This window comes from Bufo gargarizans, chromosome 2, assembly GCF_014858855.1.
Source record: "Bufo gargarizans isolate SCDJY-AF-19 chromosome 2, ASM1485885v1, whole genome shotgun sequence".
Classification (NCBI taxonomy): domain Eukaryota; kingdom Metazoa; phylum Chordata; class Amphibia; order Anura; family Bufonidae; genus Bufo; species Bufo gargarizans.
In genome coordinates, this window is record NC_058081.1 from 628,224,766 (window position 1) to 628,291,314 (window position 66,549).

At 45.9% G+C, this 66,549-nt stretch overlaps 1 protein-coding gene across 1 annotated transcript; it reads left to right on the plus strand.

Moving 5' to 3' along the window:
* Nucleotides 1–30,646: 30,646 nt before the first annotated feature.
* LOC122926224 (kelch-like protein 21) lies at nucleotides 30,647–58,592 on the plus strand. The gene is given in 7 exon segments (XM_044277596.1): nucleotides 30,647–30,665; nucleotides 32,605–33,651; nucleotides 41,524–41,819; nucleotides 41,821–41,883; nucleotides 41,885–41,931; nucleotides 44,766–44,838; nucleotides 56,533–58,592. Coding segments are annotated over 7 exon segments (1,863 nt in total). The 3' UTR covers nucleotides 56,851–58,592.
* Nucleotides 58,593–66,549: the final 7,957 nt, after the last annotated feature.

Consider the following 66,549-nt stretch of genomic DNA (forward strand, 5'->3'; position numbering starts at 1 on the left):
GAAATAGCTCAGGGAGAGGAATGCGAGGAGGACGCTCAGCACATAGGCTGCTCCTAAGGTGAAGTGGGACCGCTGCTGCGTAGAGACCTGTGTAAGTAGAATATCATCGTTATTTATATAGCACCAACATATTCTGCAGCCCTTTAAGACCACCGTGAGCAGCAGACATAGCATGTGCCAATACTGACCAAAACAACTACAAAAAAAATATATATATACAAAAACAATAGGAGACACGAGTCTGTCCCATAGAGCTTACAATCTGAACCACCGGCCTATGCAATCTATTGCCATACTCCAGAGTCTGGCTGTGTAAACTTTGAGCACTAGCCCACTGAGCCGGGTTATCCTCGCTTGTGTATCGATCCCCCTGAGTCTTCGTCACGTGTCAGGATTTGAAACTCAAGAGTACGGATCCTTATTCTGGGACGTAAGTCTCCGCAGAGTTCTGTCTTTGTTATTTTCACGACTTGTAAAGGCGCGTTCTGTGTGTGTGCGAGACTCTGCTAATACACTGGCTCCACACCAAAGACTTTATAGCTAACGGCCAAAGGCAAGAGACAGTGAGCTACAGGGAGAGGAGAGCTGTCAGGAACATTCTCATATAGGGGTTGTATCACCAGCAAATGGCATACATCATATAGAAAAAGTTAATACAAGGCACTTACTAATGTATTGTGATTGTCCATATTGCCTCCTTTGCTGGCTGGATTCATCTTTCCATCACATTATACACTTCTCGTTTCCATGGTTATGACCACCCTGCAATCCAGCAGCGGTGGTCGTGCTTGCACAAGTACCACAATAAACATCCTACACAAAATAGCAATTATGTGGATGTGATAACTAATATAACCATATAATAATATTTGCAAAGACAGATGCACTCTGTGGTCTTACTAAACCCTCAAACTGATGTTAAAATTGAGAGATTAGCCAACATATCCTACTATGGAGGATATATGCGGTGAGCTGGACCGGGGTATGCACTCTGACGCCAAATTATGTAATGGGTCAGGTGTAGGTGATAGTCTATAGTTTTGTTCGTGACGCCAATTGCAGTGTGCGCAGGGTACAATCACAGGGCCCTCCAAGGTGTTATAACTCACGTCCGAGGTTAGGAATGCCAAAGTGGTGTAATGTCTCTGTATGGTAGTGATAACGGTGTCAACGGTGTCTCCTACCTGGGTACGGCTGGACTCCTGGATCCTGGCTCACTTGCAATAAAATGAGTGTAGTGCTAGTAGGAGTAATAGGGTAAGAGGGATTTTGCAGCAGAAATTGAGATCCAGACCTTTGGGTGAAGTTCAAACACGTCTTTACTGAATGTAACTTTCATCCAAGCAAGATACAGCTTTAGTCTTAGGTCCCAGCAGGTATTGGCAATGGTTGGCAGGAATTTATCTTCTGCTCTCTAATGTACCTGGAGCTTGCAGGAAAAGACGTCTGCTTTGTTAGCTCCATACTGTGGCAGTAATTTGGCTTCTGTACTCTCTATCTTCTGCTGTATGGGGACTAACTAGCTGAGGAGGAATATGGCTTCTCCTGGGTCTCTGGACTTTACTCGCAGTTATCTTCTCAGGGGATGATTTCTTCCTGAAACTGGAGTTGTCTGCTTGCTTCGTCCAGCTGAGGCTGCAGGCCTCAGCCTGGGGATGATGATCAATGTCTCAGCCGAGACAAGATCCTGGTTTGATTCCCTCTATCTGGGAGCACCTAACACACACAGCCTTCCCCTAGCAGTGGTGGCTGGAACACTGAATCTAACTTCCTTCCCTCCCCATGAGGCAGGATGTGGGCACAGCCCACTCTGCTCACAGAGGGGGGAGCTAAACTGGAATGAACTATTCCAGCTTAGATGTACTAAACTGAACTTAAATCCTTGCCAGAACATTGCTGCCACCTGCTGGTGAGCATGTAAATTACAGCAATATACATTTAACAAGGTCTATAATGCACATTTGTGAGGATGTAAGGTAAAATTACATGAGATGACAAGGTTAACGCTCTTAGAAGATTGTAGCGGGGTAGAAGAGTTTAGTAACACAACTCTGGGGTGTTACACATGTATGAGCCCGAGCCCCGCGCCAAGGTTTCTCAAGTAGCTCGGGTCCTAACACTCACCTACCCTTGTAAACCTGCCTTAAGCTTTTTGTTTCAGAGAGATCAGAGAACAATAGTGTGAATTATAAGAGGACCTTTCACCTCTCCTAACATGTCTGTTTAGTAAATTGTATTCCAGAAACAAAAATAACCATTCTGTAGCTTCTTTCTGTATCCCTCTGCATTGTACTGTTCCTCTGTCTCCATTTATGAATAAATTGGCAATTGGGTGTTAGCAGCTGTGGGTGCGTCCCTACACACTCTGATGAATCCCAGCAGCTGTGTCTTTGCAAATTCAGTTTATTCCAGAATATGTCCTACAACCAGGACGCGTCCTGTTGATAAAGGCATGTGATTCCGAAACGCGTCCTGGTTGTAGGACATATTCTGGAATAAACTGAATTTGCAAAGACACTAGCTGCTGGGATTCATTACTACATGTTGACTGTGGAGGTGGCTCCTTTTCCCATGCAGCGTGCATTGAGCGAGTGCTGACCGGCTTTGCTACTTCCCTACACACTCTGACACTGTCCAGTCAGTGCTGGCGTGTAGGCGCACACACCCCCTTGGTGATGGTGATACCCATTTGTCACTTTATCCATACATTTTTTGGTATGGGTATTGGACATTTGGATGTGCCACTGAAACCCAATGGTGGACTTTCAACTTCGTGCCATATATCCAGAGGTCATCGATTGTTCCCACAGAGCCTCTGATGCTTCTGGTTTTGCATCTCAACCATGAAATAGGACTGAAATATGTGCAGATTAAAAGGGTTTATCAGGAGTTTAATATTAATGACCTATCCTCAGGATAGCTCATCAGTATCAGATCGGGGGGGTCCGACACCCAGCATGTATCACGATCGGCGTGACTATCACATACGTGACACAGAGGGAGGGAAAGAGGAAGGCCCTGCCCAAGTGAGAGGGAAGGTGGTGACCCCTGACTCACCTTGCGGCTGGCACCTGGCTGCCCTGACGTCCCTAGACGGGTTCCTCACCCGTACGCCGATCACGTGCCTAAAACCCTGGCTTTCCCTAAGATGAGCCCTAGATAGTGAACAGGGCGGTGGGAACACTAGTCCGCACCACTAGCTCTAGGGGAGGACAGACAATACAGACTCAACATATAATCCCAGGTGGGCGACAACAGGAGACAACAAAAAGCCCAACAGGGATCTGGAGGGTAGCACTCTGGAACAACAACCAGGATTCACAGCTCCAGTGGGTCAGTATAGAAGTCCAGGCAGGAAGCTCTATAACTGGCAACTAGAGAAGTGTGAGAGGAGAATATAAGGAGGTTGGGAGTGGCAGACAAGAAACAGCTGAGGAGGAGAAGCTACGGATCCCTGAGTGAGACAAAAAGGATTGCAAGGCAAACACAGAAAACAATCACTAAGAAACAACGTGATCTTTAGACATAGAGCGCGCAGCCACCCGCTGCGACTTCCTGACCCCGGGTATAACGGAGTCAGACGTGGCTCTTGACACCCTCGTGACAGCATGTCCACTGGTTAGCTGTTCGAGGAGGCAGCGGCGCTCCAGTGCTGCAGTCTTCTCTTGCGGCTTATCAAACACAGCACTGTCCATTGGATGGCGAATGTGCTTAGTATTGTATGGGAATGAGCTGCGCCTAGCCCATGTGACCGATGAACGTGATGTCACTGACCCAGGAAGAGGGTCTATTCTAACAGCTGATCGACACGGGTGCTGGGAGTCTGACCCCCCGATCTGGTACTGATGACCTGTTCTGAAAATAGGCCACCAATATGAAAATCTCAGACCACTTAAAAAAATAGGATCTTCATATTCTCCTATTTATATTTGGTGTTGATCTCCAAAATGACAACTCTTTTGGGGTGTTCTCAATACAATCCTCTCAAGTGTCCATCTTTTGGAAGGACATTCCCTATTTTTGACCCAAGTCCCTCTCTGCTCCTTAAAGCAGTCTCTCTTTTTGCTCTGAGGTATAGATTTGCATTACTAAATTTGCAAAATTGATCCAGAAAGTGTTTTTCTGCTTCATATCTGTATATCAGAGTCTGCCTTATGTTATTTCATTGTTTGATGCAATTTGGGTTTTAGACATTTCTGTATTCAGATAATTTTGCGCCATTGTGTAAAAGGAAACTATTAAAGTGTATAAATATGCCGAAAAAATTGACTTTTACACAATGAATCACATGTCCCTCTTTACTCGTCCAAAAAAGTTAGGATTCTGCTCTCACAAGTGGTAAATTTGTGTATCTTCACTGCCTCTAGTGGAGGTGACACAAACTGCACATGAAATCGCGAATAAAAGCATATGGATCAGTTGCTGAGTAATGGACAATGGTTATCAGTCTTGATTCCCCACTTAGGGTCAATTCACACATCTGCAATTCTGTACCGCATTGTGCGGAATGGAATTGCGGACCCGTTCATTTCTGTGGGGCCGCGCGATGTGCTGCCCGGATCCGGAAATGCGTACCCGCACTTCCGGGTCCGCATTTCTGTTCCCCCAAAAAATAGAACATGTCCTATTCTTGTCCGCAATTGCAGACAAGAACAGGCATATTCTATTAAGTGCCGGCGATGTGTGGTCCACAAAATGCGGATTGTACATTGCCGGTGTCCGTGTTTTGTGGATCCGCAAAACACACACAGTTGTGTTAATGGACCCTTATAGAGATTTTATCACGTTACTGAGTCAGATCATTGCCCACAGTAAGCCGATAAACCACCTAGTTTGTTGGCAGCACATCTCCCTGTATAAACGCCCCAACCATATGCAAACTGTATTGACAATCATTCTGCCACATGTAAATGGCCCAGACAAATTGGAACAGCTCACCCACTGTTGATTTGCTTCTCCAGGTCTTCAGCAGTCCAGCATATGGTGATGTGTGTGGCCTGCCTGTAGGACTACAAGTGACAGCATGTATAGGAAAATGTTCATCTGTCCAACACCATTTTGGCCGACAATCGTTTGCGAAAACACCGTTTATCACTGTCATTAAAGTGAACCTGTCACCATTAAATGCAGTGCAATCTGCAGGCAGCATGTTACAGAGCAGAAGGATCTGAGCAGATTGATGTATAGTTATGGGAAAAGATTCAGTAAAACTTATAATATATATTCATTTCTCTACTTTCTAACCCCATGTACAGCTATCAGTGACTGACAGCTATCTCTGTATACTTAAAGGGGTTGTCTGTGTTTTTATTTACTTTATATTGACCTATTAGACCAAAAGCTTTCACAGGAACGCTCCTTCTTGACAACTGGCTTGTATAAATGGCCAGCCGATATACAAGGAAAACTCTTGTTCATTGTTTCATCAGATGAAAGATGCCGGATTATCAGCAGCACATCTCGCTGTGTAATCAGGCACATGCTGTCGATAATGAATAAAACTGAACGAGGGAGGAATGGCTGCGGTACCAATCGTTCCTCCCGCATTGTTTGCATCGGCCTGTGTAATCAGGCCACTGCAAACGGCGCCGATCGATGTATCATACATTAGCGCTCGCACTGCCTGAAGATCGGACAGTGTGATACCACTATCATGCAGGAATGCTATCCGTCACTAATAACTCCTCCCCCGTGTACAACTAAAATCAGAAAAAGCAGAGATTTAGGCCGCTTTCAGACAAGCGTATTGAAATCCATCAGTATTCTGGCTCAGGATCCTGATGATATACCATCAGTATTGTCATCAGGAATTACATGCATATTTCTTCCTTCATTATTTATGCACTGCACAGACGGTAATGTGCGTATTTGGAAAAAAATCCGCACAAAACTCTGATATGCTGCGGATTTCAAATACTGACGGAAATTATACGCCCATGTGAATATCTCTATTCATTAACATTATCAGCGGATTCCGGAACATAAAATTTGGATTATATACGCATTGCAAATACGCTCCTCTGAAAGCAGCCTTAGGCTACATTCACATCTGCGTTTTTGCTGGATCCATCATGGATCATCAAAAACGCTTCCGTCATGATAATACACCTGTCTGCATCCGTTGTGAACGGATCCGGTTGTATTATCTCTAAAATAGCCATGATGGAGAAAATGGATCCGTCACCATTGACTTACATTGTCATGACGGATCCGTATTGCTCTGCATCCCAGGACGCACTCCCAGGTCACTCTCAAAAACGCTGCTTGCAGCTCTTTTGTGTGCATCATGCAATGAAATGCAATGAAACTGAACGGAACGCATTCTGGTGGACTGCGTTCCCTTGACAATGAATGGGGACAAAGCTGAAGCTTTTTCCTCTGTTATTGAGATCCTATGACGGATCTCAATAGCGGAAAGGGAAAGCGCAAGTGTGAAAGTAGCCTTACCTGTATAAATCACAAGTATTACTGAATCTCTTACCACAGAATCTGCTCGGCTCCTCCTGCTCTATAACATCCTGCATTTCATGGTGACAGGTTCTCTTTAACCCCTTAACGACCCAGGACGAGAATGCTCGTCCTTAAATGCCGACACGAGCGCTCTCGTCCTGCAGTCGTTCCTCCCCCCGCATGCGGTCCCCTCGGTCAGCAGCAGAGATCCAGCGGTTACTGACCGCCGGATCCCTGCTGCATCCACCAGCATCGGCGATAACGCCGATGCCGGTGGATTAACCTCTCATATGCTGTGGTCAGCGCTGACCGCGGCATATGGGAGGTTTGCGCTCCCTCACCTCATGCATCGGGTCCCCGCTCTGCTGTGGCGGGGACTCGATCGTTGCCATGGCAGCCCCAAGCCTTTCCAAGGCTTGGGGCCTGTCATGTACGGAAGCCTAAGAGGCCCAGCCCCCAGGCTGGGTTTCCTAGGCAACTGTTAGCGTCTTACAGTGTAAGGCCTCATGCACACGACCGTTTTTTTTTTTAAGATCCGCAAAAAACGGGGTCCGTAGGTCCGTGACAGTTTTTTCGTCCGTGGGTCTTCCTTGTTTTTTGCAGGATCCACGGACATGAAAAATTAAAAAAAAATTTAAGTCAAGTTTGCCATTGAAATGATAGGAAAAAACGGACACGGATCACGGACACGGATCACGGACGCAGATGACAATCTTGTGTGCATCCGTGATTTTTCACGGACCCATTGACTTGAATGGGTCCGTGAACCGTTGGCCGTGAAAAAAATAGGACAGGTCATATTTTTTTCACGGCCAGGAAACACGGATCACGGATGCAGCTGCCAAACGGTGCATTTTCCGATTTTTCCACTGACCCACTGAAAGTCAATGGGTCCGCGACCGCGAAAAAAAAAAAAAAAACGGAAAACGGCACAACGGCCACGGATGCACACAACGGTCGTGTGCATGAGGCCTAAGACACTAACAGTTCAATACAGCACAATACAGATGTATTGTGCTGTATTGAAACAAGGATCAGACCCTGTAAAAAATTAAGTGAAAAAAAGTTAATAAAATTAAAGTTTTACAAAAATAATTAAAAGTTTCAAGTATAACAAAAAAGCGTCCTTTTCCAAAATAAAGTAGAACAAATTGCAAAAAAAAAATAGGGAAAAGACATATAGACATATTAGTATCGTTGCGTCCGTATCGACCAACACTATAAACATATCACATGTGAGCTATACCCTCAGATGAACACCATAAAAAATAAAAACTGTGCTAAATAAACCATTTTTTTGTCACCTTGTGTAATAGCAAAAAGTGTAATAGCAAGCGATCAAAAAGTCATATGCACCCCAAAATAGTGCCAATCAAACCATCATCTCATCCCGCAAAAATCATACCCTACCCAAGATAATCGCCCAAAAACTGAAAAAACTATGGCTCTCAGAATATGGAGACACTAAAACATAATTTTTTTTTTGTTTCAAAAATGATATTATTGTGTAAAACTTACATAAATAAAAAAAAACTATACATATTAGGTATCGCCGCATCTGTATCGACCGGCTCTATAGAAATAGCATGTGACATAACCCCTAGGTGAACACCGTAAAAAAATAAAAATAAAAACGGTGTAAAAAAAGCAATTTTTTGTCATCTTACATCACAAAAAGTGTAATAGCAAGCGATCAAAGTCATATGCACCCCAAAATAGTGCCAAACAGTCATCTCATCCCGCAAAAAATGAGACCCTACCTAAGATAATCGCCCAAAAACTGAAAAAACTATGGCTCTCAGACTATGGAGACACTAAAACATGATTTTTTGTTTCAAAAATGAAATCATTGTGTAAAACTTACATAAATGAAAAAAATTATATACATATTAAATATCGCCGCGTCCGTGACAACCTGCTCTATAAAAATACCACATGATCTAACCTGTCAGATGAATGTTGTAAATAACAAAAAAAAGGTGCCAAAAAAGCTATTTCTTGTTACCTTGTCTCACAAAAAGTGTAATATAGAGCAACCAAAAATCATATGTACCCTAAACTAGTACCAACAAAACTTCCACCCTATCCCGTAGTTTCTAAAATGGGCTCACTTTTTTTGGAGTTTCTACTCTAGGGGTGCATCATGGGGGCTTCAAATGGGACTTGGTGTCCAAAAAAACTGTCTAGCAAAATCTGCCTTCCAAAAACCGTATGGCATTCCTTTCCTTCTGCGCCCTGCCGTGTGCCCGTACAGTGTTTTATGACCACATATGGGGTGTTTCTGTAAACTACAGAATCAGGGCCATAAATATTGAGTTTTGTTTGGCTGTCAACCCTTGCTTTGTTATTAGAAAAAAATTATTAAAATGGAAAATTTGCCCAAAAATTTAAATTCTGAAATTTCATCTCTATTTGCCAATAACTCTTGTGGAACACCTAAAGGGTTAACAATGTTTGTAAAATCTGTTTTGAATACCTTGAGGGGTGTAGTTTCTTAAATGGGGTCACTTTTATGGAGTTTCTACTCTAGGGGTGCATCAGGGGGGCTTCAAATGGGACATGGTGTCCAAAAAAACAGTCTAGCAAAATCTGCCTTCCAAAAACCGTATAGCATTCCTTCCCTTCTGCGCCCTGCCGTGTGCCCGTACAGCGGTTTATTACCACATATGGGGTGTTTCTGTAAACTTCAGAATCAGGGCCATAAATAACGAGTTTTGTTTGGCTGTTAACCCTTGCTTTGTAACTGGAAAAAAAATATTAAAATGGAAAATCTGCCCAAAAAGTTAATTTTGAAATTGTATCTCTATATTCCATTAATTCTTGTGAAACACCTAAAGGGTTAACAACGTTTGTAAAATCAGTTTTGAATACCTTGAGGGGTGTAGTTTCTAGAATGGGGTCATTTTTGGGTGGTTTCTATCATGTAAGCTTCACAAAGTGACTTCAGACCTGAACTGGTCCTTAAAAAGTTGGTTTTTGGAAATTTCTGTGAAATTTCAAGATTTACTTCTAAACTTCTAAGCCTTGTAACATCCCCCAAAAATAAAATGTAATTCCCAAAATGATCCTAACATGAAGAAGACATATGGGAAATGTAAAGTAATAACTATTTTTATAGGTATTAATATGTATTATAGAAGTAGAGAAATTAAAACTTGGAAATTTGCAAATTTTTCTAAAATTTTGGCAAATTTGGTATTTTTTTTTATAAATAAAAATATTTTTTTTGTGCTCCATTTTACAAGTGTCATGAAGTACAATATGTGACGAAAAAACTATCTTAGAATGGCCTGGATAAGTCAAAGAGTTTTAAAGTTATCACCACAAACAGTGACACTGGTTAGATTTGCAAAAAATGGCCTGGTCCTGAAGGTGAAAATGAGCCCGGTCTTTAAGGGGTTAAAGGGAACCTGTCACCGGGATTTTGTGTATAGTGAACTGAGGACATGGATGGCTAGATGGCCGCTAGCACATCCGCAATACCTAGTCCCCATAGCTCTGTGTGCTTTCATTGTGTAAAAAAAAAAAACGATTTGACACATATGCAAATTGACCTGAGATGAGTCCTGTCCCTGACTCCTCTCACGTACAGGACACATCTCAGGTTAATTTGCATATGTATCAAATTAGTTTTTTTACACAATAAAAGCACACAGAGCTATGGGGACTGGGTATTGCAAATGTAGCAGGGATCTAGCAACCCATGTCCTCAGTTCACTATACACAAAATTCCGGTGACAGGTTCCCGTTAAGAGAAGGCAATAAGCGGTGTGAAAGATTTATTCCCTGTAAATTAATGTTATCTCAGAGATTATCTGGCCCACTCTCTCTGGAGCAGATTCTTCAGATCTTGTAATATGCCGTAAATCCTTTCGACAAATTTAGTCCTGTGTTCAATGTGTCAAGGAGTGTCATAAATTTATATTCCCAAATTCTTCTGGATCTTTAGGATTTGCAATAGATGTTTTATGATGACTTTAATATGATCTTCATTGTGTCCTGGGTAACAAAAATGTTTCACCGCAGTAAAATGTGTCTTTTTCTCTTTAATTGTGTAGTGATGAGTCCTGATCTTTTCTTTAAAGGGGCTGTGTCATCTGAGGCATTGGTGGCTTAGGCCTCTTGCACACAAACGTTGTGCATCCATTCCGTTCATTGGGGACCGCAAATTGCGGGCAACGTCTGTGCGGCGGCCGGGGCAGATCTATTGTTTAAACAGTTCTATTTTTTGTGGGTACAGAGGAACGGACAGAAACACATCGTAAGCACTCCGTAGTGCTTCTATGGGGTTCCGATCCGTGCTTCCGTTCCGCATCTCCGTGATTTGAATGGGTCCGAATCCGTAATGCGGAGTGCACAAGGGCCCGTGCCCGTGTATTGCGGAGCTGCAATATGGGCACACAACATTCGTGTGCAAGAGGCCTTATTGCTAGGATAGACCTCCATATCAGATGGGACTCGCTCCTGTCTCCAGAAAAGTTATGGAGAACACACTGCGCAAAAGCAGCCAACCTCCATTCACGTCTGTGGGAGTTCTGAAAATAACCAAGCTCTGGCTCGGCTATTCTCGGAGGTCCCATAGAGGTGACGGGATAGGTGGCCGTGCATGCACAAAGATGCTTGACTGTTTTTGCAATTCCCATAGACGTGAATGCATACACAGTGTGATTTATTTAGTTTTGAGGGCCCCGTTCTGAGGATAGGAAGGTGGGACCCACACCTATCTGACATTAGTGGCATATCCTAGCCACCAATTCAGTTTTGCTGCATGTTGGGGATCCGTATACAGTCTGTGTTCATTATGTGGGAGCAGGTTTTGCAAACTCCTTACATTGCAGGGATTAGTTCCTTTTTGTGTGTCAGTGGGCAGTGAACATTTCTTAGGTTTGGAAGATTTGGCATAAATTAGGCGCACCACCATCACTCTGTGCGCCTGGAGTTACTGGAGTACTTTTCACTCCTCTTTTACGCCTTTTCCCAGGTGTAAAATATGGTATATTTGTCTGGGCCACTGGCGAGGACGGTGCCAAAAAAAACACCCGTGCAACAAAAATTTTGTGACTTTATGCCAAGAAGTGGCGGGGCACACTTAGTAAATGACCCCCATTGTTTTCAAACAATTATCCTTGTGTAGGAGATGTTGTAGTACCTATTACTTCTAGCTGTAGATTGTAGGTCACTACCAGAAGTACATGATTTTGTCTTGTGGCTCTTTTATCTTCAACTGAAGCAGGGTGAAGGCCCTACTTTTTATTAGGGCTCGTTCACACAAACGTGTGAAGCCCGTGCTGTGGACCGTAAATTGCAGTCCGCAATGCACGAGCACCGTCCGTGGGGCAGTCACATGGCGATTGTGGACCCATTTACTTGAAATGGTCCGCGATCCCTTCGTTCCGCAAAAAGATAGAGCATGTTCTATCTTTTTGCGGTGCGCAGGCACGGAACGGAACCCCAGGAAGCACTCCGTAGTGCTTCTGTAGCGTTTAGTTCCGTGCTTCCGTTCCACAGCTCCAGATTTGCGGACCCATTCAAGTGAATGGGTCCGCATCCGTGAACGGTGCCCGTGTGAACGAGCCCTTAGTCTGTTGTTTTTCTAAATGTCCATGTATTATTATTATTTATATTATTTACACTGCTCTTACACATTTTGTGTGTGTAATATATATATACACACATACACACAAATATATAGTGTGTGTTTCTTCAGACACAAGCTGTAAAATCTCACCCATTGTTGGTTGGTCGAAATTGGAGCAACGGGGGCGTTGCCGTTACACCTAAGGGCTCTGCTCTCTCTGCCACTGCTGTGATCTCTCCACTTTGATTGACAGGGCCAGGCAGTGAAAAGGTCATCACACCAGGCCCTGACTTCTAAATCAGGAGATTAGGTAGAAGAAAATGTAATTAAAAATAAATTTTAACTAAAAAGTCACCCTTGGCCTCACCCACTTTATCCGAGTAAAGTGGAGCAGATGCTTCATAAATATGGCATTCGTTCTGACCACTGTATTTCTCAATGTATTCACGCCAGACAAATGTCATAAACACACTGATAAATCTCCTGCTTCCTGTCTATTACAAATCACTGTGCCTGCAGCCACCACTAGGGGGAGCTCAGTGCATAGGAATTTGTACAATTGCTGTAATCATCTGTTTGTACAGAGCTCCTCCTAGTGGTGAGTGCTGCAAAATGCAGTGTTTTTACATTGGGAAATGAAAGAATAAGGGCAGAGGTCCCCCTCACCTTTGACCCTATAGCAGTTGCCTGGCCTGCTGCCATTGAAGGTATGCCACTGTTCACAGATCAAGGATCATTGTAACTCCTATCATTATGTTAGGATATGTGATGTCATCAGTCTACCCACATCTTGCATTATCAGACGCTCCCCCCCCCCCCCTTTTCTTCCTTTCACAACAGTCTCATTCAGGGCGGACTTTGTGCAGAAGTCGTTCCTTTTTCTTAGCCGTGATGACGACGTGTTCCCCTATTACACAGCTTGTAGTGGCTGTATATGGCCAATAACATGCTGCTGCTTCCTGTGCTTCCCACACGCCATCATGAGTGTCACTTCTCACCTTCTGTAGTAGTGCGAGGGAATGACTCAGATCTGTCGAGATGGTGTTTCAGACTTGTAGGAATATTTTACATCACGCTGGGGGATATTTCAGCAGACTCCTCCCTAGCAACAGCACAACATGAGCTCTAGGGACAGGCAGTTAAAGGGACAGTCCATAAATAAAAATCATAATCCACGACCTGATTGAGGAGGCCAAGTGGTATGAATGCTGCTCATGTAGCAGCCCTTGTCCACATGCTGTCTGAATAAAAGCCTGTACAGTGGCTTCACTAAGCGTCCCACTCTGTGCACGGCATAAAACCTTTATTTTATGCACCCATATAACCTCGGCGCTTTACAGACATTAGCATCAAGCTGTCCCCAATGGGGCTCACAATCTAAGGTCCCTATCAGTATGTCTTTGGATTGTGAGGAAACCCACGCAAACACGGGGAGAACATTGGTCGGATTCGACCCTAGGACCCCAGCGCTGCAAGGCACCAGTGCTAACCACTGACTCCTTATCTGATCACTTTGCCTTGGACACTCTTCATGCCAGGAAGGACCTTTCTGTTCGAGGGGTGAACATGCCATGGAGGCAGCCTATGGCCATTGACGACAACCTGGCTTAGTCCTATCTTCTGTGCAGATTCCCCCTCTTCAGAGGCACTGCATTGGTAGCAAACAGGGCTGTGGGAAATTGACCCAGGATCATGGAAAATGGCACAGAATGGGGAACAAAAATGAGGCCCTTCTGACCCGAGTGGCAATTCTAGCTGGCCCATAATAAGAGGCCCTTTTAATTTTAACTGCGGAGTCCCCTCCCTCTTTATGTACTGAAATAGTGGTCACGCTGACAGTAAAGGGCCTTTTACATAAGTCAATAATCTGGCATGAATGTTCGTACTCCCTATTGTTTAAACATGCCACCTATCATCCGACAACTGAGCGTCTACTCGTTTGTCAGGTGATTACATCTTTTACGCAGCATGAAAGACTGACAGTTGTCTGAGGAGCATCACCCTGTGTAAAAAAGTGCAAAAAGAGAAAATTAACAGACTTCTATAATTTTTCTAAAAAAAAAAAAAAAAAAGTCTCAAGTTGCATCTCCTACTTTGAGCGCTGCAGGATCCTCAGTGAAATATAAAGATGATAGCATCCATGAAAAGTTATTTATTCCCAGACAACCCCTTTAAAGGCTAATAGCCGTTTTAAATGAATTTGTGGTGTTTTTAGTATAAAAATATATATTTTTTTACCATCTGTTGCTTCCATGTGTCCAGTGGTGTTGCTGTTGCGGCTGGGTGTGGGCTCTTGAGAGAATTAGTCTCCTTCCCCATCTGGCAGCTGTCTCTTCTTTACAATCCTAACACACTAGGAATAGGAAGTCTTGTCAGCTATACTGCAGTGGTAATACAGAGGCTCTGCTTTTTCCTTGACAAGCAGAGCTAAAATTTCATTTGGCTGCTCTGCAGTGGACAAAGGATGACTATACTGAGCTGAGAATGACTGAGCATGTGTGTCCACTGGCAGTAAAAAATAAGGTGTCCTCCCCGGATATTTGACTGCAGGGGCAGATCACCTGGGTACCGCTCAGAGAAGTAAGAAAATATGGAAAGAAGGGGAGCAGTAACAATTTAAAACTTAACTTTTGCTAAATCGATTCTCCCAAGACACCTTACAAACAAAAAATGCACAACAAGACAGACATAACCCCTACAAAGGGGGGGGGGGGGGGGGGGGGTTGGGTTTAGCGCAGCGTAGGTAGTGCTGCACACCAACACAGGTATCGCCCTCCCCAGGCCTATGGAATATATCACAAAGACCTGTGATGGAAGGACCGAGTGATCCCTAGTGTCTGAATCCCTTGGAGTAGCCAAAGGAACAAACGTGAAAAATGGAAAATTCTTACCAATTTTTATGGGCCTCGCTTAGCAACCGCGTGTTTAAGGGCTAAAACAGGAGGTAGTCACATGTAGCGGGTAGGTACTTCATCCGATATTCATGGAAGACGGAGAAGGACGTCAGGGGTATCCATACGGTCCGGTATTAGAGTGGCCAGACATGCATATTGCTATACACTTTGAACACCAGGTGGCACCATACTATGCAAGTAATGAATGAATATATACGGCAGGGCTTGACAAATTTCCTTGGAATCTAGGAGCCAGCTAAAAAAGTTAGGAGCCAGGCAGAGCCGCGTCATAAAGCCCCCCAGTAGATGCCCCCATAGTGCTCCCCCCCCCACATCTCCATAGAGCACACCCAATAATGCATGCCAGTACATAGGGCCCCCAGTAGATGCCCCCATAGTGCTCCTTCCCCTCTTCTCCATAGTGCCCCCCATAATGTGCCAGTATATAGGGCCTCAATAGTGCCCCCCATGTTGTGGCAGTATATAGGGCCACCATAGTGCTTCCCCTCTTCTCCATAGTGCCCCCATATTGCGCCAGTATATAGGGCCCCCATAGTGCTTCCCCTCTTCATAGTGCCCCCGCCATATTGTGCCAGTATATAGGGCCCCATAGTGCTTCCCTTCTTCTCCTTAGTGCCTGCCCCCCCTTCTTGCCACAGTATACTATAACTAATAAAAACAATAAACTCATATACTTACCTTATGCTGCTGTCAGTGATGCGATGCAGGCCTCTTTCAGGCTGTGTCCCGCACTGTACGGCTCAGGCGGCACGATGACGTCATTGCGCCGCCTGCACCGGCCTCTGATGGGCTACAGGCCTAGTGCCTGTAGCCTATCAGAGGAACAGGCAAGGGAGACGCCTCTCCCCTGCTCCTCCGCACCATTCATCTGTATCGCTGTCCTGGGGACGGCGATACAGATGAATATGGAGTTGAGCGCTTCCACAATGGAGGCGCTCATCTCCACTCCTGCTGCCTCCGGACAGAACGGGCCCCCCTCCGGCGCTCCGCACCCGTCGCTCGTGCACCTTTGAAAACAGGCTGACAAATACCCAAGCGCCAGGACCAAATTCCTGATCGCCATGGACATATATACATATATATATATATATATACTGTAGTTGCTGCAGTGGAGTTAGCCTTCAGCTTATGGTTCTACCAGAGACCTTAAAGCGAATCTGTCAGCTCTGAAACATCCTCCAAACTTTATTGTGTGGTGTATAGTGTAAGTGATACCAAGACCGGTTATGTCATTTTTATCTTCATATTCACTTAACTTCTTATGCTGTGCTTCCATAAACCAGCAGTAAGATGCATTGAGAGGACTCCTGAGCTCACGCACATTATGGAGAGGACTCAATGAGGAGTCCTCTCACAGATCGCCTTTAATAGTGCGACTGCTGAGCCCCATTACTATCGCCAAATGTGAATATGGCCCAATATTGTCTTCCTGCGTAAGGGAGGTGTCTATAAGAACCGAAATAACGGTGGGTAATATTAGCACAGATAATGCCACGTCCCATAAAGGATACGGACGGCGTATTTATAAGGGCAGTAATATTTGCCATTACACTCAGTATTTATATTTGACACATTTACGTCCCGTTTGCCAGGAGGAGATTGTATTATGTACCTGACACCTTCTATGAGGCCATAATGAAAACGACTTTTGTTCCTATAATCATTCTTCAGCTTTTGTGACAGGAAACTTCCGCTCTCAGATTTCACAACGTGAAAAACGTTTTTCTTTTAATGTCTTTTTATTACACGTGACTTTTATAAAAGGTGAACCTGAAATCTGAGCATGGAGATGATAATCCAGATAATTTGCCCTGAATCTTTCCAGCAGGGAGCTAAAGGGATATGTTCTTATAAGGCCTCATGACCGTCTTTTCGGTCCGCATCCGATCCACACTATTTGCGGCTTGTATGTTGACCCGTTCATTTCTATCAGGTCGCAAAAAAAAATGCAGATGTCACCCGTGTGCTGTGTGCAGCCGTGCCGCAAATGATAGAACATGTCCTATTCTTTCCTGTTTTGCAGCGCTGCTCTCATTGAAGTGAATAGGAGCAGTGCTGCAGTTAGGCTACGTTCACACTTGCCTTTAACTTTTCCTGTATTGAGATGCGACAAAACTGAACAGAACGTAATGCACCAAATTGCATTGTGTTCCGTTTGGTTGCGTTCTCATACCATGGAATGCAGAGCAAAACGGATCTGGCACCATTGACTTGCATTGTGTGTCATGCCGGATCCGTTTAATCGGACACAATAGAGTCTGGAGGGGATGGTCAGATCATTGTGTAGCTGGCCAGCGGCTGTGAAGAGAGCTAGGTGGCCCCCTGGGCATCGGCACACTGGGATGTAGGGTCTGTAGGGTCTATGGCCAGTCCGCCCCTGGTTACAAACTCCATCCACTGCACAATGGAGCTGTGTAGTTCTGGGGCTTATTTCCAGCGTCAGAGCTACTCTGAAAGAGAGCTGATCAGCGGAGATGTGGGGTGTCAGACCCTCGCCATTCTGATGGCCATCAATGTTAAAAGGGTTGTCTGAGTTATAAAAACATTTATTTTTTAGCACTGTAAATCTGATGGGCAGCAATATATAACTGAGCTAAGCAAGTTTTAGGTAAAACATTCCCCCCCCCCCCCTAATTTCCCTGGTTCTCTTCTGGCTCCTTGTTTACCTGCAATAACAACAATCTCTGCCCCTCCCCCTGCTCTGCAAAGGGAGTGAATACTAATGCTGCCCTGAGTGACATGTCTGCCTGCTGGGAGACTCAGCAGAATGTTGTATGTATAGAACTACAAGTCTCAGCTGTACAATGACACTGCTGATACACACAGGATCTTCCCCCTACCTGTTATTTTGCAGAACTCCACTAGTCTCTGTGAGCTCCTATGCTCAGCATGTGTCTCCTCAATGCCTGCAGCTACTCAGTAAAGCCTTCAGCCCTGAGTCTGTGCAGCTAAGGGAGAGAGCAGATGGCAGCACAGTGAGGTCTGGTGTACAGACACACCCCTGATCTTTCAGGCTTGTGCACCAATCATCATCAGAGCAGGGAGAGAAGCTGACATCACCGGTCATGTGACCCTCAGTGAGATCTGAGAAACCAGCCACTGGAGATAAAGTGATTGAATTATAAAGTCCTTTCATTTGCCTAGTTAGAAACATACAAAGAACAAAAAATAACTGACAACCCCTTTAAAATCCTGGAATACCTCTTTAAGATCCATTGACACAAATAACCAATATAATTTACTGTAGCACATTATGCAATTTTATTAACATTTTTTCTCCTTGCCTTTTTTTTTTTTTTTTAGCCCCAATGATGCTAATAACAAGCCACTGTCTGTGGGTACGTTGACATGGAAATCCCGCACTATGACGCTAAAATAGGGTCACTTGGAGAGTACAAGAGGGCTTCACAATCAGGTTGTTGTTCCCCTCCCCCTACATTCGCAGTGCTCACTATTCCGTCCTCAGGCTGTGTGGCATGGTTACAGTGCGAATGACTTTGCATCACTTCTGTAAATGTTTCCTGTGTTCCTGTGATGGCGAGAAGACCACAATGTTTGTCGAGGGAGAGGGAGGGAGTCTACATTATAGAAGTATCTGAATAGGCCGCCTTGTTCAGACATCTCAGCTTCCAGGAACCCCCGAAATATCCTGACCTCTGACAGGACTTGGACTTAAGTGTTTGTGGTGCTCCTGATATATATAACTTTACTGTGTGTAGTGCTAGACACAAGGACCTGGACCGACCATGAGACTAAATGTATTATGTAGCAGAGATTCTGGATGTAATACCTAAATGTCAACTAGGTGGCAGTACAGAGTCAACAGTCATTCCTATCCATGAAGTTTCAGATTCACCAGTTAGTCAAGGGACTGTGATTAGAGGCGGCATAACCGCCCTCTGCTGTCATACAGGGTCACAGAGCAGGGCTGACACTGAGTCTACACAGTCATCTGACAGGTCACAGGTGAAGAAAGTGTTCAACTGGAAATATCAGTTACATTCCAGGCTGTGATCCCAGCATGTCCAGTTACTGCTGCTTTATATAGTAGGGTGACTCTACGTACCCAGTGTGTATGTGTCATCCGAGTATTATATGATATATTACTCAAGTAAATGACATCAACGTACCCCCGAGACGGTGATCATTCCCTGTGCTGGACATTAAAAGCACTGTATTAGGACAGTACAAGGGGCCCCTGGTGTGTATCTTCCAAGGGGTAAAAGTATCACAGACAGATTTCAGTTTAGGGTAACATCAAGCTGTTAGGGCTCTTTCACACAAGCGGATGCCGAGCGGGTAATCCGCTGCGTGAAAGAGAGCCAAGCCGCGTTCTGGACAGCAGAGACACGGAGCATTAACATGAATACTCTGTGCCTCTCTGTGATCTTTTTACTATAAAATCATGGTGACAACTTTATCTCACCGTGATTTTGTAGTAAAAAGATCACAGAGAGGTGCTGAGCATAATCAATCATGTCAATGCTCCGTGTCTCTGCTGTCCAGAGCGCGGCTTGGCTCTCTTTCACGCAGCGGATTACCCGCACGGCATCCGCTCGTGTGAAAGAGCCCTAAGTGAGTTCACTGTAGATTAGTTATATTAAAGGGGTTTTCCAAGAGTTTTTTTTATTGATGACCTATCCTCTGAATGGGTCATCAGGATGTCATCGATGGGGGTCCGACACCCACTGATCAGCAGTTTGAGAAGGCACCTGCACTCTCCATAGCTCTTTCCAGCTTTTCCTAGAACAATAACGACGCGTTCATCGGTCACGTGGCCTAGGTGCAGCTCAGCCCCATAGAAGTGAATGGGGCTGAGCGCAATACCGAGCACAACCGCTATACGGTTTAACGGCGCTGTGCTTCCTGAGAGAAGGCTGCGGTGCTCACAGGAGCATTGGTGACCTTTCAAACAGCTGATCAGCTGGGGTCCCGGGTGTCAGACCCCCACTGATCAGATACTGATGACTTGTCCAGGGGATAGGTCATCAGTAAAAAACTCTCGGAAAAAAAACCTTTAAAGCTGGATGACAAGCAGTGCAGCCGTCATTATAGCCTCAACAGGAACACTCACTCCGCTTTCCTAGACTCCTGAATAGTGATGAGCGAAGCGAGCTTAGAATCCTAGATCCAAAGTCGCTTCGCTCGAAACTTCAGATTAATGTTGTACGGAGATCCGTCTCCGTACAGCATTTAAATGTATGGGTTCCAATGAGGCGAAGTCAGCTATTCCTGGTCTGCCAACTGCAAACTGATACCATTTGTAGAATTGCAATACCAATGGGAGCGCACCGTGCATAACCGGCCACTGCTCCCATTCTCTTTTATGGGCTCGACAGAAATGGCCGAGCCAGCGCTTGGCTATTTAGGCCAGCCCCATTGAAAATGAATGGAGGGCGGCTGCGCATGCGCAGTGCACCCTCCTTCACTTTCGGGGCTCCGTTCTCTATATAGGTGCAGGTCCCAGCGGTGGGACCCACACCTATAAAACAATGGGGGCATATCCTAGCGATATGCCCCCATTGTCTATGAGGAGACAATCCATTTAAAGGGGTTGTCCGGGATTGGGGACATTGATGCAAGAGAACACCAAGCATATAAATATTACATACAGTCCTGTCGTACCTTTGCAAGACTTTTCTGATGCCCCGTTTTCTTGTCCTAAATTCTTTGCCGGAAGTGCCACTTTTCAAATATTCAGTGACGTACTGGGTCCCTTTATGCAGAGCGAAGCCTCTGCTTCCTCTTCCCAGGGAGCCCGGTGACGTCACAGCCAGCCTCAGTTATGCAGAGCGCACTGAGGGGCAGAAACTAGGCAGCAACACATTGCGCCAAGCCCCGCCCCTCTGGTCTGGTGACGTCACCGGGCAGGGCGTATTCTTAGCAAGGATGGAGGAACTGAGCCAGGAGGCGCTTAGGGGCGTGAATAAGAGGGAGGAATAGTTGTGGCAGGAGGTGGCATATGAATTAGGGGGGTGGCTGCACGAAGGAAACAACGCGATGCTGCGCTGGAAGTTACTGCACACATAAACATAGAGGTAAACAATCAGTGGGGGACTGTAGGAGTCCAGCTAAAGTGTAAAAATATCTAAAAACATCTGGGGGTACCTTCAATCCACTATTAACAGTGATTTAACTGTTTTTTTTTTAAAACAATCTTGATCCCGGACAACCCCTTTAAGACCTTAGGACTGTCATACTCTCTGCATACAATTAAAAGGGAGGTGTCCGCTATAATTATTATTATAATTTTTTTTTTCTGTTGCTAAATGGGTTGTCTAGCCTTTTTTAAATGGGATATCCCATGAAAAATATTCTAGTTTTCAAACCAGGAATCTGAATACTTTTGTAATTGCATGTAATTGAAAGTGTTATTGAATAACTCAGTGGCTATGCAAAATTTATCTGTATAGCGCCACCTGCTGTTTTTTTTCTTTCCCTTTTCCATGCTCACTGAGAAGGCCGCACATGCTCAGTTTCATCCTTTAACTGCCTCCTGAGCTGTGATAGGGGGAGCTGAGACACGCCCCCTGAGCTGTGATAGGGAGAGCTGAGACACGCCCCCTTACCTACCGCAGAATAGACACTCCCCTTGAGCTGTCAGCTTGATATAAATCTAGCAGAGCAATGCATGTGGAGATCTCTGGATCCATGTGAGGTACAGGGCTGGTTCTAGCTTTGTTAGAAAGAGGTTGTCATGTCCTATATAATGTCTGATTATAATTTTTCACATTAGTCATGGGATAACCCCTTTCAAATGATGGTCTCAGGATAGGCCGAACAACTCCTTTAACCCCTTAGGGACACAGCCTTTTTACACCTTAGGACCAGGCCATTTTTTGCAAATCTGACCAGTGTCACTTTAAGTGCTCATAACTTTAAAACGCTTTGACTTATCCAGGCCGTTCTGAGATTGTTTTTTCGTCACATATTGTACTTCATGACACTGGTGAAATGAAGTCAAAAAAATATTTTTTTTTGCACCAAAAAATACCTAATTTAACAAATTTTTGGAAAAATTAGCAAATTTCAAAGTTTCAGTTTCTCTACTTCTGTAATACATAGTAATACCCCCAAAAATTGTGATGACTTTACATTCCCCATATGTCTACTTTATGTTTGAATTGTTTTGGGAATGATATTTTATTTTTTGGGGATGTTATAAGGCTTAGAAGTTTAGAAGCAAATCTTGAAATTTTTCAGCAATTTACAAAAACAACATTTTTAGGGACCAGTTCAGGTCTGAAGTCACTTTGCGAGGCTTACATAATAGAAACCACCCAAAAATGACCCCATCTAAGAAACTACACCCCTCAAGGTATTCAAAACTGATTTTACATACGTTGTTAACCCTTTAGGTGTTGCACAAGAGTTATTGGCAAATGGGGATGAAATTTGAGAATTTCTTTTTTTTGTCAAATTTTTTATTTTAACCCATTTTTTCCACTAACAAAGCAAGGGTTAACAGCCAAACAAGACTGTATCTTTATTACCCTGACTCTGCTGTTTACAGAAACACCCAATATGTGGCCGTAAACTACTGTACGGCCACACAGCGGGGCATAGAGTGAAAGGTGCGCCGTTTGGTTTTTGGAGGGCTGATTTTTATGGACTGGTTTATTTACACCATGTCCCATTTGAAGACCCCTGATGCACCCCTAGAGTAGAAACTCCCTAAAAGTGACCCCATCTAAGAAACTACACCCCTCAAGGTATTCAAAACTGATTTTACATTCGTCGTTAACCCTTTAGGTGTTGCGCAAGAGTTATTGGCAAATGGGGATGAAATTTGCAAATTTCATTTTTTTGTCTAATTTTCCATTTTAACCCATTTTTTCCACTAACAAATCAAGGGTTAACAGCCAAACAAGACTGTATCTTTATTGCCCTGACTCTGCCGTTTACAGAAACACCCAATATGTGGCCGTAAACTACTGTACGGCCACACAGCGGGGCGTAGAGGGAAAGGTGCGCCGTTTGGTTTTTGGCGGGCTGATTTTTATGGACTGGTTTATTTACACCATGTCCCATTTGAAGACCCCTGATGCACCCCTAGAGTAGAAACTCCCTAAAAGTGACCCCATCTAAGAAACTACACCCCTCAAGGTATTCAAAACTGATTTTACATTCGTCGTTAACCCTTTAGGTGTTGCGCAAGAGTTATTGGCAAATGGGGATGAAATTTGCAAATTTCATTTTTATGTCTAATTTTCCATTTTAACCCATTTTTTCCACTAACAAAACAAGGGTTAACAGCCAAACAAGACTGTATCTTTATTGCCCTGACTCTGCCGTTTACAGAAACACCCAATATGTGGCCGTAAACTACTGTACGGCCACACAGCGGGGCGTAGAGGGAAAGGTGCGCCGTTTGGTTTTTGGCGGGCTGATTTTTATGGACTGGTTTATTTACACCATGTCCCATTTGAAGACCCCTGATGCACCCCTAGAGTAGAAACTCCCTAAAAGTGACCCCATCTAAGAAACTACACCCCTCAAGGTATTCAAAACTGATTTTACATTCGTCGTTAACCCTTTAGGTGTTGCGCAAGAGTTATTGGCAAATGGGGATGAAATTTGCAAATTTCATTTTTTTGTCTAATTTTCCATTTTAACCCATTTTTTCCACTAACAAAACAAGGGTTAACAGCCAAACAAGACTGTATCTTTATTGCCCTGACTCTGCCGTTTACAGAAACACCCAATATGTGGCCGTAAACTACTGTACGGCCACACAGCGGGGCGTAGAGGGAAAGGTGCGCCGTTTGGTTTTTGGCGGGCTGATTTTTATGGACTGGTTTATTTACACCATGTCCCATTTGAAGACCCCTGATGCACCCCTAGAGTAGAAACTCCCTAAAAGTGACCCCATCTAAGAAACTACACCCCTCAAGGTATTCAAAACTGATTTTACATTCGTCGTTAACCCTTTAGGTGTTGCGCAAGAGTTATTGGCAAATGGGGATGAAATTTGCAAATTTCATTTTTTTGTCTAATTTTCCATTTTAACCCATTTTTTCCACTAACAAAACAAGGGTTAACAGCCAAACAAGACTGTATCTTTATTGCCCTGACTCTGCCGTTTACAGAAACACCCAATATGTGGCCGTAAACTACTGTACGGCCACACAGCGGGGCGTAGAGGGAAAGGTGCGCCGTTTGGTTTTTGGCGGGCTGATTTTTATGGACTGGTTTATTTACACCATGTCCCATTTGAAGACCCCTGATGCACCCCTAGAGTAGAAACTCCCTAAAAGTGACCCCATCTAAGAAACTACACCCCTCAAGGTATTCAAAACTGATTTTACATTCGTCGTTAACCCTTTAGGTGTTGCGCAAGAGTTATTGGCAAATGGGGATGAAATTTGCAAATTTCTTTTTTTTGTCTAATTTTCCATTTTAACCCATTTTTTCCACTAACAAAACAAGGGTTAACAGCCAAACAAGACTGTATCTTTATTGCCCTGACTCTGCCGTTTACAGAAACACCCAATATGTGGCCGTAAACTACTGTACGGCCACACAGCGGGGCGTAGAGGGAAAGGTGCGCCGTTTGGTTTTTGGCGGGCTGATTTTTATGGACTGGTTTATTTACACCATGTCCCATTTGAAGACCCCTGATGCACCCCTAGAGTAGAAACTCCCTAAAAGTGACCCCATCTAAGAAACTACACCCCTCAAGGTATTCAAAACTGATTTTACATTCGTCGTTAACCCTTTAGGTGTTGCGCAAGAGTTATTGGCAAATGGGGATGAAATTTGCAAATTTCATTTTTTTGTCTAATTTTCCATTTTAACCCATTTTTTCCACTAACAAAACAAGGGTTAACAGCCAAACAAGACTGTATCTTTATTGCCCTGACTCTGCCGTTTACAGAAACACCCAATATGTGGCCGTAAACTACTGTACGGCCACACAGCGGGGCGTAGAGGGAAAGGTGCGCCGTTTGGTTTTTGGCGGGCTGATTTTTATGGACTGGTTTATTTACACCATGTCCCATTTGAAGACCCCTGATGCACCCCTAGAGTAGAAACTCCCTAAAAGTGACCCCATCTAAGAAACTACACCCCTCAAGGTATTCAAAACTGATTTTACATTCGTCGTTAACCCTTTAGGTGTTGCACAAGAGTTATTGGCAAATGGGGATGAAATTGGAAAATTTCATTTTTTTGCCTTATTTTCCATTTTAACCCATGTTTTCTACTAACAAAGCAAGGGTTAACAGCCAAACAAGACTGTATCTTTATTACCCTGACTCTGCCGTTTACAGAAATACCCAATATGTGGCCGTACACTACTGTACGGCCACACAGCGGGGCGTAGAGTGAAAGGTGCGCCGTTTGGTTTTTGGAGGGCTGATTTTTATGGACCGGTTTATTTACACCGTGTCCTGTTTCAACCCCCCTGATGCACCCCTGGAGTCGAAACTCCCTAAAAGTGACCCCATTTTGGAAACTACGGGATAAGGTGGCATTTTTTGGGGGAGTATTTTTAGGGTAAATATAATTTTTGGTTGCTCTATATTACATTTTTGTGAGGTAAGGTTACCAAAAATTGAAATTCTGATATTTCATCTCCATTTGCCATTAACTGTTGAGGAACACCTAAAGGGTTAATAAAGTTTGTATAATCATTTTTGAATACCTTGAGGGGTGTAGTTTCTTAGATGGGGTCAATTTTAGGGAGTTTTTACTCTAGGGGGGCATCAGGGGGGCTTCAAAAGGGATATGGTGTCAATAAAAAAGGCCATCAAAATCGGCCTTCCAGAAACCATGTCGGTCCTTTCCTTTTGCAGCCTCCCTTTTACGGATACAGCAGTTTACGACCACAAATGTGGCGTTTCTGTAAACTGCAGTATCAGGGTAATAAATTTTAACTTTTGTTTGGTTGTTAACCCTTGTTTTCTTACCGGAAAAAACGGACTGAAATGGAAAAGTGCCAAAAATAGCGGTTTTGGCACTGTTTTTTTGTTTTTTTTTTAATCGTGTTAATCTGGGTAGTTAGGTCATGGGATATTGTTATAGAGGAGATTCTTACGGACGCGGCAATATCTAATAAGTCTAAGTTTTTTTTACAATTATTTAGGTTTTTGACTATATTATCTTTTTTGATACAACTTTTTTTTTGGGTATCTCTAAAGTCTAAGTGTCATTTTTTTTATTTTCTTTTAGCCAATTATCTTATGTGGGGGCTCATTTTTTGCGGGATGAGCGGACGGTTTTATTGGCACTATTTTGGGGGCTATATGACTTTTTGATCGCTTGCTATTAAACTTTTTGTTATGTAAGGTGACAAAAAAAAATTTTTTTGCACCTATTTTTTTTTTTTTTTTTTACTGTGTTAATCTGGGGGGTTGGGTCATGGGGTATTTTTATAGAGGAGATTCTTACGGACGTGGCGATACCTAATAAGTCCACTTTTTTTTTACAATTATTTAGGTTTTAGACTATATTATCCTTTTTGATACCCTAAAAAAATTTTTGTATCTCTAAAGTCTAAGAGTCATTTTCTATTTTTTTTTTTATCTGATTATCTTATGTGGGGGCTCATTTTTTGCGGGATGAGATGACGGTTTTATTGGCACTAATTTGGGGGCTATATGGCTTTTTGATCGCTTGCTATTAAACTTTTTATTATGTAAGGTGACAAAAAAAAACTTTTTTTGCACCTTTTTTTTTTTTCTGGACCGTGTTAATCTGGGGGGTTAGGTCATGGGGCATTTTTATAGAGGAGATTATTACAGACGCGGCAATACCTATGTCTACTTTTAATAAATTATTTTAGTTTTTTTGGGTGTCTCAAGTCTGAGAACCATTTTTTTTTATCTGATGTCAGTGCTAAATTGGGATATAAATTTAGTACTCCATGGAAGTGTGATACTCCCTGAAGCAACCGTCAATGCAGAGGCCCGGATGATCGGGGCATGTGTCGCACTGAGTAGTCGTGTCCTTCCGTATCCCCCTCCTGCGACACACTCTGCACTTTTTTTGGGTTCGTCCCTTCTTTCCAGTATGGGGGACCACACCTGGAAAGTGTTGGCCAGGGACGATCCGGGCGCCTACAGTTCCCGAGGTACTCCGGCCTGCTCTTTCCCGGTCCGAAAAGATCAGGGCCTTGAGGACTGCCTCATAGAACTGGAGGAATGTCCCTGTGCTGCCAGCGCTTCGGGATAGTACAAAAGAGTTGTACATGGCAACCTGCACCAAGTAGACCGCAACTTTTTTGTACCATGCCCGGGTTTTGCGCATGGCGTTATATGGCTTGAGGACTTGATCCGAGAGATCAACTCCTCCCATATACCGATTGTAGGCGACGATACAATCGGGCTTGAGGACCGTTGCCGCGGTACCTCGCACAGGGACAGGGGTGATGCCGTTACCATGAATTGTGGACAGCATAAGGACATCCCTCTTGTCCTTATACCTGACCAGCAACAGGTTTCCAGTGGTAAGGGCACGGGTCTCACCCCTGGGGATAGGTACCTGGAGGGGGTGGGTAGGGAGGCCGCGTTGATTTTTCCGCACGGTCCCACAAGCGGACGTGGATCTGGCGGCAAGGGACTGGAACAAGGGGATACTGGTATAAAAGTTATCCACGTACAAGTGGTAACCCTTATCCAGCAGTGGGTGCATAAGGTCCCACACAAGTTTCCCGGTAACACCCAGAGTGGGGGGACATTCTGGGGGTTGAATCCGGGAATCTCGCCCCTCGTATACACGAAATTTGTAAGTGTACCCTGAGGTACTCTCACAAATTTTGTATAGCTTCACGCCATACCTCGCCCGCTTGGAAGGCACATACTGGCGGAAAATGAGTCTCCCCTTGAACGCAATGAGAGACTCATCAACCACGACCTCCCTTCCAGGTACATAGGCCTCCATGAATTTGGCCCCAAAGTGATCGATGACCGGCCGTATCTTGTACAGACGGTCATGGGCAGGATCACCTCGGGGTGGACATGCTGCATTATCGGAATAATGCAGACATTTCCTGATGGCCTCAAACCGGGAGCGTGTCATAACCGTACTGTAAAGTGGGGTCTGATATAGGACGTCCCCACTCCAGTACAGCCTGGCACTGGGTTTCTTGACCAGGCCCATATGCAGCACGAGGCCCCAAAATGTCCTCATTTCGGCTGCACTGACCGGCGTCCAGCCACCGGGCCTGGCCAAAAAGGAGCCCGGGTGTTGAGCGACGAACTGTTGGGCGTACAGATTCGTCTGCTCCACCATCAGATTTACCAGTGGGTCACTGAAAAAATGACAAAAAAAGTCATATTCAGTGTAGCCCACTGTGGAAATCTGGATTCCTGATTGGCCTACAAAATCAGGAATCACGGGCTCGTATCGCTCTGGGCTACACCAGACAAGTTCACCGGCAGGGTGCTCCGGTGGATTTAACTGGTGGGCCGGGAAACCAGTACGAGCCCCAGAGCTGCTCGTACTAGTGTGGGCCACAGGGTCCCTAACATGGCGGTCCCCTTGCTCCGCCTGGCGGCGTCTCCGCCGCCTTGGGGGCTCATCATCATCGCTAGATGATGAGGAGGATGCGGATGACAACAGGAATGTGGGGTCATCCTCATCCTCACTGGGACTCTCGGACTCGGAGGCAAGCTGGGCGTATGCCTCCTCGGCCGAGAACGTCCGGCGGGCCATAGGGGAGTGTGTGTCTGCGTGTATATGTGCGTGTGTGTAACTCTTTATTTGGTGTGCGTGTGTGAGGGGGCACGGGTGTTCACGAACTCACCCTAAAACTAACAGAAAAAAATAAATAAAACTAACTAAAAAAAGGGCAAAAAAGTGAGGAAAAAAAATTCAAAACTGCTGATCAACCGTCCGAAGTTGATCAGCGGTGGGGTGTGCGATGCGCTAACAGTGGCCGGACGCTAAGTGCCGGTCACAGTCAGCGAACTCAAAAAAAAAAAAAGCACCCCAAAAAAGGTGGGGGGGGGGCAAGTGGCAGGGGGAGGGGGGCAAGTGGCAGCACCCCTGGGGGGTCTAGGGTCACACAGCTGTGCTGTGGACCCCAGACACCCTAACTAGGGTGATGCAATGAAAAGTAAAAAAAACTAACTTTCCCTTTTTTTTCCCTGCCTATCCCAAACTTTCCCTAGCTGTCCCTATGTACCTGATGGGGGGTGCTGGGGGCACAGATCGGGTCCTGGGGGCACAGATCAGGGGTGCTGGCAGCGATGGTGGACACGTGCAGGCAGCTCCTCTCTCCTCCGGCGCTGGAACACAAAAGGAGGAGGAGAGGGGCGCCTGCCTCTTTTGAATCTGCCGCCGGACCGCCCCCTGACCAATCAGAAAGCGATCCTGAGTGGTGATGTCACCATCACCACTCAGGATCGCTGGATGGTGATTGGTGGAGTGAAATCACACCACCATCACCATCCTGTTCCGGGTTATCGGGTCTTCAGAGACCCGAATAACCCGGAAACGCAGAAAACCGCAGGTCTGAATTGACCTGCGGTTTTCTGCGATCGCATACATAGGGGGGTCACCGGACCCCCCGACGCATTTGCCCCAAGTGCCTGCTCAATGATTTGAGCAGGCACGGGGTTCCGATCGCCGCCGGCCGCGCGGCGGTGATTGAAAATGCACAGGGCGTACATGTACGCCCTGTGTCCTTAAGTACCAGGGCACAAGGGCGTACCTGTACGCCCTGTGTCCTTAAGGGGTTAAAACCAGTGACGTACATTGTTGTTTTTTTTTTCCCAATTTATTTTTATTTTATGATTGTAGATTTTTTTTTATTCTATTTTCTGAACGTGATTGCGGGGCTGCCATCTTGTCTGAGCTGCTCTTAACAGCATTTTAGAGAATTGCTTTACAGCAGCCACCATGAGCCAGACACAATGGTCAGGGGGAGACCTCATTGACTTCTATGGGTGATTTTTCTAGGCATGCTCTGTGACCTGTGAAGAGGTCTGGAGGGAGTAGATAAGCTGTGATATCACCTATCTATAGGTGATATCTGTCATTGGAAGCCTGCCTGTGATGATACGATGGCTACAGAAAAGTCATCTGTGCAAACCAAGTAGTAATGCCTATTAGGCCAACACTGCAGGATTTTAGGATTCTTTGAAAAAAAAAAAAACCATAGTAACATGGAAAATTAAAAAAAAATCTTTAAAAATGTTTCACATAAAAACTTGATTTAAACAGATCGTTTTCTGATGACACATTCCCTATAAGCTTGCCAGATCCAGTGACCAACATCTTCATGGTTTTAAAAAACCAGAGCGCCCCCTAGCAGCACATTGCTGCGCATTTGCACTGAATGTGAGGGAACTGGCACTGCGCCACATAACCAATGTGCTGTCTGTACAAGCAGTGCTCTGGGTGAGTGGATGGGACGTGTCCTGCTGCCTCGTCACGGTATCGTGCTGTAAACCTGCGCCTAAGTAAGCGGAGCTTCGCTTTGTGCCACATGTATTATCATTAGACATTTGCAATAAGGCTGCCCCCTGCAGGCAGGAAAGGTTCTGCCTATGGATGATGTGTCACCAAGAGCAGATGGTCAGAAGCACTGCGCGCGCTGGAGTCCCTGCAGACTGAGAGCAGATACTCAGGGTGGAGTACATCCTTTTAACTCTTTCCCTCCCAGAGTGCACAGCTTTAGCGGACACAATGGTTCTGTTCTCAGTTTCCCGTCTAAGCTCTGCGCTCTGGAAACGAGAGGGTTAAAACAGCCGCGCTAATGGGGATTAAGCAGCTCAGTAACGGCTCTGCCTGCTGGGGAGTTTGGAATTTGCAACCCTTTCAATTCCAGAGGACACGGCTTTAGAGAGAACAGCGGGTCCGTGCCCCCCCCCCTCCGCTGGCAGCAGTCTGTCTGTCTGCGGCTTGGGACACGTGCTTCTTGGCCCCGCCCACTGGGCGGACGCTCAATGACAAAGCCACCCTTGTACTGTAATGTGAGCAGCTGTGGAGCAGAGACGGCAGCCACTCTGTGCGCAGTATCCGGGCAGAGGCTGGCACTCCAGAGGTACTCTTCACATTGTGTTACCCACAGGTCAGTATTATGGGCACATCTACAGGGGGTCGTCAACCTGGCCGCACTTATACCCACTAGCAGCGCCGGGCTCAGTGGGTAAATGCGCTGTCGTTTCATGAATGCTCAGCCATTACTTTATATGGAAGATGCTGTTTTGCAGTATGGACATGTTACTTGCTTCTCTGTCTGCTGCGTTCTCCAGTTGTAAAGTTCTGAAGATATGTGGGCGCGATATCAGATCATTGTGTTCTTATAAATGTATTAGTAATCTGCAAAGAGAAGAAGAACCTTCTCGCTAGCGCCACCTAGGAGCCACTTCCACAAGGTGGCGCTGGCGAGACGCCTCTTGGCACTGTAGCTTTTTCCTATAGGGAAAGGAATGTTTAAAGTGTTTACATAATAAAAATAAAAAATTAGCTCCCCTTCTTCCTTTTTTTAATTTTTTTTTTATGTAAAGACTTTAAACAGTTTCTTGCCGCTAGTGTGAAAGTTGCCTAACGAGTATAATGGTAGAATCACAAGTCTGGCAACTCAAACCAGTCCATTGCATCCTAGTTGCTGGAGATTAGCAATTTGTGAGAATTGTCTGATAGGTGGGGGTTACACCTCTGGAATCACACGACCGTATGTGTTTTGCGGGTCCGATAAACACTGATATCAGCTGTGTGCATTCTGCACTTTGCGGAACACGCGCGGCTAGCCCGATGATAGAAATGCCTATTTTTGTCCACCATAGGTCATGCTCTATCTTTTTCCACTATTGAAGTTATTCAACGAAGTCACGGGCGACTTCGTGAATAACTAACTTCGGCTCACTGGAGCCCATACATTCTAATACTGTACGGGGATGGATCTCCATGCAGTATTAGGGCTCATACACACGGCCTGCAAAAACCAGATCAGCAAAAAATACGGATGATGTCCGTGTGCATTCTGTGTTTTGCGGAACGGAACAGCTGGCCCCTAATAGAACCGTACTATCCTTGTCCGTAATGTGGACAATAATAGGACATGTTCTATATTATTATTTCATTTTTTGTGAAATCGACGTGTGGACATAGGGAAACGCATTGTACACGGAGTAACTTCCGTTTTTTTTGCAGACCCAATGAAATGAATTGGTTCCGCACACGATCCACAAAAAATAAAAACTGAACAGACAAGGAAAGCAAATACATTCGTGTGCACGAGCCCTTAATCCGAAGTTTTGAACAAAGTGACTTTGGATGTAACATCACTAGTTGCTATGGGCCATTAAGCCAGTTTTCTTTTACACCAGTTTTGTAGAAGGCATTAAAGTGTGAAGAAAAATCTAATTTGTCCTTAGCAACCAATCAGATTCCAGTTCCATTAACCTTTGGCAGATTGGAAAATAAAAGCTGTAATCTGGTTACCATGGATTACTGCTCCAGAGTATGGAGATTTATAGTACATATGCAGCCAATAAGATTCCAGCTTTCATTGTGCTAGAGAAGGGTTGCAGATATAAGCTCCTCTGTGATAGGTTGCCATGGGCAACACACTGCTCTGTTTTTTCATTTGTTGTGTCGGCAAAAGATGGCGGCGCTGTGTAAGGTGGTTTACAGCATGTGAGCGACCTGCTGATTTCATTCTCAATTTCTCTCCTTCTCCACAGATGATCCGGCGCTGACTATGGACAGAGCGCTCCTCTCCTCCTCCTCACCTCCGGGTTCCCCGGGCTCGGCCGAGTCCTTCCCTTCCTTTCTTCGACTCCTCTCACGCCCTGCATCTTCTTCGCGGCATCAATGAGCTTCGGACAGAGCAGAAGTTCTTTGACATGACGCTGAGTGCCGGCGGCCATGACTTCCCCTGTCACCGCACGGTCCTGGCCGCCACCAGCACTTACTTCCGCGCCATGTTCGCCGGGAGGCTGAAGGAGAGCCAGGCGGAGCGGGTCGAGCTGCACCACGTCACCGGGCCTATCCTCGGCCTGCTGCTGGATTTCTGTTACACCGGGGGGGTGACTGTGACCCGGGACAACGTGGAGCCGCTGCTGCAGGCTGCCGACCTCCTGCAGTTCCCCTCGGTGAAGGACGCCTGCTGCGCCTACCTGGAGCGCCAGCTGGATGTCAGCAACTGCCTGGAGATCCAGGACTTCGCTGAGGCCTACGCTTGCCGAGGCCTGGCAGAGAGCACCAAGAGCTTCATCCTGGCACACATGGCACAGCTGGCACAAGCCCGGGAGCTGGAGCGGTTGCCATGGCAGCGAATGCTGGAATACATAATGGATGACCGCTTGTGTGTGGACAAAGAGGAGACTGCCTACCAGATAATCCTGCGCTGGGTCCGGTCCGACCTGCCCCACAGACAGCACCGCTGGCCCGAGCTTTTCCAGCATGTCCGCCTGCCGTTCATCCGCCGCTTCTACCTCTTGGCCCATGTGGAGAGCGACCCCCTGGTCTATTACAGTCCTTCATGCCTCAGACTTATCGGGGAAGCCCGAGCCTTCCAGTCCAGCGAGTATGACCGCCATGACCTGCCCTGTGAACGTATGAGGCCCCGGCCATCCACTGGCCTGGCGGAGATCATGGTGGTGGTTGGCGGGTGTGACCAGGACTGCGATGAGCTGGTCACTGTGGACTGTTATAACCCACACACCGGGCAGTGGAGGTACCTGGCGGAGTTCCCTGATCACCTGGGTGGTGGCTACAGCATCGCAGCACTGGGCAATGACATATATGTCACAGGTGAGATGTTCCCTATGGTGGAATGGCCATAGTCCATCCTAAAAACAGCTGTGCAATGAATAGACCCCCATCCTCAGTTGTATAAGGGGGGCACTGACAGTTTGCTGTGTGCTTTTGGAATATACACTGGGAAATCATCCATTAGGTGCGTAGGGGCCTTTGAATATGTTTTGAGGCTTAAAGGGGTTGTCTTGGGGTTTAAGATAAGTCATCAATATCTGATGGGCAGGAGCCTGACTCCTGGGACCCCTTTTGTGGTACTCCTCGCAGCTCATAAAGCACAACACTGTGTATGTTTCATAGTCGCTGTGCTTAGCATTGCATCCCAGGCCTTTTCCCTTGAATCGGACTGAGCTACAAATAGGTCATGTGACACCATTGGACAGCCTAGGAAGAGGCTGCTGTCCTCACCGGAGCGCAGCAGCCTCTTTAAACTGCTGATCGGCAGGGGCGCTGGCAATCAAACCCCCACTGATCAGATGTTGATGACCTATCCTGAGGATAGATCATCAGTATCAAAATCTCATACAACCCTTTTAAATCTCAGAACATATCCAAAGGCCCCTACTCACCCGATGGAGACCACAAGAGCATCATAAAGAGGCTCCGATAATACCGCCATACAATACTTATGTGATGTAGGTCTCATGCATACTACAGAGCTGTGGTCACTTGTTCTGCCTTTATGTGGCGCTCTAATATAAAGGAATTCTGTGTTGTGCGGGAGAATTTCTCAATAATATGGAGTCTATAGAACTTTTCTCTTCTATTAGGTTCTGTTAGGAGAAAGGGTTGTGTATGCTTCTGCATTCATGCAGTGGCACACTGCTTTGGTAGGAATTGGAGAGAATAGCCTTTAGTACTGCATAGTATGGAGCACAATATGGCGGCATACAGGGAGACAATGGCTCTATATTAGGGCTCATGCACACGACAGTAGGTTTAAAGAGCACACCAAATGATTTGAAATAACTTCTTTATTAACTTCAACTTTTCTTCATATATAACACTGCCGCCTCCTCAGCAAATAGTCCATGTACATAACACGTGTTGAAAAGATATCACAAAATGGCGGTATGCATAAGATGATGGTTCAACTGTTCAATCTTGTCATTCAACATAAAATGGTGGATATATTTCTCTCTTCAGTATCTGTACTCTCACTTTAAGTTATTTGAACACTTTATGATCTCTCTGAGAGGTATATCTGAGGTCTAATAGTTCACTTACTGAATTTGGTTCGCAATTTGCACTATGCAGTTAGTAGTAACTATTTTCAGATTGGTTGTATGCAATTTGGATTGCAATATGGAATTTGGATTGTGAACTCTGTAGTTTGCAATTGGTGGAACTGTAAGTAAACACACATATAACTGGTTAAGTATACAATTCTAATCACTATATTAATAGTAGGAACATTATATAACTGTTTTAAATGCCAATTTTGGCCTCTTTGCTTCTATAAAACATAGCTCTTAGTGGAGTGAATGTCTATTCAGCTTCTCTGTGGTGAATAATGATTCCAGCAGCTCCTGCTAGGGAATTTCCCACACAGGCTGTGTATGAGGCTGGCTGTGATTGGCCAAGACTCCTGCTGTATGTGAGGCTGTGTTTGGTTAAGACTCCTGCCCAGCAACAACAGTTTAACTCTATGGTTTCAGTTTCTGCTGTGTCATTGAGCTTGCCTCACATCCATATAATGAATCTTAAAGGCATATTATCTTTTCTGCTTCTGTGAACACAATATATAGCAGTTATATGACATCCAAACATGAAGTCTCTGTAAATAACTCTGCTTTTGTCTTTAACACACAAACATAGGAACTGTATTAAGGTTATTGGCAGGTCTAGCTGTATAAACATATAAGCTGTATTAGCAGCCTTTTTCTATTCAAGAAAAAAAATTCCCAGTAACTGGGGAACAAACAGAACGGTGCCTCCTTTTCATGCTTTCAGCTGCAGGCAGAGCTGCCAATTTCCAGGCTCCTTTTCTGTTATCCAAGATGGCCGCACCACTTCTTGGACTGCATACTGTGTACTTGGCAGTCCAAGACACTTCAGCACTGACCAATACAAGGGCAGTAAGGACAGAGGGCAGGATAAGTAGAAGGTGTCCTGGACTGCCAAGTACACAATGCATCAGGTAGTCTGATAAGTGGTGTGGCCATCTTGGATGGTACAAGAGCAAGGGTGGACTGGGAAACTGAAGTGGTGTTGGAAAATAAATCCTAAGTGTCTCCAAATGTAGGGGAGTCCAAATTGACAGAAGCCGGGCAAAACAAGAAGGCAGGGCCAACAGAAGTAGGAAGAACCAGCAATGCCATAGTACAGCACAAAATACCACTCCAGCAAAACCAAATACCACAGTGCAGCATAAAATTCTGACCATACTAAGGACGGTGATAGAGGAGGGCACCTGTGGCTGCAGGCCTGGTGCATAAGTACCTGATGCTCCTAGCCTTAATCAATGCTGAGAGCCTCATATCCTTCTGTGCCTAGCCAGCGGCCATGTGGCAGGCTCAGGCAGCCCCCTGGGAAATTTCCCTGTAGGGTGTATGGCCACCGCCCCTGTAGAAGAGGGGCACGAGGACTGGTGGATCCGTAGCGAAAAGGAGGCAACAGGTAAGGGTACTTTCACACTAGCGTTATTTTTTTCTTTCCGGCATTGAGTTCCGTCCTAAGAGCTCAATACCGGAAAAGAACTGATCAGTTTTATCCTAATGCATTCTGAATGGAGAGCAACCAGTTCAGGATGTCTTCAGTTCAGTCTTTTCGCCTTTTCAAGACTGAGATAATACCGCAGCATGCTGCGGTTTTATCTCTGTCCAAAATTCCCGAACACTTGCCGGAATGCTGGCATTTTTTTTCCCCATTGAAATGCATTAATGCCCTGAGTGTTCCGGCAAAACGGATCCGGCATTGCGATCTGTGCATGCTCAATCCGCAAAAAATGAAAAAGTTTTATAAAAATTCTGGATCCATTTTTCCGGATGACACCAGAGAGACGGATCCGGCATTTCATTGCATTTGTCAAACGGATCAGGATCGTGATCCGTCTGACAAATCTGCCGCAAGTGTGAAAGTGCCCTAAGTGTTCTTTTATGTCTCTCTCTCCCCCCCCCCCCCCCCCCCCAAATGAACCAGAGGATCGCCTTAAGCTGGGCATGCACATTGGTGGGCTCAGCCAACATTTAGCCAATTATTTAAAATCTATAGGGGGCTACGTACTGTTCTCCAGTCTTCTGACAGATGCTGGAGGAGATGAGGATCGGGCAGTTGGTTTTCAACATGGCTAATCTTTTTATTCTCAGGGGAATAAGCCACCACCAGAGGTGTCTGACAGCTGTATATTCACCTTATCCTATTCAGGACACAGGCCTGCTTGGCTGAGCATGTACGTGTTTGTGAATGAGGAGGGGGGGGGGGGGGGGGGAGTCGTAAGTAATATAGCTGCTGGCCGACATCTATTTAATGTGTATGGGTAGCCATAGTCTCCTGTAGCAGTTTTGCACCTTTCTGTCGGGCAGATTCCAGCGTCTTCCGTGCGGCTGGATGGGATCCACACCGGGGTATATGAGTGCACACTTGCACATCCTCAGCGCACGCTTCGCTCTGGTCATGCGCTGGTGTATTAATAGCCCAGAAGGTCTAAACTAGTGAATAAACAGCCTGAACCAGATGAAGATTCATCATCTTGTCTGCAGCTATAGTAACGTTTCCAGACCTGCAATCATAACACAAGCTGTGGACACGGCTTTACATTGTAGGGGAGGGGGTTTAGTGTGGAATACCTGTGCTGCCCAATTCAGAGATGGGGTTTCTCTGGTAAACGGGCATGCTCAGATGACAGGACCCTAACCCCATGGCAACATATGCCGCACATGTATGGCAGATTTTGGGGCTTTAAAGGAGTTCTCTGGGCTTTTAATATTGATGATCTATCCTCAGGATAGTCATCAATATCAGATCGGCAGGGGTCTGACACCCGGCACCCCCGCTGATTCGCTATATGAAGGGAACATGCGCATGTGCGTTCTCTCTTCTTGCTTGTTGCTGCTATGTCTATTGTGAACAAGAAGAGAGAAGGGAGATGGTACGTGTGCGCCTTCCCTTCATACAGCTGATCGGCAGGGGTGTCGGGTGTCGGACTCCCGCCGATCTGATATTGATGACCGTGTATAATTATAAAAAGGAGACGCCAGGGTTTCTCGATGGATGTCTCCTTCTCCCTGGCAGTGCCGCAATCCAGTCAAAGCGGAGAGCATCACAGCCATGGAGAAGGAGACACCCATCGAGAAACCCTGGCATATCCTCCTCCCTGTACTGATGCTCGGGATTAACATACTGAGCGGGGAAAACTGTAGGGGGGCATCGGAGCTATATATATATATATATATATATATATATATATATATATATATTACAAAAACCATATAACACCAACCAGGGTGTTGGCATCAGCAGGGGGTACCCCATAAGGAAAGGTATTTTAATTAAACTAGAAAATTCCCGTGACAGGTCCTCTTTAATACTATCCAATGGACAAATAGTATAGGAAACAGCTACTAGGTGTATTGGATCAGGGCTGGCTCGACAATCAGACCTATCATAGGCCTCAGGAGCACACGACTCAATGGGCTAGGTCCCAGTAACAAACTTTGAGGAGCATTGGTTCCTGGGATTTGGCCAACCATGGCTTCAAAGAGCTGGAGCTGATCTGTGTGTTCTGCTGCTCTTCTTTCTTGACCGGTACCACGTTACCCAGGCACCGGACTGGAGGCTCCTTATAGATCATTGCTGAGCTGTGTATGGGGGAGGGGGGACATAACATTATTATAGCGTGCTGCCATGTTTGCATTGAAATATAAGAATCTACTCTTTGCAGAGAGCCTGGTTGGTGTTCAGATCTTGGCGCTGTGCCTTCTGTGGTTGCCCCTTTTCCCCAACCAGGGACTATTTATAACAATGTGACTGGCGTGACTCCCCAGAGAGCAGGTGCAGGAACGCTGAGGACTACATAGGATTTTCTCATAAACACCAGTTAGAAATGGAGGTGTGAGGGGCTGCGCTGCTGTCACTCTCACAATGCAGCCATTATGCTACCAACAGATGCTGATATCGGTTTACTACATTTCTCCAGTCCATCGCTGTCGGTACATTCATTACCTTTACTTGTATGATGGTTCCTTATATAAGATTGTATTCTGACACTGCAGAATGAGGGCCTCCGAAATGACCTGCCCTGTGTCTAGGAACGAACAATAGATAAAAAGTGACAACCCCTCCCCCGCTGTGTGCATACACGTGGTGACCAAGGGTGGATGTGAAATAGCCGTTTGCCTCACTATAGCTGAGCCGATGTCGGAACATTGGGCTGCATTTTCTGATCTCACTGCACCAGATCTGTCCCGTAGCTTAGCGGGAAAGGGGACGTTGCCTAAGATGCAACAGTCTGTGCCAAATTTTTGGCACAAAACTATGTTGCAAGGTAAGCCAAGCCATAGGTGGAATAAGGCTAGATAAGTGTCTGTCCAAGCCCCAGTTCTGTAGTGCAGCCTCGGCTTCCCTGCTATGCTGATCAGGCAGTTCTTGGGCCGTTCTAGAAGACCACCCGGTAAAGCTGCTCTTGGCACCTGTCAGAGTTATTTTCTATAGTGTAACATGAGCGGGTAGAGACATGATTTTGTGTCTGGGAGCCTCCAGTCCCTCCATCACCTTATGGCTTCTCCCCTGTACACTGCTCGGGAAGGAAGCGTTCCTTCCTGGCAATCGACTGCTCGTCAACTGAGGAGACTCCTTTTACATGCAGCGATCCCCTCCACAGTATGGGGAGTAGTGATTACTAATGTCATCGCTCTTCCCCGTACTGAATCATTGTTTGTGGGCGGCAGAGGCTGTATAGACGACACTGTATGCTGCCCACAATGATTACTTAGATGACCATCAACCATGTATTACCGGATAAACAAGCGTTTTGCTTGTTGATCAGATTATTGGCGTCAGATTTAGGCTACTTTCACATTGGCGTCTTGAATTCCGTTTGTGAGATCCATTTCAGGGATCTCGCAAACTGTTCAAAACAGATCAGTTAAGACCCAATGCATTCTCAATGGATAAGGATCAGTTCAGAATGCATCAGTTTGGCTCCGTTCAGCCTCTATTCCGCTCTGGATGCAGACACCAATATGCTGCTTGCAGCGTTTTGATGTCCGCCTGACGATGCGGAGCAAAACGGATCCGTCCTGACTTGCAATGTAAGTCAATGGGAGCGGATCCGTTTTCACTGACACAATATGGTGCAATTGAAAACTGATCCGTCGACTATTGACTTTCAATGTAAGTCAGGACGGATCCGTTTTGACTTTGTTCTTCATAATGCAAACGGATCAGTTATGAACGGATACAATAATTTGCAGTATAGGTATGGATCAGCACCTAACGCAGGTGTGAAAGTAGCCTTAAACAGGCCTATTATCACTCTTGGTGATTAATCTTCCCGAATATTGGGCAGTGAAAAGGGTCCTTTACGTCTTGAGTAGATCTGGCAAGTTGGTGGCTTGCATCTCGGAGAGAAGCTGTGGCAGAGTAGTCTTGAAGCGGTTTTCTCGCTTCCCCCTCCCTACCGCCAAAAAAGTGATCTTGAGGTTTTCTGACCAGAAAGAGCATTTTAGTAGTACTAATGTACACGTGAATTGTGCGTGGCTGACTTTTCGCCTTGGTCACGGGGGCAAATGACTGATGTAAAGGTGTTTGGGGGGGATGGGGGGACTTTCATATATACTTAGAGGAAAATTAGCCTTAGTGTAAATATGTATTTAACGACTGGCCACCATCTTTTGGCAGTGGGTGGTGCAGGTCCATGGTGTGCAGCGATGTACTTTGCTGTGGCTGCTTTACAGGGAATCTGTCACCAATTTTAAATGTTTTGGACTGCTTACAATAGCGCTCTTACACACACAATTATAATAGTACCTTTGGTCCAATCTAGTAAGGCTGAAAAAACGAGATTATAAAGTTTTATGCCAATGAGGGCGGGCAAGTGCCCAGGCCCCACAGTGATCTGCACACCTAGCCCCTCCCCAGTGTATCCTCTGGCCTGCCCTGTATTGATCTTGCACCATCCTCTTCAGTTCTCGCCTGCACTCTTCAGTGCCGGACCCAGGCACGCACAGTGCTGTGTCTACTATGGGCAGAGGCACAGACATGTGCAGTGCGCATGAACCGGTTAACGCCACGGCTCGCTGTCCTCTGCTGGTCAGCCGTGGCACATGTGCACTGCACGTTTGTGCCTCTGCACATAGTAAACAGAGCACTGAGCGTGCCTGGGCCCGGCGCTGAAGAGTGCAGGAGAGAACTGAATAGGATGGTGCAAGATCTGCCGCATCCTCTGCACTTTGACAGGGCCAGGCAGTGGAAATGTTTGGCCCTGTCAATCAAAGTGGAGAAGGCACGGCAGCTGCAGAGAGAGCTCCGCCTCTAGGTGTAAGGGAAACTCCCCCGTTGCTCCTAGAGGCTCATTTGCATATATTAAAACATTAAATCATTTTTCTCAGCAATGCGGGCACATATGAACATGGGACCAACACAGATGTCTTCAGCTGCCAAGAGCACATGTAACAGGTCAGCCAGTGTCATAGGTACAAATCTGCTGACAGATGCTTTGCTTATAGAAGGGGTTTTCCAGTGACTATTCATTCGTTACCCCCCCCCCCCCCCCCACAATCTCTCGCCATTCCAACACTGCTCCTCTCCACTTTCGACACTCGGGAAATGGCTTGGACTGTCCGCTCAGTCAGCCCGTTGTATGGCCTCATGAATATCTAGAGAACCATTAGAGAATAATTTGTTTTTATTGTGCTCCCTCTTTTCCAGGAGGTTCTGATGGTTCAAGACTTTATGACTGTGTTTGGAGATACAATTCCAGTGTGAATGAATGGACGGAGGTCTCGCCGATGCTGAAGCCCCGGGAATACCACAGCTCTACTGTGCTGAAGGGTCTGCTCTATGTCATTGCCTCAGACAGCACCGAGCGCTATGACCACACCATTGATTCATGGGAATCCTTGCGGCCGATGTTATACCCCATGGATAACTGCTCCACTACCTCCTGCCGGGGCAGACTCTATGCTATTGGGTCACTAGAAGGCAAGGAGACTATGGTCATGCAAGTGCTATGACCCAGAAACAGACTTGTGGTCACTGGTGAACTGTGGGCGTCTGCCCCCGTGGTCCGTTTGCACCGAAGACTGTGACACTAAATGGATTAATTTATTTTGTCAGGTGAGTGACCAATCTTGTGACTGGATAGTACAAAACAGGGGTCTGCTACCTGCAGCTCTCCAGCCGTTGTTAAACTACAACTCCCAGCCTACACCTGACAGCTGGAGATCTTCAGATTATGGAACCCACTGGTATTGAATATATCTGCAGGAAAATATTCTATAGTCCTATTGTCAGTTAATATATGCCAAGACAGGAATAGTTTTCTACTAGGCCTGGTCTTAAAGGGGTTGTCCACTTTTATTAAGTGATGACCTATCCTCAGGAAGTTCTGACACCCTGCACCCTTGCTCATCAGGTGTTCGGCCATAGCTCCGGTTCTGGAAGCAGACATTGATGTGAATGGGAGCAGCACTTCAGCGACTAGCTCGGTCCACTACAATGTAAACGGAGCTGTCTGCTTTTGGCGCCAGAGTTATAGTTGAGCAGCTTATTGGTGGGGTGTTGGGGGGGCCCCCCCGACAATCAGCTAGTGATGGTCTATCCTGAGGCTAAGCTATTACTTAATATAAGATTGACACCTGTTCTAAACTTCTTCCCCTTCATTATATATTAATCTGGCATTGTTCACTCCCATTAGTGCTCATTTATACTGGTCCCCAGAGTGGCCTAACTGGCTTCTAGTCTAGAGATTTCGGCTGGCCATGTTTGTAGATGGATATACAGGGGAGATACATCCTTCAGTCTGTCACCACACCCCTCTGTTGAAGGAAATACTTGTATTCCCCATGAAATAATCCTGGAATATCTTTTCTTAAAACGGTGGATTGTGCTGTCCTCTGTTATTCCCTCTGGAAGTATATGGATAAATTATCATTCCCCTTGCAAATAGGATGTGCCGCTACACAATCTGTCCAGTCAGTGCTGAAGACTGTGTGCACCATGATCTAAGGCAGGCATGCTCAACCTGCGGCCCTCCAACTGTTGCAAAAACTACAACTTCCAGCATGCCCAAACAGCTTACAGCTGTCAGCCTACAGCAGGGCATGGTGGGAGTTGTAGTTTTACAACAGCTGGAGGGCCGCAGGTTGAGCATCCCTGATCTAAGGAAATGGGTTTTCCCCAGTTGTCAAGTAAAACAGGAGGAATAGCAGAGTAACAGCACAATGCAGAGTTTTAAGAAAAGATGTGTACCAGGCTGAGAGGTCAGAGGGGTGCTGGTTTTGCACCTGTTGGTTGAATGGAGGACTATGGATACATAAGCCACCTACTGTGAATGTAAAGCAATGTGAGCAGAGCCTTCCCCGTGCTTTGTCCACCGTGTTGCACTGTTCTCCTCTATAACTTTTTTATATGGCTGCGTAGACAGTGTAGACAGACTTCCCTAAGTGCCACGAATATAAATCTCACCAGCCGTAGGATCTGAATCCCAATCTTGGAACAATGTCGTCCTTGCAAGAACATAGCGTTCCCTTAAAACCCACAGAACATAAACAATGCTGAGAATGACAGCCTTGTGTGATCTGGAGAAGGTCCTCAAGGCTTTATGTCGTGTCGGAATAAATCACATGTTTTCCTCTGAATGTCTTTCTTCGGTGAGCGTTCTTGAGACATCAGCTGCCCGGAGCCTGTTAGTAACAGCTAATGCCCCTCACCTGCTCCTGCCACACACGGCTCTCCTATAATAAAACCAGGGGAAATATCTGCAGGATCAGCTCCCTGCCCGCTTGGATAACATCCCAGTGTGTTGTGTTCGAGCCTGTCACTCTCACTTCCAAAAGTGGCACTATTTTTCTCTTAGCCCGCCCAGTGTCCAGGTGCCAGCAACGTATCGGTCCCCGGTTACTACCGATTGGTAATACCTTGTATGCCAATGGGTTACAGTCTGTAAGAATGACAGGCTGTCTATTAGGCTCTGCCTGCAGCGCAGCCGAATAGGCAGGTCTCGGGGCCTTTGTTAGGCCATGGCAAGTTGGCAACATATCATATGAATGGGGACAGAGGGAGCATTTAGGGGGTTAAACGGCCGGGAGTGGAGTTAATGTAAATGGCAGTTAATTGAATTACTTAATCACCCAGTCCTATGTGCCATAGGAGATATGCAGGCAGCTTAAAAGGGTTTTCGGAGATTACAACGTTGATGGCCTGTTCTCATAAGTCAATATCAGATCAGAAGGGACCCGACTCCTGAGACCCCTATCGGTTAGCGGTTTGGAGAGGTTGTGACCTCTTCATACTATACCAAGCTCAGTGCTGTACACTGTATAGTGGCGGTGCCTCGTGCTGCTACACAATCCCATTCACGTAATAGGGACTGCACCGCGATGGTGTGTATGGACAGAAAGGGAACAACCAACAAATTCTGTTCTAATAAGAGAGCGTATCGACAGTAGGGGACACTATAGTGGAACTTGGAGATCCTGCTGTTTGGAGCACCTCTCTCCTGTATGATTAGTAATCTAAGGGCTGTACATTTTACGTACATTGATCTTAAACATTGTATAGTAAAAAAATGTCTGCAATGCTCTCCTGTACTTTGTGTTTCAAGCTCTCCCCTTTTTCAAGATCTCTGCTCACTCACTCAGCTTGTATAGCAGAATCACGTAAGTAGACTTTTATCATTTGTCTCTGTAGGAAATAAGTGGCACCCGTGGCGTCTGGCATCTGCTTTATCCTCTGCTTTATTAAAGTGTATTCTGCTGAGCCAGATGTATATGTTACTGAGGGAGCCACAGCTATTGGTGGTCTCTGGCCAGATTATTGCTGGCCTCCAGCGGGGATGTACGGGATTAGTGCAGGCCAGGATGCCATTATTCATGTTGATTTTCATTGTGTCTCTTCTGCTCATTTTGTTACCGGTTTTCTGACCTCTCTTTTATTCCCTTTTGGTACAGAGATGATTCAGCAGAAGTGGATGTATATAGTCCGCAGGAGAATGAATGGAATAAAATCCCTCCCATGAAGCAGGTGATGTATTGCCCGCCACTAACATTGTGGGGAGTTAGAGAAGGGGATCTGTTGTTCCATCAAACACAAAGCTCCCTTAGGTTTTGGGCCATACTTAGGTTTTTGGCTTATGACTGCTGCGAACTATATAAATACATTGGTTTGTGCAACTTCAAAGATACAACAGTATGTAAAGTCCCAGCTTAAAGAGTTTCTGTTTTTATGGAAATAACAATGATTTAGTGTAAAATGAAACATTATCCAAGTTTTGAAAATTATTATTTTTTTAATTCCTCCCAATTTTTAAGATTTGTTTGCTGTGGGTTAAAGGGGTTATCCATGAAATTATCACATCAGCGAGGGTCCAAGTCCTAGCGCTGGCAGCTTTCCAAGAACAGCGCTGTACATCGTATAGTGTCAGTGCTTGGTACTGCAGCTCAGCTCCATTGACTTAAGGGCTGAGCTGTAACTAGGTCATGAGACCGATGTACAGTGATGTCATTGGCCTAGGAAGAGGCTGCAGCGCTCAAGGCCTCTTCTAACAGCTGATCGGCAGGGGTCCCCGATGACGCACCCCTGAGGATAAGTCATACAGTAAATATCTTTTTCTGGATAACTTCTTTAATAGACATTATTTAACCCTACATGATAATGACTAGGGTGCGGAGTAGAGATGAATTTCTACTTATGAAATTTGTTCATACTTTGTTGATAAAAGCAGAATTTCGTTATGGATTCCGTTACCACGGACCAGAACGTAATTCTATAACGGAATGCCTTGAGAGTAGAGTTGAGCGAACACCTGGATGTTCGGGTTCGAGAAGTTCGGCCGAACATCCCGGAAATGTTCGGGTTCGGGATCCGAACCCGATCCGAACTTCGTCCCGAACCCGAACCCCATTGAAGTCAATGGGGACCCGAACTTTTCGGCACTAAAAAGGCTGTAAAACAGCCCAGGAAAGAGCTAGAGGGCTGCAAAAGGCAGCAACATGTAGGTAAATCCCCTGCAAACAAATGTGGATAGGGAAATGAATTAAAATAAAAATTAAATAAATAAAAATTAACCAAAATCAATTGGAGAGAGGTTCCATAGCAGAGAATCTGGCTTCCCGTCACCCACCACTGGAACAGTCCATTCTCAGATATTTAGGCCCCGGCACCCAGGCAGAGGAGAGAGGTCCCGTAACAGAGAATCTGTCTTCATGTCAGCAGAGAATTAGTCTGCATGTCATAGCAGAGAATGAGGCTTCACGTCAGCCACCACTGCAACAGTCCATTGGCATATATTTAGGCCCAGCACCCAGGCAGAGGAGGGAGGTCCCGTAACAGAGAATCTGTCTTCATGTCAGCAGAGAATTAGTCTGCATGTCATAGCAGAGAATGAGGCTTCACGTCAGCCACCACTGCAACAGTCCATTGGCATATATTAGGCCCAGCACACACACAGGCAGAGGAGAGAGGTCCCGTAACAGAGAATCTGGCTTCATGTCAGCAGAGAATCAGTCTGCATGTCATAGCAGAGAATGAGGCTTCACGTCAGCCACCACTGCAACAGTCCATTGGCATATATTTAGGCCCAGCACACACACAGGCAGAGGAGAGAGGTCCCGTAACAGAGGATCTGGCTTCATGTCAGCAGAGAATCAGTCTGCATGTCATAGCAGAGAATCAGGCTTCACGTCAGCCACCACTGCAACAGTCCATTGTCATAAATTTAGGCCCAGCACCCAGGCAGAGGAGAGAGGTCCCGTAACAGACAATCTGGCTTCATGACAGCAGAGAATCAGTCTGCATGTCATAGCAGAGAATGAGGCTTCACGTCACCCACCACTGCAACAGTCCATTGGCATATATTTAGGCCTAGCACACAGGCAGAGCAGAGAGGTCCCGTAACAGACGATCTGGCTTCATGTCAGCAGAGAATCAGTCTGCATGTCATAGCAGAGAATGAGGCTTCACGTCAGCCACCACTGCAACAGTCCATTGGCATATATTTAGGCCTAGCACACAGGCAGAGGAGAGAGGTCCCGTAACAGACAATCTGGCTTCATGTCAGCAGAGAATCAGTCTGCATGTCATAGCAGAGAATGAGGCTTCACGTCACCCACCACTGCAACAGTCCATTGGCATATATTTAGGCCCAGCACCCAGGCAGAGGAGGGAGGTCCCGTAACAGAGAATCTGTCTTCATGTCAGCAGAGAATTAGTCTGCATGTCATAGCAGAGAATGAGGCTTCACGTCAGCCACCACTGCAACAGTCCATTGGCATATATTTAGGCCCAGCACCCAGGCAGAGGAGGGAGGTCCCGTAACAGAGAATCTGTCTTCATGTCAGCAGAGAATTAGTGTGCATGTCATAGCAGAGAATGAGGCTTCACGTCAGCCACCACTGCAACAGTCCATTGGCATATATTTAGGCCCAGCACCCAGGCAGAGGAGGGAGGTCCCGTAACAGAGAATCTGTCTTCATGTCAGCAGAGAATTAGTCTGCATGTCATAGCAGAGAATGAGGCTTCACGTCAGCCACCACTGCAACAGTCCATTGGCATATATTTAGGCCCAGCACACACACAGGCAGAGGAGAGAGGTCCCGTAACAGAGAATCTGTCTTCATGTCAGCAGAGAATTAGTCTGCATGTCATAGCAGAGAATGAGGCTTCACGTCAGCCACCACTGCAACAGTCCATTGGCATATATTTAGGCCCAGCACCCAGGCAGAGGAGGGAGGTCCCGTAACAGAGAATCTGTCTTCATGTCAGCAGAGAATTAGTCTGCATGTCATAGCAGAGAATGAGGCTTCACGTCAGCCACCACTGCAACAGTCCATTGGCATATATTTAGGCCCAGCACACACACAGGCAGAGGAGAGAGGTCCCGTAACAGAGAATCTGGCTTCATGTCAGCAGAGAATCAGTCTGCATGTCATAGCAGAGAATGAGGCTTCACGTCAGCCACCACTGCAACAGTCCATTGGCATATATTTAGGCCCAGCACACACACAGGCAGAGGAGAGAGGTCCCGTAACAGAGGATCTGGCTTCATGTCAGCAGAGAATCAGTCTGCATGTCATAGCAGAGAATCAGGCTTCACGTCAGCCACCACTGCAACAGTCCATTGTCATAAATTTAGGCCCAGCACCCAGGCAGAGGAGAGAGGTCCCGTAACAGACAATCTGGCTTCATGTCAGCAGAGAATTAGTCTGCATGTCATAGCAGAGAATGAGGCTTCACGTCAGCCACCACTGCAACAGTCCATTGGCATATATTTAGGCCTAGCACACAGGCAGAGGAGAGAGGTCCCGTAACAGAGAATCTGGCTTCATGTCAGCAGAGAATCAGTCTGCATGTCATAGCAGAGAATGAGGCTTCACGTCACCCACCACTGCAACAGTCCATTGGCATATATTTAGGCCTAGCACACAGGCAGAGGAGAGGTTCATTCAACTTTGGGTAGCCTCGCAATATAATGGTAAAATGAAAATAAAAATAGGATTGAATGAGGAAGTGCCCTGGAGTCCAATAATATATGGTTATGGGGAGGTAGTTAATGTCTAATCTGGACAAGGGACGGACAGGTCCTGTGGGATCCATGCCTGGTTCATTTTTATGAACGTCAGCTTGTCCACATTGGCTGTAGACAGGCGGCTGCGTTTGTCTGTAATGACGCCCCCTGCCGTGCTGAATACACGTTCAGACAAAACGCTGGCTGCCGGGCAGGCCAGCACCTCCAAGGCATAAAAGGCTAGCTCTGGCCACGTGGACAATTTAGAGACCCAGAAGTTGAATGGGGCCGAACCATCAGTCAGTACGTGGAGGGGTGTGCACACGTACTGTTCCACCATGTTAGTGAAATGTTGCCTCCTGCTAACACGTTGCGTATCAGGTGGTGGTGCAGTTAGCTGTGGCGTGTTGACAAAAGTTTTCCACATCTCTGCCATGCTAACCCTGCCCTCAGAGGAGCTGGCCGTGACACAGCTGCCTTGGCGACCTCTTGCTCCTCCTCTGCCTTGGCCTTGGGCTTCCACTTGTTCCCCTGTGACATTTGGGAATGCTCTCAGTAGCGCGTCTACCAACGTGCGCTTGTACTCGCGCATCTTCCTATCACGCTCCAGTGCAGGAAGTAAGGTGGGCACATTGTCTTTGTAGCGTGGATCCAGCAGGGTGGCAACCCAGTAGTCCGCACAGGTTAAAATGTGGGCAACTCTGCTGTCGTTGCGCAGGCACTGCAGCATGTAGTCGCTCATGTGTGCCAGGCTGCCCAGGGGTAAGGACAAGCTGTCCTCTGTGGGAGGCGTATCGTCATCGTCCTGCCTTTCCCCCCAGCCACGCACCAGTGATGGACCCGAGCTGCGTTGGGTGCCACCCCGCTGTGACCATGCTTCATCCTCATCCTCCTCCACCTCCTCCTCATCCTCATCCTCGTCCTCCTCGTCCTCCAGTAGTGGGCCCTGGCTGGCCACATTTGTACCTGGCCTCTGCTGTTGCCAAAAACCTCCCTCTGAGTCACTTCGAAGAGACTGGCCTGAAAGTGCTAAAAATTACCCCTCTTCCTCCTCCTCCTGGGCCACCTCCTCTTCCATCATCGCCCTAAGTGTTTTCTCAAGGAGACATAGAAGTGGTATTGTAACGCTGATAACGGTGTCATCGCCACTGGCCATGTTGGTGGAGTACTCGAAACAGCGCAACAGGGCACACAGGTCTCGCATGGAGGCCCAGTCATTGGTGGTGAAGTGGTGCTGTTCTGTAGTGCGACTGACCCGTGCGTGCTGCAGCTGAAACTCCACTATGGCCTGCTGCTGCTCGCACAGTCTGTCCAGCATGTGCAAGGTGGAGTTCCACCTGGTGGGCACGTCGCATATGAGGCGGTGAGCGGGAAGGCCGAAGTTACGCTGTAGCGCAGACAGGCGAGCAGCAGCAGGATGTGAACGCCGGAAGCGCGAACAGACGGCCCGCACTTTATGCAGCAGCTCTGACATGTCGGGGTAGTTGTGAATGAACTTCTGCACCACCAAATTCAGCACATGCGCCAAGCAAGGGATGTGCGTCAAATTGGCTAGTCCCAGAGCTGCAACGAGATTTCGCCCATTATCACACACCACCAGGCCGGGCTTGAGGCTCACCGGCAGCAACCACTCGTCGGTCTGTTGTTCAATACCCCGCCACAACTCCTGTGCAGTGTGGGGCCTGTCCCCCAAACATATGAGTTTCAGAATGGCCTGCTGACGTTTACCCCGGGCTGTGCTGAAGTTGGTGGTGAAGGTGTGTGGCTGACTGGATGAGCAGGTGGAAGAAGAGGAGGAGGAAGCCGAGAAGGAGGAGGTGGCAACAGGAGGCAAAGAATGTTGCCCTGCGATCCTTGGCGGCGGAAGGACGTGCGCCAAACAGCTCTCCGCCTGGGGCCCAGCTGCCACTACATTTACCCAGTGTGCAGTTAGGGAGATATAGCGTCCCTGGCCGTGCTTACTGGTCCACGTATCTGTGGTTAGGTGGACCTTGCCACAGATGGCGTTGCGCAGTGCACACTTGATTTTATCGGATACTTGGTTGTGCAGGGAAGGCACGGCTCTCTTGGAGAAGTAGTGCCGGCTGGGAACAACATACTGTGGGACAGCAAGCGACATGAGCTGTTTGAAGCTGTCTGTGTCCACCAGCCTAAATGACAGCATTTCATAGGCCAGTAGTTTAGAAATGCTGGCATTCAGGGCCAGGGATCGAGGGTGGCTAGGTGGGAATTTACGCTTTCTATCAAATGTTTGTGAGATGGAGAGCTGAACGCTGGCGTGTGACATGGTTGAGACGCTTGGTGACGGAGGTGGTGGTGGTGGTGTTGGTGGTACATCCCCTGTTTGCTGGGCGGCAGGTGCCAACGTTCCTCCAGAGGCGGAGGAAGAGGCGGCAGCAGCAGAAGAGGTAGCAGGGGGAGCCTGAGTGACTTCCTTGGTTTTAAGGTGTTTACTCCACTGCAGTTCATGCTTTGCATGCAGGTGCCTGGTCATGCAGGTTGTGCTCAGGTTCAGAACGTTAATGCCTCGCTTCAGGCTCTGATGGCACAGCGTGCAAACCACTCGGGTCTTGTCGTCAGCACATTGTTTGAAGAAGTGCCATGCCAGGGAACTCCTTGAAGCTGCCTTTGGGGTGCTCGGTCCCAGATGGCGGCGGTCAGTAGCAGGCGGAGTCTCTTGGCGGCGGGTGTTCTGCTTTTGCCCACTGCTCCCTCTTTTGCTACGCTGTTGGCTCGGTCTCACCACTGCCTCTTCCTCCGAACTGTGAAAGTCAGTGGCACGACCTTCATTCCATGTGGGGTCTAGGACCTCATCGTCCCCTGCATCGTCTTCCACCCAGTCTTGATCCCTGACCTCCTGTTCAGTCTGCACACTGCAGAAAGACGCAGCAGTTGGCACCTGTGTTTCGTCATCATCAGAGACATGCTGAGGTGGTATTCCCATGTCCTCATCATCAGGAAACATAAGTGGTTGTGCGTCAGTGCATTCTATGTCTTTCACCGCTGGGGAAGGGCTAGGTGGATGCCCTTGGGAAACCCTGCCAGCGGAGTCTTCAAACAGCATAAGAGACTGCTGCATAACTTGAGGCTGAGACAGTTTCCCTGGTATGCATGGGGGTGATGTGACAGACTGATGGGGTTGGTTTTCAGGCGCCATCTGTGCGCTTTCTGCAGAAGACTGGGTGGGAGATAATGTGAACGTGCTGGATCCACTGTCGGCCACCCAATTGACTAATGCCTGTACCTGCTCAGGCCTTACCATCCTTAGAACGGCATTGGGCCCCACCATATATCGCTGTAAATTCTGGCGGCTACTGGGACCTGAGGTAGTTGGTACACTAGGACGTGTGGATGTGGCAGAACGGCCACGTCCTCTCCCAGCACCAGAGGGTCCACTAACACCACCACGACCATGTCCACGTCCGCGTCCCTTACTAGATGTTTTTCTCATTGTTATGGTTCACCACAACAACAAATATATTATTTGGCCCAATGTATTGTATTCAAATTCAGCGGGATATAAATTTGAGGCCTAGTATTTAGGCGCTGGGTGACCGGTATGGATTTAGTGACAGAATTAGACTTGGAAATGCACAGAAGCGTGTGTGTGTGAAGTTATTCTGAATGACCCAATGTGCACCTTGAATATTATATACCCTTTTAGGGATAGATTTCAAATAGCTCTGATATAGCAGAAACCACTAAATTATGAAATTGCTAAATTGGGAATTGTATTTCAACCCAGAACAAGAAATGTGCTTGAACGGACACTAAATAACTCGCCCAGCTACAGCACTAACGAGAGATTTAGCAGGATATAAATTTGAGGCCTAGTATTTAGGCGCTGGGTGACAGGTATGGGTTTAGTGACAGAATTAGACTTGGAAATACACAGTAGCGGGTGTGTGTGAAGTTATTCTGAATGACCCAATGTGCACCTTGAATATTATATACCCTTTTAGGGATAGATTTCAAATAGCTCTGATATAGCAGAAACCACTAAATTATGAAATTGCTAAATTGGGAATTTGTATTTCAACCCAGAACAAGAAATGTGCTTGAACGGACACTAAATAACTCGCCCAGCTACAGCACTAAGGACAGATTTAGCTGGATATAAATTTGAGGCCTAGTATTTAGGCGCTGGGTGACAGGTATGGGTTTAGTGACAGAATTAGACTTGGAAATACACAGTAGCGGGTGTGTGTGAAGTTATTCTGAATGTCCCTATGTGCACCTTCAATATGATCTACCCTTTTAGGGATAGATTTCAAATAGCTCTGATATAGCAGAAACCACTAAATTATGAAATTGCTAAATTGGGAATTGTATTTCAACCCAGAACAAGAAATGTGCTTGAACGGACACTAAATAACTCGCCCAGCTACAGCACTAACGAGAGATTTAGCAGGATATAAATTTGAGGCCTAGTATTTAGGCGCTGGGTGACAGGTATGGGTTTAGTGACAGAATTAGACTTGGAAATACACAGTAGCGGGTGTGTGTGAAGTTATTCTGAATGACCCAATGTGCACCTTGAATATTATATACCCTTTTAGGGATAGATTGTTTGTACCCCATTGTGGCATAATTCAAAGCTTATGAACCTGAGAGATCTGAGCTGTAGCCAGTACTGGAGGACCAAAAATATTCAGTATTTACATCAAGTGGTTAGTGATGGACAAATCCTGCCCCTTAAGGAACTAAAGCAAAGGGCAAATTTAGATGAGGCGGCTTGGTATGCATACTTTCAATTGAGGTCAGCACTCTCTAGCACTACGAATAGTCACGTCTTTATTATAGACACTCCTGAATTTTTACACGATTTAATTTGTAAGAAAACTGTCACGAGAATTAAAATATCACATTGTTATAGTCACTTAATGAAGAATTTTTTTTTAGATGTTCTCTCTCCAGGACAGAAATCCTGGTCTTCTTTGCTCTCAGAGGTGGGCCCTCCAAATTGGGAGAATATAGGGGAAAGTTTAAAGTTGGTTTCACATAATTTTAATCACACGGTTGTACAATTTAATATTATGCATAAAATCTATGTGACACCTGTATGGTTATATAGGAGGGGACTTAGAGCCTCCTCTGACTGCCCACGCTGTGGTGACTCCGAGGCAGATCACTTACATCTGTTTTGGGACTGCCCAATGGTGAGCAGCTATTGGAGACAGGTCCAATCCAATCTGGCTCGTAAACTCGGTATTGTGGTTCCTTTGTCTCCCAGGATATGGGTCCTGGGAGACCTATCGGAGGTGGATTACCAGCCTATAAAACGCTGTTTGTTGATCAAGGTGATGTTTTTGGCTAGGCTTCTCATCTCCAGATCATGGTTTTGCTCTTCTACTCCAGACTGCAGTAATTGGCTGGGTCTGGTTGAGAAAGTGAGAAACTATGAGAGGATTCTGTACAAACAAAGAGGATCCTGCGCAAAGTGGAGTCAGCTGTGGGAAGATTGGGACACGGATAATTAATTGGGAACTATTATTATTTTTTTTTTTTATTTTTTTTTTTTTTTTTTCCCTGCAAGGTGGGGGGTCTGGGGGGCGGGATGGGGAAGATCTCATAAGTCCGGTCTTTTCTACTTGTCTGTATCGGCAAAGAATGTGCAGTTGTTCTGGAGTATTGCAGAAGCCGTAGAGATGCTGGGGGATGGCAGGTCCCTCAGGCATTAAATGATGGATGCTGGGGGATTCTGGCCTCTCCCCCAGAAGGTGGGATCTCCATTTGATTTTCAATACTCATATGGTTATGGGCATTTGTCTTTATGTAATTATTGCCGAGTATGCTCAGGGTTGGAATAGACGGACTTGTGGATTTTATAGTACTACAAATGTTGTATTGATCTGTATTTTTTTGTATTATAATTAATAAAATATTTAAAGTAAAAAATAGGGATAGATTTCAAATAGCTCTGATATAGCAGAAACCACTAAATTATGAAATTGCTAAATTGGGAATTGTATTTCAACCCAGAACAAGAAATGTGCTTGAACGGACACTAAATAACTCGCCCAGCTACAGCACTAACGAGAGATTTAGCAGGATATAAATTTGAGGCCTAGTATTTAGGCGCTGGGTGACTGGTATGGGTTTAGTGACAGAATTAGACTTGGAAATACACAGTAGCGGGTGTGTGTGAAGTTATTCTGAATGACCCAATGTGCACCTTGAATATTATATACCCTTTTAGGGATAGATTTCAAATAGCTCTGATATAGCAGAAACCACTAAATTATGAAATTGCTAAATTGGGAATTGTATTTCAACCCAGAACAAGAAATGTGCTTGAACGGACACTAAATAACTCGCCCAGCTACAGCACTAAGGACAGATTTAGCTGGATATAAATTTGAGGCCTAGTATTTAGGCGCTGGGTGACAGGTATGGGTTTAGTGACAGAATTAGACTTGGAAATACACAGTAGCGGGTGTGTGTGAAGTTATTCTGAATGTCCCTATGTGCACCTTGAATATTATATACCCTTTTAGGGATAGATTTCAAATAGCTCTGATACAGCAGAAACCACTAAATTTTTAAATTGCTAAATTGGGAATTGTATTTCAACCCAGAACAAAAAATGTGCTTTGACGGACACTAAATAACTTTCCCAGCCACAACAGGACAGCGGTAACGAGAGATTTAGCGGGATATAAATTTGAGGCCTAGTATTTAGGCGCTGGGTGACCGGTATGGATTTAGTGACAGAATTAGACTGGGATATGGCCAAAAAATAACCACACTATTGCTGGTTAAATGCACTTGGTGATGGGCGCAGCTTGCCCCTGATGTAGTATATGGCCAAAAAATGAACAGACTATTGCTGGTTAAATGCACTTGGTGTCACAGCTTGACCAACCACACTACTGAGGGTTAAATGCACTTGGTGACGGGCGCAGCTTGCCCCTGATTTAGTATATGGCCAAAAAATGAACAGACTATTGCTGGTTAAATGCACTTGGTGTGATAGCTTGACCAACCACACTACTGAGGGTTAAATGCACTTGGTGTGACAGCTTCACCCTGATGTAGGCTTTAGCCAAAAAACAACCACACCATTGAGGGTTAAATGCACTTGGTCGCAGCTTGTGCTGGCGCACCACAAGACACAAAATGGCCGCCGATCACCCCAGAAAAATGTGACTGACAAACGGTCTGGGCAGCCTAAAAACAGTGAGCAATTGAGGATCAGCAGCTCAATGATCCACAGCTGCAGATCGATCAGTTAATCAAGTCCTTTGGAGGAGTTAATCTGCCTAATCTCGCCCTACTGTCGCAGCCGCAACCTCTCCCTACGCTAATCAGAGCAGAGTGACGGGCGGCGCTATGTGACTCCAGCTTAAATAGAGGCTGGGTCACATGGTGCTCTGGCCAATCACAGCCATGCCAATAGTAGGCATGGCTGTGATGGCCTCTTGGGGCAAGTAGTATGACGCTTGTTGATTGGCTGCTTTGCAGCCTTTCAAAAAGCGCCAAGAAAGCGTCACAAAAGCGCGAAGAAAGCGACGAACACCGAACCCGGACTTTTACGAAAATGTCCGGGTTCGGGTCCGTGTCACTGACACCCCAAAATTCGGTACGAACCCGAACTATACAGTTCGAGTTCGCTCATCCCTACTTGAGAGGCATTCCGTTATTCATTCCGTCATGATAGAAGTCTATGGTCTGCTAAACGGATCCGTCCCGTTTCCGTTATGCAGGAGAGTCCTCCCCTGCATAACTGAAACGGGACAGATCCGTTTTGCAGCCCATAGATTTCTATTATGAAGGAATGAATAATGGAATGCCTCTCAAGGCATTCCGTTATAGAATTACGTTCTGGTCCGTGGTAACTGAATCCATAATGCAATTCATCTTTTACCAACAAACCAAGTGTGAATGAACTTCAAAATATGAAATTCGCTCCTCTCTAGTGCAGAGACTATCCCCTCTCAAAAGGAATATCCTTCCTTGTGTTATCATCCATGACTGTACACTGCTCAAACCATTAAGGCCTTTTTTTTGCGGATCAGATGCAGACCCATTTATTTTAATAGGTCCGTAGGTTCATTTTGGGGCCCAACAAAACGGACAGGATAGGACATTTCTAGAGGAGTTTGGAAAAAAATTATGGCATGCACACAGCCAGGATTCGCAATTTTGCGGACTGCAAAACTGATATGGTCGTGTGCATTAGGCCTAACATTTTGATTCTCTTATTATTTCAGGTACACGTTGGAGGGAGCCTGGCTGCTCTGGGCGGAAAACTTTACGTGTCAGGCGGTTATGACAACACATTTGAACTCTCTGATGTGGTGGAGAGGTTTGACCCGAAAACAAAGGAGTGGAGCATTGTGGGACACCTACCCCAACCAATGTTCTGGCACGGCAGTGTCAGCATCTTCAGACAGTTCATGCCATCCACACAGTACAGCTTAGACGGCGTCACGCTGGACAACGCCAATCACGAAAGGAACACAATTAACCTGAACAGGCGACGGCAGACCCTGCACAACCACAACCTGAATGAACTGCACCGACGATAGGTCTCAATGCAAGTCTATTTCATCAAGAGACCAGATGGGCAGAGGGCCAACGGTGGGTCGGTATGAAGAGGGGAGAAGAATATGGCTTTCTATTTTATTAACAATACATCTTTATAAATCTACAGGGTTTTTTCTTCCCCATCACACGTGAGGATCTCCCGCATGAAGGCTATTCCCTCGTACATAGTTTATTTTTTCTAGCAAATAAAAAGGAAAAAAAAAGTTAAATCCTTAAACCCTCTGCTTTATGGCAGATTAATTCATGCATGAATGAAGTGCACGTGTCCATTGTGCTAGCAGAGAAGAGCAGCCATTCTGTCATCTGGGCCAGTATTCAGAAACCTATCCAGCTAGGTTTACCTGCACTGACACATGGTGGGGCCCACAAATTGGCTGTTTTCTCTACGTACAAGGTACTGCTCTTGTAGTCAGTTGCGTACATAAACCTTGCCACTTCAGCAAAATTATCTTCTGGCAAAAATATAGGTTGGCGCTACCCATTACCTTCCATAGTCATGTACACATCAAGTCCAAGAGTGTAAGAAGCATCAAGTATATTGGCAGCAGGTGACAATGCTCTTCAAGGGCGCCTGACGAGGGGGGGCTTTATGCTTTGAAATGCATTGTTAGCCGAGACTAATAAAAATAGACACTAGCCAACAACTCAGGCAGTGACCATTATGATCATAACTATAGTATCTATAATAGGTGTTCTGCCTGCTTTTCTCTGATCCTTTAGAACATTAACATTAGTTTCCATCTTCTCTTTAGTATTTTGCTGTTCACATAAACTAAAAGGAATACGCCAGGTAAGGCTACTTTCACACTAGCGTTGTTAGAATCCGGAAATCTGTATGCAAACTGATATGTTGTTTTTCCAGATCTGTTAGACTTATTCGTTGAAATACTGGATCAGTCTTCCCGGTATCATCCGGAATAACTGATCCGGTATTTAATTTTGTTCAAAGCTAGAAAGAACTGCGCATGTGCAGACCGAATCCGGCGAAGCAGCAATTTCCGGAATTTTGGCCTGAAAAAATACATTACAAGGGATGAAACGGAAGACATCCTGATGCATACTGAACGGATTGCTTTTCATTCGGAATGCATTGGGACAAAATGGAAGTGTTTTTTTTTTTTTTCCGGTATTGAGACCCTTTACCAGATTTCAATATCGGAAAAGAATAATGGTAGTGTGAAAGTACCCTAAAATTGATACTGTGTAGGGATTTAGAAGGCTGACCATGAGACCCCCAGGTGTAAAATGTATACCGCACAAACAAAGACGGGCACTAAGGATCTATCCGATCTACCAGTAGTTGGCCCTCTAAAATTTATTTGGCTAAACACTTTTGTCTATATTTACACCAAGTATGGGTAGGCTTTCTTTGCGCCAAAATGGTTGCATTTGTTCCCCTATTTCTCTAGCCAGGCTACTTTTATTGAGCTAGGAAACGGACACAAGTGTGTTAGGGGCAGTGGACTATTGTTTTTTTTTTGCGCATTTGCTTGACATAAACATTTCAAACTTGGTGCAACCCTTTTATGCCAGAAATGTTACAACAAAGTCCAGGTGCAGTGATGATGGTGAATTACTCAATGTCTCAGTTTTGTGTTTCTCTAACCCTGCTTTCACACCTGAGCGTTTCTCAAACGCGCGTTTTTGTCGCGCGTTTTTATGCACGTTTTTTGTAATAGTAAACGCGCGTTTGAGTCATTGACTGCAGTGTCCTATGGCCACAAACGCGCGTCAAAACGCCCCAAAGAAGCTCAAGTACTTGATTATGCGTCGGGCGTTTTACAGCGCGATCGTACGCGCTGTAAAACGCCCAGGTGAGAACCAGTCCCATAGGAAAGCATTGGTTTTCATGTGTTGAGCGTTTTACAGCGCGTTTGAACGCGCTGTAAAACGCTCAGGTGTGAACTTAGGGTTAGAGAAGGTGCCACTAACGTTAATACACTTCTATGGAAATCTATAGGGATGGGGTTACCAGACCAAGAAAGCCTCATGCACCGTCCTGCAGGCAAAGTGGCCTCAGGCCTGGAAATTGGTATTTGAGTGCTGGATCTGAAAGGTGGTGTTAACATTGCATAAGCCCTCTGGTGCAGTGTGCCCCGATAGTGGGTGACAAGTGCAGCCACTTTGGAACCAATGTGCCATCCATGATCCCAGTCAATAATCATCCCCAACCTGAGTTTCGCATTTAAGAACGATGAGCACTTACCACCTCACCTAGATGGAGCGCACATTGTACGAGGCTGTATGTACCCCCCCCAATCGTGTGCCATAAGTGGAGGAGGTGATCAATCATTGAGACAACTTGGCCCCTGAGTTTCTTGAAGTTCAGTCTGACATCCTCATTTGGGACACTATTGCTTTTCTTAAAACCCCATTTGTTTAATACAAGTGAGATAGTGACTATATTTGCACCCTCTAAATAGGAGGCAACATCAAGCACATTATCTCTTCAGTCAGTGAGGGCTCTTGTGGTAATCTGTAGTCTGCATGGTTCAGATTTGCCACGAGGATTAACAATATATGTGCCCTCATATATTAAAGGCTGTGGATAACTTTGGGGGCAATTTTTTCTTTTTTTTTTCTTGTTGCTGCATTTTGGAGGGAGGGGGAAACATAAAAATTGTTTAGAGTCACACTTTCACCCTATTTCATTTAGAGAATGGTGTAAATGGAATTTCAGTCAGATTATCAGCATTTTTGCCGGAATGCGGCCAAATCTCCACTGGACCCAATTTATACTTAATGGGGCTGGTAGGCATTCCGGTTGCATCCGGCAGTGCCAGGTCCGGAGAATTCATGCTGCAGGTGTGAAAGTAGCCTAAGTCTAATCTCACCTTTCTGAACCCCGTAGAAGAAAACCTAGTGGGACTGGGAAGTAAGAGAAATTACATCATTGCATACAGTACTGCCCAGAAGGGAATTGCCTCCTGCTTTTAAGAGAAGTGCATCTAGCTGTGCAAGTGAAACAGGGAATCATATGGCTGAGGAAGACATTCGCAAAGCCCCAAAAAAGACCTGCTCTTTCACAGTTATGATTCTACACTGAAGCACAGCCATTATGCATGAGGTAGAATGCAATACAAAAAAAGCCTACAAAAGGTTACCATAGCCCTTTAAAACATTTTTCAAATGCTTCAGAGGCGTCCATCATACTCAGGTGCCATATAGCCACATTTTAAGAAATCGCTTAATAAGATTTCTCACAAACATAGACTGCTTACTATGATAAACTTCTAAACGAGAACATGTCAACAGGATAGGCCTAGCAGAATAGGGTGTGCTGCACTGAGCCAGTGTTACCCTGTGCAGGGTAATGAGTCTAGCTTCCCATTTCGTCATTTAGGTCTCATGCACATGGCTGTGCCCACAAACAGCGGGTCTGCAATATATGGGCACTGCAACTGGGAGATGTGGTGCGGAACAGAGGCTCGGATCGGAAAACTGTCCATGCCTCTGCACCGCAAATAAAAGTAGTGCAGATCGCAGGTACCATTCAAGTGAATGGGTCCTGTGTCTACATACCGCAATTTGCGGTCCGCAGCAGGGGCCGGCTGGCACACGTTCATGTGAATGAGCCCTAAACAAGAATAGTGCGATTTGCCAACTGTGGAGTCTGCATGATAATTGAAAGGGGGCACCATGGTTGCCCCGTACCATGTTGTGCATGACCCCAGAATAATTGTAAGTCCTTGTTCAATGCTAATGAGGGTCCTGCCAGGGGCCTATCCTATGGATGTGTTACCTACTTGTTTACAATGCTATTGGTGTGACTGTTCTCACTGATCCAGCACTGCTGCTTATTTAGAGATTGCAAATGCTTGGTTCTGCCACACGACATGCAGCGGCCATTTTGACATTCTGCCTTGTAGTTCACCAGTAATCTCTCTACAGCACAGAGCTAGTCCTTCTGAAACTTGCCATGTCCCACAAGAGGCAGCTTCAGTTATTCCAAAGTAGTGAGATGACGTCACTTTCTACACGACGAGACACGGTGTGTGCTGCTTTAGGCCTCATGCACACGACCGTTGTGTGCATCCGTGGCCGTTGTGCCGTTTTCCATTTTTTTTCGCGGACCCATTGACTTTCAATGGGTCCGTGGAAAAATCGGAAAATGCACCGTTTTGCAGCCGAGGTCGTGATCCGTGTATCCTGTCCGTCAAAAAAATATGACCTGTCCTATTTTTTTGACGGACAACGGTTCACGGACCCATTCAAGTCAATGGGTCCGTGAAAGAACACGGATGCACACAAGATTGGCATCCGTGGCCGTAGGTTGCTTTCATACAGACTGATCCGAAGATCCGTCTGCATAAAAGCTTTTTCTGATCTAAGTTTTCACTCCGTGAAAACTCATTTCCGACAGTATATTCTAACACAGAAGCGTTCCCATGGTGATGGGGACGCTTCTAGTTAGAATACACTGCAAACTTGGTACAAGACTGCCCCCTGCTGCCTGGCAGCACCCGATCTCTTACAGGGGGATATGATAGCACAATTAACCCCTTCAGGTGCGGCATCATATCCCCCTGTAAGAGATCAGGGCTGCCAGGCAGCAGGGGGCAGACCCCCCCCCCCCTCCCCAGTTTGAATATCGTTGGTGGCACAGTGTGCCCCCACCATCGCCCCCCCTCCCTCCCTCTATTGTATTAAATCGTTGGTGGCACAGTGTGCCAACCACCATCGGCCCCCCTCCCTCCCTCCTATTGTATTAAATCGTTGGTGGCACAGTGTGCCAACCACCATCGCCCCCCCCCCCCCCTCTCTATAGCAGTAACATTGGTGGCAGTGTGCGGTCTCAACAGTAGAAGATTCATACTTACCTGCTTCTTGCTGCTGCGATGTCTGTGTCCGGCCGGGAGCTCCTCCTACTGGTAAGTGACAGTTCTTTAGCAATGCGCCGCACAGACCTTTCACTTACCAGTAGGAGGAGCTCCCGGCCGGACACAGACGTCGCAGCAGCAAGAAGCAGGTAAGTATGAATCTTCTACTGTTGAGACCGCGCACTGCCACCAATGTTACTGCTATAGAGGGAGGGAGGGGGGGGGGCGATGGTGGTTGGCACACTGTGCCACCAACGATTTAATACAATAGAGGGAGGGAGGGGGGGGGGGCACACTGTGCCACCAACGATATTCAAACTGGGGAGGGGGGGGGGCTGCCCCCTGCTGCCTGGCAGCCCTTATCTCTTACAGGGGAAGATGATAGTACAATTAACCCCTTTCGGTGCCGCACTTAAAGGGGTTAATTGTGCTATCATATCCCCCAGTAAGAGATCGGGTGCTGCCAGGCAGCAGGGGGCAGTCTTGTACAAAGTTTGTAGTGTATTCTAACCTGAAGCGTCCCCATCACCATGGGAACGCCTCTGTGTTAGAATATACTGTCGGATTTGAGGTTCACGAAGTAGCTCATATCCGACAGTATATTCTAACATAGAGGCGTTCCCATGGTGATGGGGACGCTTCAAGTTAAAATATACCATCGGATTGGAGAAAACTCCAATCCGATGGTATAAAAGAACTCCAGACTTTACATTGAAAGTCAATGGGGACGGATCCGTTTGAAATGGCACCATATTGTGTCAACATCAAACGGATCCGTCCCCATTGACTTGCATTGTAATTCAGGACGGATCCGTTTGGCTCCGCACGGCCAGGCGGACACCAAAACGACTTTTTTTTCATGTCCGTGGATCCTCCAAAAATCAAGGAAGACCCACGGACGAAAAAACGGTCACGGACCCCGTTTTTGCGGGCCGTGAAAAAAAACTGTCGTGTGCATGAGGCCTTAGGGTTGTGCTCAGACACAGTTCAGCATTTCCTCCACAAGCTCCCATAGAATTCAGGAGGTTTGTGCTGTTAGGTCTTGCTTTTTTTATCGCAGTATTTTACACCATTGTATTTTTTTGTTATGAAGATTAAATAAAGTTGTTTCAAAAAGAAAATGTGGTTTTGTTTTCCTCATGGGCTATCCAGTAAAGGGGAAAATCCATCAAGATGGGCTTCTTTTTTACCCGTTTTGATTTCACCCTGTGCCGCCGTAGGGTGCAACAAAGTTATGTAGAGGTGCACGGCTCTTGTAGGTTTTGTCGCATCTCCCTGCTTGTCATGCTCCTAGTGTGAATAAAGAGAAACGAGCCAGACCTGCTGCCCTGCCCACCACAATATTTTTCTCACCCCTTGTGAAAAGTCGCAGATTTTGCAGCAAAAATGGTGTATGACAAAATCAGCAATTTTAAAACACCACTATTGTGGCATAAAAGTGTTTACGGGCCACCTTGTTACTGAGGGTACGTTCACACTAGCGTTATTCTTTTCCTGCATAGAGTGCTGTCTCAGTAGCTCAATAACAGAGAAAAACTGATCCGTTTTATCCTAATGCATTCTGAATGGAGAGCACGCTGTTCAGTATGCATCAGGATGTCTTCAGTTCAGTCACTCTTACCGTATTTGGCCGGAGAAAATACTGCAGCATGCTGCGGTATTTTCTCCATCCAAAATTCTGGAACACATGCCGGATCCGTCATTATTTTCCACTGAAATGCATTAATGCCGGATCTGGCATCAAGTGTTCCGGCAAAACAGATCCAGCTTTCCGGTCTGCGCATGCGCAGACATTTAAAAATGCAAAAGAAAAAAAATACCGGATCAGTTTTTCCGGATGACACTAGAGAGACTGATCCGGTGTTTCAATGCATTTGTTAGACGGATCTACAAATGCCATCGGTTTGCACATGGATTTCCAGATCCGGCATCTTCACAACGCAAGTAGTGTGAAAGTACCCTGAGCTTTTATTATTTCCAGGCTCAGGAAACTCGAGATGTGGGATATAAATGTATCTGGTATTCTGGAAAGTCTCCATAACGGCACTATACATGACGAAGGATAAACATTATCAGAATCCAGTAGTAGGGCACACTTTGAGAGTCACTTTAAAGGGGTTGTCCGGGCTTTTACTATTGATGACCTATCCTCATGATCTGATGGGGTCCAACAACCAGCACCCCCGCCGATGAGCTGTATGAGGAGACTGTTCACTGCTACTATGGTCTTTGCTGAGGACAGGAAGAGAGACCACACGTGCATAGCTGATCGGCGGGGTCTGATATTGATAGTAAAAGCCCGGACAACCCCTTTTAAGGGGATTTCTGGGATTATTATGTTTTTTATCAGATAAGTTCATACAGTTGCTTACCTTGTACATCTTCCACGTGTTCTTACTTTTTAATTTGGACTCCTCTGATCCGTTTTCACCATGTACTCAAATCCCTCTGGTTTGTCTCCATCCTGTATGTAGCACTTCCTGTTCCTGTATCCAACCAATCCCATGATGCACCTCTCCTTTCACTGCCACAGCTCCAGCACTGTCCCTAACAACACCCAGATAGTTTATAGCTCCTCCCAACCAGCCGGTCACAGACACTCCCCTATTACTGCGACACCCATGGACACATCACAGAAAATAGGAAAGAACTACATGGCCATGTGACCACAGAACAGAAGATAGGAGCAATAAAGGTAAAATAAATATATTACAAAATTACAGCAACCTTGATAAATTATTATTTTACAGGATGTTGATGCAAACTGGAAAACTCAGTTAAAGGGAACCGGTCAGGTAGAACATGGTGTCTGAGCTGCAGACAGTATGTTCTAGAGCAGGAGGATCTGCGCAGATTGATGTATAGTTTTATGGGAAAAGATTCAGTAGAAGGGTGCATTCAAACAACCTTGTCCGTTTAGCAGTCCACAAACCGCAAAACGGTCAATGCCAGCCATGTGCCTGCTGCATCACGGTGCAGACCCATTGACTTCAATGGATTCACGAAATTAAGTACGTGTTCTAGATTTTGTGGAGCAGGAGCATGGATATGGAAGCCCTTCTGTGTGCCTTTGCATCCATGCTACCACGGCGAAAATAATAAAACATATCCTATTGTTTGCCGCAAACTGCAAGTCAATGGGTCCATACTGCGATGCAGGGTGCACACAGCTAATGTCAGTGGTTTGCAGTCCATGCAACGGTTATATGAATAGACCCTTAGACTGCATAGGGCTGTTTGTGGTCTGAAGCTGTGGTGACAAATCTGCATAGTAAAGCATCACTCAAGTATAGTTTATAGTTCTCTGTGTGCACTAGTATGACTTACGGTCAAAGCCAGAAGTTTGGGAAAGGAGTGGGAATCGTACCACTGTGAGAGCTAGAAACGGCAAAAATTAGCCGCTTTTTACAACTACAGTCGTGGCCAAAAGTTGAGAATTACATAAATATTGGAAATTGACAAAGTTGCTGCTTAAGTTTTTATAATAGCAATTTGCATATACTCCAGAATGTTATAAAGAGTGATCAGATGAATTGCATAGTCCTTCTTTGCCATGAAAATTAACTTAATCCCCAAAAAACCTTTCCACTGCATTTCATTGCTGTCATTAAAGGACCTGCTGAGATCATTTCAGTAATCGTCTTGTTAACTCAGGTGAGAATGTTGACGAGCACAAGGCTGGAGATCATTATGTCAGGCTGATTGGGTTAAAATGGCAGACTTGACCTGTTAAAAGGAGGGTGAAGTTTGAAATCATTGTTCTTCCATTGTTAACTATGGTGACCTGCAAAGAAACGCATGCAGCCATCATTGCGTTGCATAAAAATGGCTTCACAGGTAAGGTATTGTGGCTACTAAGATTGCACCTCAATCAACAATTTATAGGATCATCAAGAACTTCAAGGAAAGAGGTTCAATTCTTGTTAAGAAGGCTTCAGGGCGTCCAAGAAAGTCCAGCAAGCGCCAGGATCGTCTCCTAAAGAGGATTCAGCTGCGGGATCGGAGTGCCACTAGCTTGCTCAGGAATGGCAGCAGGCAGGTGTGAGCGCATCTGCACGCACAGTGAGGCGAAGACTTTTGGAAGATGGCCTGGTGTCAAGAAGGGCAGCAAAGAAGCCACTCTCTAAAAAAAAAAAAAACCCATCAGGACAGATTGATCTTCTGCAGAAAATATGGTGAATGGACTGCTGAGGACTGGGGCAAAGTCATATTCTCAGATGAAGCCTCTTTCTCATTGTTTGGGGCATCAGGAAAAAGGCTTGTCCGGAGAAGAAAAGGTGAGCGCTACCATCAGTCCTGTGTCATGCCAACAGTAAAGCATCCTGAGACCATTCATGTGTGGGGTTGCTTCTCATTTCTCATCCAAGGGAGTGGGCTCACTCACAATTTTGCCTAAAAACACAGCCATGAATAAAGAATGGTACCAAAACACCCTCCAACAGCAACTTCTTCCAACAATCCAACAACAGTTTGGTGAAGAACAATGCATTTTCCAGCACGAAGGAGCACCGTGCCATAAGGCAAAAGTGATAACTAAGTGGCTCTGGGACCAAAACGTTGACATTTTGGGTCCATGGCCTGGAAACTCCCCAGATCTTAATCCCATTGAGAACTTGTGGTCAATCCTCAAGAGGCGGGTGGAGAAACAAAAACCCACTAATTCTGACAAACTCCAAGAAGTGATTATGAAAGAATGGGTTACTATCAGGAATTGGCCCAGAAGTTGATTGAGAGCATGCCCAGTCGAATTGCAGAGGTCCTGAAAAAGGGGCCAACACTGCAAATACTGACTCTTTGCATAAATGTCATGTAATTGTCGATAAAAGCCTTTGAAACGTATGAAGTGCGTGTAATTATATT